At 38.7% G+C, this 72,089-nt stretch overlaps 2 protein-coding genes, 1 long non-coding RNA gene and 1 pseudogene across 4 annotated transcripts in view; all 4 read left to right on the top strand.

The window, feature by feature from the left end:
* LOC136250892 (E-selectin-like) overlaps positions 1 to 7,341 on the top strand; it is a 148,006-nt gene extending 140,665 nt beyond the window's left edge. Inside the window, exons 8-9 of one of the 2 annotated variants that reach the window (XM_066043232.1) lie at positions 6,304 to 6,486; positions 6,741 to 7,340. In XM_066043232.1, coding sequence (XP_065899304.1) covers positions 6,304 to 6,486; positions 6,741 to 7,189 — 632 coding nt within the window. In that variant the 3' untranslated portion in view covers positions 7,190 to 7,340. Of the gene's footprint in view, positions 1 to 6,303; positions 6,487 to 6,740 lie in introns of both variants that reach the window. The other variant, XM_066043233.1, reaches the window with a different exon arrangement.
* A 20,756-nt stretch (positions 7,342 to 28,097) lies between these two features.
* Positions 28,098 to 52,559, top strand: LOC136251944 (ephrin type-A receptor 8-like). The gene is made up of 7 exons (XM_066044325.1): positions 28,098 to 28,154; positions 50,965 to 51,079; positions 51,246 to 51,511; positions 51,566 to 51,719; positions 51,785 to 51,877; positions 52,073 to 52,158; positions 52,277 to 52,559. Exons 3-7 carry the CDS (start codon positions 51,495 to 51,497, stop codon positions 52,401 to 52,403), a joined length of 477 nt encoding a protein of 158 aa, XP_065900397.1. The 5' UTR covers positions 28,098 to 28,154; positions 50,965 to 51,079; positions 51,246 to 51,494; the 3' UTR covers positions 52,404 to 52,559.
* On the top strand, positions 48,309 to 48,457 carry LOC136251949 (U4 spliceosomal RNA; annotated as a pseudogene).
* Positions 52,560 to 62,748: 10,189 nt separating the features above from the next.
* On the top strand, positions 62,749 to 71,301 carry LOC136251567 (uncharacterized). Its single transcript, XR_010699127.1, has 3 exons — positions 62,749 to 62,836; positions 64,976 to 65,038; positions 71,221 to 71,301. It is a non-coding gene; the product is annotated as an uncharacterized lncRNA (long non-coding RNA).
* The last annotated feature ends 788 nt before the right edge of the window (positions 71,302 to 72,089 follow it).

Below are 72,089 nucleotides of genomic sequence, written 5' to 3'. Positions count from 1 at the left end.
ATGAGGACTCAGGTGAACGCGAACAGGCTATAGTTGTGTAGATTACAGAACATGGGTTTTCAGTACCTATATTTAATTGATGAAATGTGTAGGTACGTATATATGTGAGTTAAAATCCTGGAAGCTTGCACCTGGTTGCAATTTTATTATACATGCAAATGCTTAGCTTTCTAGTATCTAGTGTACAGTGGAACCTCTCTTATTCGGGCGGTCTGGTACATACCAGTATCCGTATCTCAGAAATGTCCATAACTAATAATAACATGCTATTATACTAAAGTGACTAACTTTCAAATATTCTTCAGTGATAAATACTAAACATTAGTGATACTATATATTTGCAAGTTCATATAAAATCTAAATAGTCTATAGCAGAAATTTCTGCAATTGCAAACTTTAGTCTACAAAACACAACCAAAATTGTCAATTCAATAAAAGTAGAATCCAGAAAGCTTAGTTGAAATGTGTGAACACATACAAAAACATGCAGCTAAAGTAGTGGATCAAAAATTTGCAAAATTTACAGAAATTGTACCTCGTACATAAACCCGCCATTCAGAATAATGACCTGCATGGGCATGTAACCCATGGCAGTCAATTGATCTATCCCTAAGTATCATGCCTATTTAACATGTCAAATTGTTATACAGAATAAGTACACTTTATATAACAACTTTATTAAACAGGGTGTAAGACCAGGTGTCCTGCAGACCTTTCAGCACTTGTGCTGTAAAGTCTTAATAAATATACTAATGTCCATTTGGTTCCATCTGGGGTACTTTGAGATAATAAGTCACTCTCTAGAGTTCCTATGGATACATATACATGAAATTGAACATCCTGGCTGCCTGTCAGACTCCTGTAAGTGTTTGAGCATTAATCGGATGGCTGCAGGTTTGAGGCTGCCTTGGTCATTCCAGTAATGGATTTTTTTCTCCTTTCTCTGCCTTTTCAAGCACAACAAATTTCAACAGGCTGTAGGACCGGGTGTCCTACAGACCTTCAGCACTTGTTCTGTAAAGCCTTAATAAGAAATAAAAAGTAAGCCTTCTTTCTGTACATATTTCAAAATTGTGCGTGGGCGGGAGACAATGGTGGCATGTTATACCACAAAAATCATAACTTTGGAACAGAATAAGCTATAGAGTTTCCGTAAAGACCAACGTATTCTTTAGGGTAACTGCTTCAATTTGACACCAAGCTTGTGAATTTTGGATCATACAAACATGAAATAGAGACAAAACTGACAGTTTTTGAACATTAAATTGCCTGTAAAGGTCACCAAAGGTCAAATGAGGTGGCTCCCTATCAAATAATAATCTTTGTCATACACACAAACTTTTTGCCAAGTTTCATGCTTTTATCCAGAAGTGCACAAAAAGGCCTTTTTTTAAAGGCTTACAACCTTGACTATTCTGTTAATATCTGGACGTAAAAGGTCAAACCTGGTTCTCACCTCTCTCTTAAGAAACAGTGTACATGGAGCAACATTAGTTGTGAAATGAGGTGTAATTTGGTAGGTTAAGAGAAAATTCATTATACGTTGATTGAAAGGTGAATCACTCTTACTGCTGGCTTGCATGGCTTTCTTGAATGTCTGAACAAAACATTCAACTGCCCCATTAGAGAAAGGATGATACGGGGCACAACGGATGTGCTTGACACCATTAGATTTCAGAAAAGATTGAAACTCATCTGCTACAAACTGTGGTCCGTTGTCAGATACAAGCTGTTCTGGTAAACCATAACAAGAAAACAAACGACATAATTCAGTGGTAGTTGCTGAAGTGGTGGTTGATTTCATTTCAATGACTTCTGGCCATTTGGAATGCAAGTCCACTACAATGAAAAACATACGTTGTTGAAAGGGACCAGCAAAATCGACATGGATTCTTTACCATGGTTTGGATGGCCAGTTCCAAGGATGGAGTGGTGCCACTGGTAGGGAATTTCTAACAGATTGGCAGTGTGTACAAGATTTAGTCAGTGACTCAATGTCATTGTCTAACTTTGGCTACCAAACATAGCTTCGAGCAATGGCCTTGGTACGAGCTATTCCAAAATGGACTTCATGTAACTCTTGTAACACTTTCTCTTGTAACTTACGGGGTACAATCACTCTTGTTCCCCACATGATACAATCATCTTCTAAGGTTAACTCATGTCGTCTGTGCCAGAAAGGTTTCAAGGTTCTGTGATCTGTGCTGGCCAACCTTGCTTAATGTACATCAACACTTTACTCAATATTGCATCCTGTCTGGTTGCTTGTTTGAGTTGTCCAGAGGTTATCGGAAGAGCTTCAATTTATCGGATATTAAACAAGTCAGGTTCAGAATAATCAGAGTTAGTACTGCCTTTCTTGAGAGGAAGGTGAGACAACCCATCTGCATTGCCATGAGTCATAGTTGGTCAGAGCTGTATAGTGTAACTGTGAGCAGATAACAACAAAGCCCATCTTTGCAGATGTACAACAGCAAGTGTTGGAATGCCTTTATTACTGTTAAAATAGTTGTGAGAGGCTGATTATCAGTAACAAGTGTAAATTTTCTCTAATACAAATATTGGTGAAACTTTCGTAGCCCAAAAATCAAGGATAAAGCCTCTTTTTCCAATTGAGAATAGTTCTTTTCACTAGACGAAAGTGTTCGTGAAGTAAATGCAATTGGTCGTTCCTCTCTACTAGGAAAGACATGGTAGATAATGGCCCTGACTCCATAAGCAAATGCATCTCCTGCAAGACGTACAGGTAGGCCAGGATTGTAATGTGCTAGGACTGTAGCAGTCATCAGTTGCTCTTTAGCTTTCACAAATGCTTCATCACATTCTGCTGACCAATGCCATTGATGACCTGTCTGCAACAAAGCATTTAAGGGGTGTAACAAAGTAGCAAGATTTGGGATAAATTTGCCATAATAATGTAACAATCCCAGAAATGATTGTAACTCACTGACATTCTTTGGCTTTGGTTCCAGCTGAACAGCTTCAACTTTCCTGCTGCTTGTCTGGAGTCCAGTACTTATAATGCGATGGCCCAGGTACTTGACAGAGTTCTTGAAAAAGGAACATTTGCTATTCTTCACTCTGATGCCATGTTTCCTCAATCGGTCAAGAACGTCCTCCAATCTGCAAAGGTGTTCCTCATCATCAGCACCTGTAACAAGAATATCATCAATATAACATTGTACATGACTTAACCCTTGTAAAATAGTGTCCATTGTATGTTGAAAAATTGCTGGTGCTGAGGCAACTCCAAATGGTAGACTAGTATATCTGTAAAGACCCATATGTTTGTTAATTGTAACAAATTCTCTGGATTCCTCGTCAAGGACCATTTGTTGGTAAGCCTAAGTGAGATCAATCTTTGAGAACTTTTGTCCTCCAGCCAATGAAGCAAATAAGTCGTCAGGTTTTGAGAGGGGGTATTGGTCAATGTCCAGATGGGGATTAATAGTCACTTTGTAGTCCCCACAAATTCGGAGCTTGCCATCACCCTTCGGGACTGTTGCAATTGGAGCTGCCCAATCACCGTGTGACACTTTCTCAATTATGCCAGCTGACTCTAGACGTTTGAGTTCATCTTCAAGTGCTCCCTTAATAGCAAATGGTATCGGTCTTGGTCTGTGAATCACTGGGCGTGTGTTGTCTTTCACATGTAATTTGGCCTGGAAATGTTGTATTGAGCCTATTTCATCAGCAAAAACACCTGCGTAACGTTCTAGGAGCATCTCAAGAGTAGTAGAGCTTTTCTTGAGGGTAGCTAAGCCAATAGTTTTCCAGTCTAAACGGAAGTGTGCTAACCAGTCTCTACCAAACAAATTGTGACCTTTGCCCTTCACCACCATCAAAGAAAATTGCTTTGTCTGGTTGCCATAACGGACATTAACTGAAATTTCTCCACGTGTTGAAATTGATTCTCCTGTGTAGGTGTGAAGACCAACAGATGCTTGATTAAGTGGTAAATGTGAAAACAGAGTGTCATAAGTCTCTTCAGATATGATGGAAACAGCTGCACCTGTATCAACTTCCATTACAAGTGGCTTTCCCTGTACCTCAAGCTGAACTGTAATAGGGTGGGAGGATCTACCATCAATCTTGTCAATAGCCAGAACTGGTTCAGAATCAGCATCAGACTCACTTTGAGTAGTTTGGTCAGTCTCTACCCATTTGGCTGATTTAGTGTTATGTCTTGATTTCTCAACTGACTGGGTGGGGTTCTTGGAGCTTGCTGAACGGCATACTTTGGAAATATGTCCTTTTTACCACTATGGTGACAAGTGGCATCTTTGAAATAACAGCTGGAAGCCTTATGATTTCATTTACCACAACGGAAGCAGTGCTGTGTAAGGGGGTTACCAGTAAGTTTATTCTTGGTGCCATCTGTTGCACCTTTGAACTGGCGAGACTTCTTGTCTGCTGCCTCCATTCCCTTCGCTATTTCCACTGTGCGAGTAAAGGTTAGCTCACTATCAGTCAAGAGCTGCTTCTTTGTGGCCTCACTTCGTAAACCACATACAAAACGATCCCTCAACGCTTCGTCCAAATGATCTTTAAAATCACAATTAAGTGTCAATTTATGCAGTTCAGCAACATACTCAGCTATAGACTCGTCCACTCCTTGGTTGCGTCGATGAAAACTAAATCACTCAGCGATGACTACTCTCTTCAGTTCATAGTGCTTCCCCAACGTTTCTATTAGCTTCAACAAACTCTGCTTGTGAGGTTTAGCTGGTGCCAGTAGGTTCCTTAGCAAGGTGTACATTTGTCCGCTGATAACACTGAGAAACACAGCAACTTGTTTCTTTTCGTCGATGTCATTTGCTAGAAAATAAAGTTCAATCCTTTTAAGATAGCTGGTAATAGTCTCTTTATGAGGGTTAAACTCCTCAAGACGGCCAAATGTTGCCATTGTAAGTCAATACCTCGTCACCAGTTGTAATGATTGTGACCAAGGAGAAGGATTTGAAGAGATTCGCGTTAGCACACTGTTAACTCTATATTCACTTACACTGGATTTCAAGTCCGTTGTCCTATTCAAACTCGCGCATGTGTTTCATTTATGTGAAGATGGTTGTCAGTCACAGTCATTCAAATCCTCATGCCGTACGCATGCACAGGTTTAAAATAGGACAACGGACTTGAAATCCAGTGTACCGTAATTTTCCGGTTCGTTGTCAAAAATAAACTTCGCACATGCTTACCAGCTATGTTGCATGTGATTCAAATATGTTCTAAACATTGTAGGAGACGCTTCTAATCAATGGGCGAGTGGCTAACTACCATAAATGAACTGAATATGTCAGCGGAATCTCTAACTGGTGCATTTATCTGCCTAAATATTCACGAGAAGATTTGAATATGTGCATGCGTGTGCTTTTGATTTGACAACGAACTGGAAAATTACGGCATTATCAAGACTATCACGCATGCGCATTACAACACCGTAAAACTATACATACATTACAAGTACATGTACAGTATATACAATCCTACATGCACTACAAGCGGGTCTCTTGATTCTTGGGCGGACAAGCAACTGATCTTTCTTCTACACTAATGGTGTGGTGTGCCACAGTACTGTGTGTCTTGATCTATTTTAAGAGGCATGGTAAATATGATTGATTGTAGTAAGTACGGCTAGATCATTAAGGAGCATATCATGGTACTGAACCACTATTGGTGCTGCTAGATATGGAGGGGCATGCATGGTCAATCTTAACATGCATAGCTATGAGTACCATAGAAAGTGTGAGAAAGATTCAGGCACTTTTTAAATCATTTTCTGGCATCTAATACAGAAAAGTGCTGATGTGGAAAATTAACACCTCAATATGGTTTCATTGAATGAAGAAGTTGACAACCAGCATGATTGAAGATAAAAGGAAAGACAAGGTGCAGAGGACAGACACTTACAGAACCCATAAGGCACATGCCACTGGCTGTTACAGCATAATATGGCAGTCATACAATGCATTGTTTAGCCTCTAGCCTTGCGACTATGCCACTGTTGTCAAGCAGGCAAGCAGACTAAATTTCGGGTTTGGGCTGTTTTTTATTAAATTCAGTATTCATTCTTCTGTAAGGGTTTTTGTTGTTTTTAATACTATATCTGGTATTATCAACATTAAGACTCTTCTGTAAAGGTGCTTTTCCTTGCATAGGATAAGTTTTATGGGTGGAATTTTGGGGAGGCATGCGTCACTTTGGGGGCGATTCCCACTATACTTGTGTATTGTAGCTATAGTATTTCCACTATGATTACATGTAAAGTGATTTTGATTTTTTATATACTTTCTAATCAAAAAGAATTTTCAGTGCTTGACAGTAGTGGATCATCAGGTTCATCAGGATCATCTGGTGCTGCTATTGGTGCAACAGTAGGAGGAGTTGTAGTTATTGTAGTCATCATTATAGTGGTGCTACTTGTATTGATTTATATGAGTCAATCACTTCAGAAGAAATCAAATCCTGATAATACTCTATCTGATAGTAAGTGTTCCTAATTGCATGTGAGCTATAACCATCTACTTCATGTCACAACTCACATCACCACAATGTTAGTTGGATCCATACATAAATTATTTCTAACAGTTTGCTTTATTTCTCCTTGCTCAGTTCTGGAATTAGTTTTATGTAGTGATTAGTTTGATGTAGTAATATAGTGACAATCTGAGACTGTTGTAGTGTTTGTCTTGATTGAAATCAGTGGTGTTTACAGTTGTGTTATGTTCGTCTATACTCAGGTGGTAGAAGTTCTACAGAAAAGAAAGTGAAGGAAGAACAATACAATGAGATAATGTTACCTCAATTACATCGAGTTGATATTATCAATCCATCATATGGATCATACACAGAACAGGGTTCTAGTATTGCTATACAACCTAACCCATCCTATGGTGTGAACAAACTAAATAGTAAAATAACTGAATATCAGTATAGCTATGCCCGACCCACTGAGTTAACTAAACACCCATCACATGATGATAGAGATGATGTTAATATGGAGTCTAACCCATCATATGGAGTAATCAGAGGAGAGGGTGGTAGTAACATGGGCTGTGATGTTACTATTGAGCCTAACCCATCATATGGAGTAGCCACAAGGATGGGAACTAACACCAAAACTACTCCAGGCTCTGATGTTACAATTACTCCTAACCCAGCTTATAGGAGTCTGAAAACTAAAAAGTGATCACTGGACATCAGTGTATATAATTATGCTTATGTAGATCAGTTTAAACAACTGAACCATTGTATTCTTAGCTCTATATATTAATTTTGCAGTACCTACAAATGCACTTTGTGTTATTGTTTATTCACACATGCACTTGGTGCTATTGTTTACTCAAGTGTAAAGAAAATTAAGATTATAAGCTGGTACATAGAAGGAAAGTAACACACATATTTTTATTGCAATGTTTCCTAGTGAGTATAGCTACTTCACATGGTATGCAATGCTGCAAATACATTTTTATAGTGACACACCAATGTCCCACAAAATAGTTCCTATTTGGTTTTGTTTTTTAACTATTCTATGTGGATAATGATACTGCTGTTGAGGTCATCACAAGTACTATACTTAGCATCATCTTTCATCTGTTAGACCAAACTATGGCTTCTTTCCATTAGCTGTCCAGGCACTAAAGCCATTGTTTGTTGTTACAGACTGCTCATGGTCAATGACAGTTAGCTTGGCATCAAGCAACATAAATTTGTTGAACTGAGTTTGAGCCTACAAAGTTATACCATAAGTATATAATGGAGAGTATACTCTTGGTAATACTGAGATGTGCACTTTTGAGACCTCTGAGGTTGCTAGTAGTCTTATACAGCCTGTAAATTGTGTATTTAATCACAGGCTACTACTCTCTGGGACATGTTGCATGGTCCACTAATCCAAAACCTTCAAAACTGGCTAGTGAACACTAACAACATGATATCAAGATTAACAGCCAAGAAATGGCTGCAGTGATGTTAATGTCAACAAGCTTGTACATTTAACATTGTTGCAGTTATTTCTTGGCCACCATTGTTGATATCACAACCTTTTCCCACCAACCTTGCATATTTTGAAGGTTGCGCATTTAGTATTTTACAACTCATGATCAACTATTGCAAATGAAAAGTGCATATATGCATAGCAAGCATTTGACTTAAATCATAACCTTTTTTAAAACCACAGCCATTCTGCGTAGTGGTTAGGCTTGAGTCCATTATGCTCCAACATTTGTCTTATGCTTTTTGGCATTTCCCCAATTTTCTGCCTATTATGCTTGTTTTTATACTTTTCAGAAATGCATTATGCTTTTATTTTGTGTTTTTTTTCTTTGTGCAGAGAAGTTCTTCATATGATACAATGTAAATGGAGAAGTGTCACTTCAACTGCAACATACAAATAATAGCAATAGCTTGAAATTTGATGTGTTCCAGAGTTTGTCATATTAGAGCAGGGGGTCTGGGGACATATTATTATTATTATTATTATTATTATCAATTTTTCCAAAGATGGGTATCACAAAAGGCAATACTGCCTGTACAAGGTGACCCCCGACACAGAACACACATTCACATGTACAATTACACACAAACAAATACAAAAGGAACATGAACTACTTAATAATTACAAAATCAATAACCTAATTACAAAAAAAGATAATGTTTTAACCTAGTCTTAAAACTGCCAGCAGTCCTTTGAGATAAAATTTCAAAAGGAATTGAGTTCATAGTGGTCCATCATTTATTTGTATAATAAGTAGTACATAGTGGCTTGCCAACACCATAAATATATTTCTGGTGCAGCTTTTCCCAGTAATGCCAAAAACACTATGTATTATAATAGTAAAGTGAGGGTGTTGATTAATTTGTCATGGCCAGGGCCGAAATCAAGGGGCCCAGGGCAAAGAGTTGAAGTGGGGCACCAGAGGCAAGGAGGTTTCCATTCTGAATCACAACTTTACCCAAGCTGTAAGTTGAAGACAAAAAAAAAAAGGCCATGACTTGCTAACAATGACAATAGTTACCTCTCACCAAACCATATCTCCTTATCTATAACCTTACTACACAGCTCCTCTGAAGAATACTGTGACTGCTCTATTAGAGTATTTAGATCTGACTGCTCTATTAGAGTATTTAGATCTGACTGCTCTATTAGAGTATATCGATCTTTTAAACAGGTATTCAAGAAGGGCCCCTTTCAAGCTGGGGCCCGGGGAAAAATGCCCCAGTTGCCCCCCCCCCCCCCCCCCCCCCCTGTGGGCGGCCCTGGTCATGGCTACATTATATTAAGTTGCACAATTCACTGGCATATTATATAGCTAACAGTCCAGTCCATTTTGTGCAGAAAAACTATAGAATATGACTGAGACTATGTGCATGTAAAGGTAGACTGCACATGCATCCTTAACTGATTTAAATAGTTTTTAAAGTTGTGTATCACATACGTATAACAATAGTGAATTGTCATTAATTATGCTAGTTATACATCTGGGTGACTCCCAAACATAAACTGCTATATAGCACTTCCACCTCATTTAGTTACACATAATATCATGTGCATTGTGTGAACTCGTTATACAAATAATGTAAACAAACTACATATGTACATATTCCCAATATCAGGCTTACATGCGAGTATTGTGAAGGTTTGTGAATTCAACAGTAGCTAAGTAGACAGAGCTATTTATTACCTACATGTATTTACACAAAATGGAGTAGCTATATACTCAAACACTGTGTCTGCATGTTGACTACATGTCATAATAGATTGTTAATGGCCTCCATGTAAGGGGGCTTGACTCCTAAGCTTGAAACATTTTCATTTGCAATCTCTCTATCCCCGCAACCAGAATGTATAATTACACTATCATCCAACAGCTTTGTAGGCACCAGCCTATTATGTTTTAATTTCACCTATTATGCCATGCTGCAGTGCTAAAAAATTTAACCTATTATGCTCATATAATTTTTGCCTCAACCTCCTAATAATTTTATGATTTTATGCAGTACATAGATGACAATAATGTTTGGCCTGAAAGCAATTGTTTAAAGTTAACCATTGAAAAATAATTCATTTGGCAGCCTAATAGCTCTAATGTCAAAATGCTTATGTACCCGACTGCTTTATTACAATTACTCGATAGGCTACAGACATTGCAATTGTTTTCAGTATGTAGGAGAGTAGTGGTATGGCTACACAAGACTACAGATAGAATATATATGTCAGTATTTTTCCATGATGTGCATTTTTCACTGATAACAGTTAACAAAATGGCAAAATCTACCTATTATGCCAGCATTATGCTTGATGCTTCAAAGCACCTATTATGCTCCAAATAATGCCAGCATAATAGGCTGGTACCTACAGCTTTGCAATCTGTCTGATTTGTGGTTTTGATTTTGGTTCAGGATTCCTGCATGGAGGGTATATGCCATCATGCAATATCTAAACAATGAATGCATTGATAGCTGCACAAGAAAAACACTTGCTGCAAATCTATAAACTGCACTTAATCATCACTCGATCAGTATCATAGCTCTAGGACAACCAGGAGGTGGGGGAGTCTCACCTGGGTGAGTCTGTATCCAGTATCAACTTTCCGCAGTCCCTAAAAAGTTACATTCTACACATGCTAAAAAGAATTGCATCTTACATTATTACTGCCAATATTTTTAATTTTATCAAATGGCTTACATCTGGTCCCAAACTCTGTTTTTCATGCTGTATACATCCATAACTCTACACATCAATCTGGGCTGAATATAATTTGAATTGATTTCCTGTAGTGTGCTGTAATTCCTAAACTGAATACCAATGAAAGAACTCAGATTTCCATGCTTCTATTTTTCTTGTCAAAAACTTTGCCATAATGTAAACAAACAATATTTTTGTTTAGAATAATAAAGATGGGGTGCTCAAGCACTCCCCTCAAAAATTTTATTGTGTGCTAGCTATATAGAGAGCTACAGTATAGGTGCAATTGCATCTAAAGCACACATGGGCAATGAAAGATAGAAAAGGCTAATCTCTTCTGGAAATCAACAAGAGGGGTAAAAGTTAAATTTCAGAGGTAAACCACTAAAAACCTGCTAAAAATTGAAATACTTTAATAGAACATTCATCATTTAAACTATAAGAACCAAAGACCAGTGTGTATGGTGATATTAAACTTCTAAATATTACTTCTTGTCCTACGCACTGCTATCTCATTAACTTTCTGCCATACCATTTATTTTAAAAGTTAAAATTCTATTCCTTTATACTATGAATAACATGACATCAACTCTTAATACATGGCATCAACTTAAATACTTGGGTTGAAATACTTCTTAAACATTAATTCTTGTGAAATTTAAGCATCACAGAGAGCTACAGCATTTGGGGGCTGCACCTTTATTTGACCAAGCTCCACATTTTCCTGGATTTAGAACAAACAAGATGTGACCATGCCAGTGACCACTGTATAATATCCCTATATATCGCATTTAAAATGAGAAAGATTATTGCTGGCCATGGTTTCATCTTTTATTAATTATTTAGGCTAATAGCAAGAGTTAATAACATAGTATTATATATATTATGAACTCTTGCTAATAGAATTAAATACCTTAGCTTCTGGAGGTTGCTAGGCCTGCGTCAAATATGCAAGCACAATAAAAGCATAATAGGCTGGAGTGCTATGCCAGCATGATGCTAGCATATTAGGTGGATATTTCAAACTATGGAGCTTAATTCCTTGAAATTAGATCAATACTCCCTAATACAGCAGCCGATAGAATCTGTAAATAGTAGAGCACTCAAAATAATAGAACAGCCAGTTCGTAGTGAAATACTCTAATACAACATTCACTGATTAAAATGTTCCAATGTAATTGTAAGAAATGTTGTTAACCTATAAGCATAATGGGAACACTGAAGAGCAAAATAAGCAAAAAATTTGGGAAATTCCTGAAAGCATTTTGGACAAAATTTGAGCATATTTGACTCAGGCCTAGAGGTTGCAATTGCACTGTTAGACCTCTAACTTTGAACTCGAACCATACCACAGCACTTATGCTGTACCCTTGACAGCTTGTATTATACCACTGCCAGCTAGAAAATATTGATTTCACTTGGCTTACAATATTTATGCTTACTCAATAAATTCAGTCAAAATTATATTATTACTATATTCAGGCTAAATTCGTAAATTTTTCCATGGGGGGCATGCCAGACCCCCTAGATAAAACGTACAGATCAGAGTAAGCGTGCTTTGTACACTGTACTAGCTATAACTACTAGTTGTATCATAGGTAACAAGAGGTCATGAATAGCATTATTAGTATAATATCTATACGTGACCTGATTTTGGAAAATCAATCTTAATGTCACATTTGAAATACATAGAAATCCACACTTATATGTGTCACCACTAAAGCACCTATGCACCTAGTACAATATTTCACAGAATTTCTTGTAATTCAGGGTACTGACTACTGATCTAATCACTGTCAGATGTTTGTAATGTCTTATTCTAATCATAAATATTCCAGTTGTAAAATGTGACATTAAGGCTGATTTTCCAAAATCCGGTCACATATAATATAGTTGTATTAACTAGTTGCCACTTTTCTTAGTCCTCATTATAGATATAAGATACTTCTAGTTTTAACACCCCCTTTGGGAAACCCTAGATCCGCCCCGGTATTAAACATGCATGTATTTATGTATGTATGTATGTATGTATGTATGTATGTATGTATGGCTTGTGTGTATGTACATTACTGTTTTCAGCCAATGTTACACGTACAAAAGTTTCAGACACACCTGGTAGTGGTAGTTTCATTTGCATCAAGCACCTTCAGTGACATCACTAAGGTACAGTACCTCTATGAAGGAATCCACAAAACAAGCACATACAGTAAGAGGCAATTTAAGCGTACATAATATTATAAATATATCAAGACACACGGTAGTGTGTCGTGCGGCCCAAGAAGCCGGCGCGCCACACCGTGAGTATATTGACAGGAAGAACGAAAACGTCATTTTCACACCTTTGTATCTCGGTGATCACTTATCTGATTGGAACCAAATTTGCTACACAGTTGCCCGCCAGCCAAGGGAGTCTACATTCCAAATTTGAAGGAAATCGCTCCAGCCATTTCCGAGATACGAGCTGCCAAAGTTTCGTTTTTTTTTCTTCGTTTTTTTTTTCTTCTTCGTCTTTTCGCACACTTGCAAAAATTGCTATAACAAGCAAACGCGTACTCCGATCGCCTTGAAATTTGGCACACAGAAAGGGAGTCCAAAGGCGAATCCTAGCATCAAATTTGGTACAAATCCGATGAATGGGTCAGGAGTTATGACCGATTATTCGCGTAAAACAAGATCGATTTGTTGTCACGCCTACAGGGTAAACCGCTTCATGGAATGAGTTGAAAATTGCTATGTAGATGGAGTAACCATCGTAGGAGTGCCTTTTGGTGGTTTGAAAGGAATCGAGATAAAGACCACGGAGATATGACACAAAACCCAACCTGTGTCACAATTACGCGATCGATTTTTATGAATAAAAAAGTATTAGTTTTCACGCCTATACTAGGCAAACCGCTTAGAGCAATGAGCTGAAAATCGGTGTATAGCTGGAATAATCTTCATAGAAAGTCCTTGCAGTAGTACAGAAGAATCGGATTACAAACCACTGAGTTATGATTCGAAAGCCAACTCCGTGTAGCAAATGCGAGATCGAGATACTCTAATAGAACAGTCACCCTAATAGAGCATTCGGCTAATTTATTTACTCTATTATAGAATTTTATTACATCACAAGTTATTCTGTAGGGAGTTCAGCTGCAAACAGTTAATCTTATAGACAGTTCAGCAAGAAGACAGTCACCATGTGGAGAGTTACTATACCACTATAGAGATTCAGAACATTACAAGTCACACTGAAGAAAGTTCAGCTATAAACAAGTCATGCACTGTGTAGAGAATTCAGCTACAATTAAGTCACTCTCTAGAGAATTCAGTTACACAGAATTCTGCTACACACAAGTCACTGTGGAGAGAGTTCAGCTACAAACAAATTACCCTTTAGAGTGATCAGCTACAAACAAAACACTTTGCAGGGTGTTCAACTGCAACAAATCAATTACCTTTAGAGCGATCAGCAATGAACAAATCAACACAAATCTACCTGTAGAGAGATCAGCTAGAAACAAACCACCCTGAAGAGAGTTCAGCTACAAAAAATCACCCTGTAGAGACATCAGCTAGAAACTAGACACAATGTAAGGAGTTCGCTACAAGCAATCACCCTGTAGAGAGTTCAGCTAAAACAAATCAACCTGCAGAGAGATCAGCTACAAACAAATCACCTTATAGAGAGTTCAGCTACAAACAGATCACCTGTAGAGAGATCGGCTACAAACAAATCAACCTGCAGAGAGATCAGCTATATACACACAAATCAACTTGTAGAGAGATCAGCTAGAAACTACACACAATGTAAGGAGTTCAGCTACAAACAAATCACCCTGTAGAGAGATCAGCTACAAACTAGACACAAAGTAAGGAGTTCAGCTACAAGCAAATTACCCTGTAGAGAGTTCATCTACAAACAAATCAACCTGTAGAGCAATCAGCTAGAAACAAATCACCCTGAAGAGAGGTCAGCTACAAAAAATCACCCTGTAGAGAGATCAGCTAGAAACAAATCACCCTGAAGAGAGGTCAGCTACAAAAAAATCACCCTGTAGAGAGATCAGCTACAAACAAATTGCCCTGTAGAGAGATCGGCTACAAACAAATCAACCTGCAGAGAGATCAGCTACACACAAATCAACTTGTAGAGGGTTCAGCTACAAACAAATTACCCTGTAGAGAGATCGGCTACAAACAAATCAGCCTGTAGAGAGTTCAGCTAAAACAAATCAACCTGCAGAGCGATCAACTACAAACAAATCACCTTATAGAGAGTTCAGCTACAAACAAATTACCCTATAGAGAGATCGGCTACAAACAAATCAACCTGCAGAGAGATCAGCTACACACAAATCAACTTGTAGAGAGATCAATTACAAACAAATCACCCTGTAGAGAGATCAGCTAGAAACTACACACAATGTAAGGAGTTCAGCTACAAATAAATCACCTTATAGAGAGTTCAGCTACAAACAAATCACTCTGTAGAGAGATCAGCTAGAAACTGGACACAATGTAAGGAGTTCAGCTACAAGCAAATCACCCTTTAGTGAGTTCAGCTACAAACAAATCAACCTGCAGTGAGATCACCTACAAAAAAGCACCTTGTACAGAGTTCAGCTACAAACAAATTACCCTGTAGAGAGATCGGCTACAAACAAATCAACCAGTAGAAAGATCAGCTTGTAGAGAGATCAGCTTGTAGAGAGATCAGCTACAAATCAACTTGTAGAGAGATCAGCTACAAACAAATCACCCTGTAGAGAGATCAGCTAGAAACTAGTCACAATGTAAGGAGTTCAGCTACAAGTAAATCACCCTGTAGAGAGTTCAGCTAAAACAAATCAACCTGCAGAGAGATCAGCTACAAATAAATCACTTTATAGACAGTTCAGCTACAAACAAATTACCTTGTAGAGAGATCGGCTGCAAAATAATCAACCTGCAGAGAGATCAGCTACACACAAATCAACTTGTAGAGAGATCAGCTACAAAAAAATCACCCTGTAGAGAGATCAGCTAGAAACTAAATACAATGCAAGGAGTTCAGCTACAAGCAAAATTACCCTTTAGTGAGTTCAGCTACAAACAAATCAACCTGCAGTGAGATCACCCACAAAAACGCACTTGTACAGAGTTCAGTTACAAACAAATCACCCTGTAGAGAGATCAGGTAGAAGAATTCACCTTGTAGAGAGTTCATTTACAAAGAAACCATCATATAGAGAGTTCAGCTACAAAGAAATTACCCCGTAGAGAGTTCAGCTAGAAGAAGTCACCTTGTAAAGAGTTTAGCTACAAAGAAACCATCATGTACAGAGTTCAGCTACAAAGAAACCACCTGTACAGAATTCAACTACAAACAAATCACCCTGTATAGAGATCAGCTAGAAGAAGTTACCTTGTAGATAGTTCAGCTACAACAATTCACCCTGTAGAAAGATCATGCTAGAAGAAGTCACCTTGTAGAGTGTTCAGTTACAAAGAAACCATCGTGTAGAGAGTTCAGCTGCAAACAAATCACTCTGTAGAGAGTTCAGCTACAAAGAAACCGCCATGTAGAGAGTTCAGCCTCATACAAACCACCTAGTAGAGAATTCAACTACAACAAATCACCCTGTAGAGAAGAAGTTACCTTGTAGAGAGTTCAGCTACAAAGAAACCACCATGTAGAGAGTTTAGCTGCAAACAATTTACCTGTAGAGAGTTCAGCTAGAAACAAATCACCCCGTAGAGAGATCAACTGGACGAAGTCAGCTTATAGAGAGTTCAGCTACAAAGAAACCATCATGTAGAGAGTTCAGCTGCAAACAAATCACCCTGCAGAGAGTTCAGCTACAAAAAAATCACCCTGTAGAGAGTTCAGCTAGACGAAGTCACCTTATAGAGAGTTCAGCTACAAAGAAACCATCACGTAGAGAGTTCTGCTATAAAGACACCACCATGTAGAGAGTTTAGCTGCAAACAAATCACCTGTTACAGAGAATTCAGCTACAAAGAAACCATCCTGTACATAGTTCAGCTACATTTCAAGTCACCCAGTAGAGAGATCAGCTGCAAAAATGTGGGGAATAATGAGCATGTAATAAATATATGTATATAATTTGTATAATTACTAATAAAATCAAAAATAAGTGAAGTACTAAAATTCTTCTTTAAGTTCTTTTCTTCTTCCTGTGGTAAAGAAAAAAACACATGGGTTAAAAAAGCCCCAAAGCCAGCCATAGGCCGGCTTTGCAGTATACAAATACAAAAAGAAGTGATATCTAATCAAAAACAGCCAAGCTGTAAAAAAAGGTGCGGCCCCCATAAAGGCCATGGTGAAAAAAGATGTGAAATCCAAGGTGGCGGCCAAGAAATGGCTGTGATGGTAGGTTAATGGTTACATTTTAATAACGGCAATTCAGGTGAATTTTGTGCCGCTTGGTCTTGGCACCAAATTCACCTGAATTGTTGTTATTAAAATGTAACCATTAACCTACCATCACAGCCATTTCTTGGCCGCCACCTTGGATTTCACATCTTTTTTCACCATGGCCTTTATGGGGGCCGCACCTTTTTTTACAGCTTGGCTGTTTTTGATTAGATATATATATCCACACAAAACAGCCAAGCTGTGAAAAAATGGTGCGACCTTACAAAGCCTGGGTGAAAAAAGTTGTGAAATCAAAGGTGGCGGCCAAGAAATGGCTGCAATGATGTTAATGCTAATAAATTTTAACAATGCACAGAGCCATTATTAAAATTTTTTAGCATCAACATCATTGCAGCCATTTCTTGGCCGCCACCTTTGATTTCACAACTTTTTTCACCCAGGCTTTTTAAGGTCGCACCATTTTTTCACAGCTTGGCTGTTTTGTGTGGATTTCACTCCTTTTTGTACTTTATAAGGCCCCAAAACCAGCCTATGGCTGACTTTGAGGTTTGTTTTTACTCACATTTCTCCTTTTCTGTGTAGATACAATGATGATTATTGAAGACAGACTTATAAATGTATTTCATTGTATGATTTAATTCAATATTTGATAATATTATTGTAATACTCTAATAGAGTGCAAATTTTTTTGAGGACTTCTAATAGAACATACATAGAATGTTCTAGAACAATCTAATTCTATTGGTAGATCTATGAAATTACAAACGTTTGATTATAAGCAGATTTCAACTAGAAATTTCATTTATAAAGGAGAAATTAAGTGAGGTGATCAGCCAAGATAGCAGTGGTTCAATGATTAAGGATGCAGGTGTTAGCTATGGAGGTCCCTGGTTCAAACTCTGGTAAGCTTTTTTTCGATATTTTTTGCACATCTTTTTTACCCCATCGTGACTGCTCTATTAGAATATCTCGATCCGCGATTTACACTTGTTTAGTTTTTGCTTTATAACTTCGTCGCTGTAACTCCATTACTATTCAAACTATCAAAAGGCTGCTACGATGATCAGCCTATCTACACACCTATACTTGGTTTACCCTGTAGCCGTGACAGAAGTTTGATATTTTTTTACGTGAATAAATGCTCATAACTCTTTGAATATTATTCAGATTCACAACAAACTTGGTACGAGAATCCACCACACTCTCTTCATTTCCAAAGATTGAGGCAATCGAGTTACACTTTTGCATTTTAATTTATAGCAATTTTTGAAAAGTGTGCGAAAAGAAATCGAAGCCCTTGTAACGGAATTTTGAACACCCATATCTTGCAAATGGCTATTGAGAATTTAATAAAATTTGCTGTGTGGTGTACCCTACTTGGGTAGGGTCCGCAATGTGAAAAATCGATGTCCTCCAATCAACTACCTAACTATTGTCATATTGTCATGTGTTAAGAGTGTAACTTAAATAACACCAGCGTGGCAGCCAAGTTTGTCACTTTCTTCTGGTAGCTAGAAAACGATACAAATGTCTTAAAATTACGTGATTTTTTGCTGCAGCGGTTCGTAAGGTTCTTCGTATGCCACGATATTCACTCTCAACATTGTTCAAGTATATCAACTCAAAGTATTCAGTGGTGGTTTGATTTTATTGGTCAGTTTCTGGTGGCAGCACAATTTGTGCAGATTTTTGGCAACAAGCAAAATGTTTCTTCATCTGGAGCACAGGACAAGCAGAGCAGCAACTGCGCTGTAAATGACCAGTACTAGGAAAAGTACCTGCATGCGGAGTATGGTTATAATTGAAGCTTGTTAGCCATCTGACTGAGCCATCTATATGGGTTGTGCAGACGTTGGCATATAGCTAATGACAAAAATTGTCTTTATGCCTAAAGACAAGATTTTATGCCAATCATTTCTTTAACCCTAAAGACAAGATTTTACGCCAAGCTTGTCATTAAGTACTTAATGACAAGCTTTTACGCCACTGTCATTGGCATAAAATGCATTGTGAAAATACTTTTACAGGGAAGTATACTATAAAGGGAAGATTTTATGCCAAGCAGTTAAAAACGCTAATAATAATAATAAAAACAAAGAATTCAAATGACTATCCTTACTAATCACGTGATGCCTGCCTAATATTACATAACTGTACCTGTAGGTATCCGTATTCTACCATTTCATCATGCTTTCACTGCTGTTTCATTGTATGCTTTATGTCCCTTTCCTTGCTTTTTATGCCACAGAAGTTAAATCAGTGGATGATAACAGTGTGTAGAATAGGAATGCATGTGCTTTTATTAGAATATTTTTTTGCAGCAGATCATGTGATCATTGCAACTGTCATGCCATAGATTGGAGATAATTTTAGTGCAGGAAAAGAGTGTGTACTGAATAGTTGTCTTGAAAACACAGTTCTACAATTATTGTGATCAAGACCATAGCTCTAGGAATACAAATGTGTGCATTTGTTAGAGTTTCCAACACTGAAATTTCCTACTCAATTGGTGAGAAGTTAAGTAGTGGTTGAATGCAGGCAAGATCTTGGATCCCAGCTGTAACTGTCAATTTTCTTTATCATGAAACGTAATTAGTAGAAGTATAATAGCCTTTAACACACTCTAATTGGGTCAGTCATAGTAAAGATATTCATTTAGAAATGCAAACATGGATCAAAACTCTGCATGGTAACCATCACTTTTGGAGGGGGGAAGGTACAAATTGCTAAAATGTGACAGATTTGCAAAAAGGAGTCTTCCATCCACATCCAATTACGAACTTTGGTAATTCATAACTACAGATTGGCACTTGGACAGCAGTGAGCACCAACATAGGTTGATGGATGAAAAAAATTCAGGTTTGTATTTGTCTTGAACACTAAGCTAAGATCATATAATCAGATGTGTATGAAAGACCCCTTTCACAAATCTGGTCACAAATATTGTCAATCATGCCACTATTTTATACCATGCAATTTTGCCGTTTCCCATTCAATAATTGAAATCTTTATTCCAGTAATTGAGTCAATCCGATAATTGACTGCTTATGCTACAAGGATGAAAGATACAGAATAGAATCCCAGACCCAGTGGTGGCTTGCTAAGCAACATGCAATTCTAGGCATGCGCCAAGGGAGTCACAAATGTATTTTCGTTATTATGGATTTGGAACCTTGTACTTTCAATGGTACTTGGTGTCTGTCACTTTAAAGTCTGTGGCAGTCTAATATCTGTTTCTGCTTCAATGTTGACCACCAAACAATAGAGGAAACAAGCCAAGGCAAAACATTAAGGCCAGCATTCACTGAAGATACCAAAGTAAAACACAACACAGCTACTGTTGAACTTGATGGTTGAACTGTTGAGACTAACTCGTGATTTAAGTGGATATAGCAATTGTACTGAAAGCACAGGTTAGTGAGAATATAGTCCAGAATAATGTACTACCACCTAGTAAATTGATAAGATGCATAGTGTGCTACATTGGACTTTGAGCAAGCCTTTCATCACACTATGTAGCACTATCTATAAAAGCATCCAGGATATCAAGAATAAAGCAAAGAGGATTTAGCATTGGCAGGGAACTGGTTTCACTGTTAGTTGCTGTAAAACTATTAAATGACCATTGTGTGTTGAACTATCAAACAATCTGTGTGCATTTTTACAAAATAATTCATAACTCTTGTGTTACACAAGTTTACATGCTGAAAATTTGCATGGATGCCAGTTAGGAACTCATAGTTACATGGGAATTTTATCAAATTTTTGATGGCTTTAGAATTTTAGCCAGTGGTCAGATAATCTTCTGATATGTGAAACACAAATACATGTGAGCTCTGATAATTGTTACTGGGCCTGCGAAATAGGGCATGTGAGCACATGATTTTTGCCTACTTTTTCAAACTTTGATCACTCATAACTTTGTACCATTGTGCTATGACAATGCAATTTTTAGTGCTTAGTAAGCATTTAATAAGTTTTATGATGCAAGTTACGGAATACAAATATTCCTTTCCAGTAGTGAGATACAACCAGTACAGTGATCGGGTGTAGTTTGTACCCATATGCTCTGTTTTCGCAGGCCCAGTCACAATTGAGTCATGGTGATGGTAACTGATTATGTTGTCTCCTCACCTTTTCAGCTGTTACTGGTTAAGGGAGGAAGCCATTGACATCAAACTTAGGGTACATCAAAACCTGTACAATAGCAAGTGGAATATGTTTGCCAAAATTTGTGTCTGAGGAATGTTTAAAGCAAAGGTAGTGTTTGCAGAAATAAGAGTGTCGAAAATTGATTGCTTACACTACCTTGTTTTTTTACTCACATGTAGGAAAGTACCCTTGTATAGGCCAGGGGTGGATCCAGGAGCTGGCAAGGGGAGGGGCACAAATAGGCCAAGTTGTATAGGTGGTTAGGGACTCTTATTAGCTGCTGCATTTTTGAAGCAGCAAATAATCACTTCTTAGGCCACTCCAAGAAAATTCCTTATTTCCCATTTCATTGACTTCAAAAATACATGCGGGCAGGTGGTTCATTATCCATTATTCATTAAAGATATGTTTACTAATTATTGAAATTCATAACTAACTTACAGGTAAGAATACAGTAGAATTATTCAAACTAAGAACCTGAACAGTGAAGAACTAGCTAAATGGGCTTTCTGAATGCTAAACTAGTTACTGCTAAGCAATCACAGAATAAACAATGAATAAAATGTTTAGTTGACAGCAATAATGAATGACCATGCGGGAAGAGAATCTGCATGTGGGCGGGAAATGGGAAACAATGAATTTTCTTGGAGTGGCCTTACTAGTGCCTCACTGTTGATTTTAGCCATTTTGGCCTTTGCAGATAGTTAATGAAATCTTTAAAGCTGTTAAAAGGCTCCAAATGTCTTAAATATACCGTGGAGCAAAAATCTTATCTTCTTCATACAAAGACTGCATTGCACAAAACAAAGGTTTTTTCTGCTGTTACCATCCTTGGCTTAGGAATTGGCTCTTTCTACACCATTGGTGCTTCTTGGTGCTTTATTCCATACACTTGGAGCCATCTTTGTAAATGGTTTGCTCAACACTCGTAAATGGCTTTCTCTTGTCCACCATTCCACCCAATGCTTGGCACCTGACCAATCACAGCCAGAAACAATTGCGATTTGCTCTTCAGAGAGTGGTATGCGAAGCTGTTCAATTGATGATTCCTTTGTCATGCAACACATCAAACAATTGTAGTACATGCTGCTTTTCTGCTACAATCATTATATTCTTTGCAATTAAGGAGAAGGCCTCAACCGCTGCTCTTCTGTTTCCCTTTGAAACACTGCAGTACACCCTTTCTGTTACTCTCTGGTAAGATCTTGTCCAATGAACACTACAGCCTTTCAGTACCAGTTCAGCAGTTTCTTCACCAATCATTTCCCGCAATCCTTTGGATTTGGTATCACTCCAATCAACTATAATTCCTTTAAGAGTTTCATCCACCTTAGAATGGGAATGCTCCTGTTGACATGTATCAAACATTAACTTGAAAGATAAACAATAAAATTCAGATGATTCCTTGTTACCTCTCATGCAGGCCACAACTGCCCATTTTATTGTTGCATAGTCAAACACAGTGGCATTGAAAAGGTAAGTGAGCTCTGTGTTTTCATTATACGTTGTGTTGGTTTCAAGGAAGTCAGTTTCTGCCAATAGTTTGTCCATCAATGGGCTCATTATAAACTGGTAGGTGATTGATGAAGAAATTGCATAATCCCTCATGTAAGGCCTTCCAAGTTTCTTATATGCCTCTGACAATGCACTTGACCCTTCACTAGCAGCATCTTTACGATCCACTTTGTCAGCAATCTTTTCATTTCACCAACAACAGTTGATAAGGCACATGTGTCTCATAAAATTGATCAATGCGATCATAACTACTGCCAGAAATATCAACTGAACCAGGTCGATAACCTAATCCTGGACCACATTGTAACTGACTAGAAGTCAAGTATGGATTGTCCTCTATAAGGCCACCTTGTTATAGTGGCCAGGTCCAGAAAGTCCATTGATTTAATTTTTGTTAATAAGGCCACCTCATTTATAAGGCCAGTGGCCACATACTGCAGGACCAAACTGATAAAACTAACACAATATTCCCTTAATAAAGGGGCCAGCTGAACAGACAACAAACGTATCACTGCAAAAGTTACTACTCCTGAGTATCTGCCAAATTTATGACAATAGTTTAGAAATGTGCTTCATGCTTTTAGCCGCCATTTTGCCTCAAGTAATGAATAATCCTATCTGAGCATTATGATGAAACCTGTAGTATATGTATATAGCTGTTACAGCAACTATAGCCAGGTGTTGATTTGTTGAAAACCTTGATAATAAGGCCACTTGTTTATGGCTGGATTAATGAGGTTTTCATTAATAAGTCCACCTCACTAATAGGGCCACTTATTGTGGGTCCCAAAGCTGGCCCTATTAACAAGATTTCACTGTACTTAAGTAAACTGAACAGTAGAACTCTATGTAACTATATAGCTAACCCATGTAATGTACATATCCCTATGACAATTTACCACAAAGGTGCAAACTGTATGTAGTCTCATACCTGTCCTATCACATGCTGGTACATGTGCAGAGTTTTGCATCAGGCAAAAGAATAAAACATCATTAGTGATGCACCGATTAAGTGGTGAATACCCAGACATCGGTGTATCGGCCACATTTCTGCATTATACTTTTAGCTGATTACTTAGCCAATTAATTTTACAGACCCGGATAATACTATTTTCCTAACAATATGTGTTTTAAAATCACAATTTTACCTAATATAAATGGAATTTTGGTAAACATAAATATCGGATCGGTCATTAGTATCGGCCACTATATATGTGAATTTCAATATTGGCTAATTGACAAAATCTCCTATCAGTGCATCACTAAGCATCATATTGTTTCTTTGAATGCTGCTCTATGGTCCACACTATGGATAGTAGGGTCAAAAATTGTGGTTTCGTGACCAACCTCTGGCTAACAAAGTTTGATGGTTTAATATTGTACTTTAGGGTATTTTAAACAAAATGGGCTCCCACGCCGCTTTTTAAAGTCCGGGGAAAGTTCGGTAGAACCAAAAGTCCAAAATGGCTACTAACTGACATGCGCAAAAATAAAAATAATGATAAAAATTCAAATAAAGGTTCTTTTAAAACTAATTTGGGGTCAAGCAATCCATTTCTGATGTTATTTTTGTGATTGGATGTTCTGTTAATGTAAAATTTTAAGAATTTTGCTCAATAATATGTAATGTAAACAGTGTGTTAAGTCTAATTCAAGGTTCATCCAATGACTCCAACTCATTTGATGATTCAGGTTCAGTATCAAAATCAGATTCAGATTCAGATGCAGCTTCAGATTCAGCTCTGAATTGGCAAAGTCATAGCCATCCTGTCACACTGATGGGACTGGAAGTGAAATTGGAAGGGCAGGTTTGTGTGGCGCACTGGCCATTCACCAATTCCCAAACATGACCTATAGGAGAGGGATGTCTTCTCAGGTCAGGGTGGCACTGAACATAGGCTAAAAAGTTGGCACATTTGATATGCTGCTCAAGATTGTCATCATCAGGAAGCAAACGCACCGAAGATTTTTTCTTTAGACTTTTCCATTTGGTTGCACAGGCTAGATTCAGAGAGGAATTTTGTGTGTCTCCATAGATGTAGCGGATAACAAAGGACTTAAGGTCATTCAAGACATCATCACTCAGCAGAAGGCCTTCTCTACACTTTGAGATGAGGCTACCGGCCTCAGTACTTTTTGACAATTTCTCATAGAGGGATATCTTGCTGAGCCCAGAAAAACAGCTGTTGGCATCACAGCCAGACAAGACACAAAAAGGTATAAGAGATTTGGCAAAATATTCAGTACACATGCCTCTGCAGAAAAAAAATTGCTTCTTAGAGGTATTATAATACCTGGAATGTCATGTGAAATGGGTGCAGCCTGAATGTACACATCTGTGTCTTCTGCATCGATTACTATGAGATTGCTATAACCAGGTGATATCAATCTTAGAGCTGCATAAACAGATAGCATAATTGTGTCAGTCCCACCCTGGCTAAAACTCAGGCTTTCTTTGGTGTCACCAGTTGACAGACTCACTCAGTCCTCACCCACTGAGTAGACTAGTTCCTGACTGATAGACTTAGACTGTTCTGAGAGCTGATGAGTTTTGATTAGAGCCTGGAGGCATTTCTTGTTGCCAGCAGTGCAGAGAATTGTCTTGAATTGCAGACCATGGGAAATAGATCAGCTGGCTTCATATATACATTGGGTATGGGACCTTGACCCTGAATGCGCAATTCACGCTTATCTTTGATCAGTGGACTCAGCATAGTCATGGGGATCATTGATGCAGATGATGGTGGTAATACTGACATGCTGTGCCAGGATCACAGACCCTATTTTGTTGGTGTAGTCACCCCAAGTGTGTGGAGGCCCATCACTCTTGACACATAGGTGATGCTAGGCACTACATCTTGTCCACTAATGCTGTGTAAGAGTTGACATCAAGAGGCAGTAATGCTAACTTCTGCAGAAGTTTGCTCTTTTGAGTCTTTCTGAAAGTACCATTGGAATTGGACAGTGTTAGGTATTCTTCAGATATACGATGTTTCATGAGCTCAGGTAGAAACAGTAGACCATTGACATCAACACGGATGCTAGTATCCTGCTATCCATTTCTCCTTGTTTTATTTTTAGTGTGTTTTCAGAGACTTTTCTTGATGGAATCCCTGCAAAGGTGGGATGTGAATTACGTTTTATGCTATCATGGATGGATTTTTCTTTAGAATAGATGCGCTCATCCATGAAAATTTTTATCAGCTGGGTCTCCCCATCTTGCTTGGCCTTCTTGAAGTCTGAAATGAGCTCAGGTGTAGCTGGAATAGCTAATTGTGAGGTTCTTAGAGCAGGCAATGCTGGATCAAATGGAAAGCAATATTAAAGCATGATGTTAGATCTTGTACAGCTTGCCCATCTCTGTGCATACGTGCTGGAGTATATTCCTCGTGCTTTTGAGAGAGTTACTTTCTATTCACCTGAGCAGCTTGAATTCAACCAATGTTGTTGACAATTTTTTGGCATCAGCCATTAATTGCTTCTCATTGCAAAGAATTGACAGTCAGCTAGTTTTAGTCAGCTAACTCTGTCAAGGGGGCCGTGTACTGTCAAGAGGGATACTATTGACTGTGGAGCTGAAAGAACAAGGCTTAATCACTTTAAACAGCTAGCTAATTGTTTGTTCCGGTAGCTACCAAACTTAAATTTCTAGGTTATAGGAACATCCAATCACAAAAATAACATCAGAAATGGATTCCTTGACCCCAATTAGTCTAAAATGAACCTTTATTTGAATTTTTATCATTATTTTATTTTTGCGCATGTCAGCTAGTAGCCATTTTAGACTTTTGGCTCTACTGAACTTTCCCCGGACTTTAAAAAGCGGCGTGGGAGCTCATTTTGTTTAAAATATCCTAAAGTACAATATTAAACCATCAAACTTTGTTAGCCAGAGGTTGGTCACGAAACCACAGTTTTTGACCCTACTAGGATGGTAACAGTAAACAACTACAGTCCATACTAGCAGTATATCATTACCATAATGGGACTGATCCATGTAGATACTTATTACATACAAACAACCTATAGTTTTCTACATGAGATTATAACTAACTGACAATGGAATGAATTTGTACTGGTACCTGCCATGTGTTTTAGGATTCTTCAGTAGATAAACAACCCTGAAGGAATGATGTAGTAATCACCAAGGTGGAGCTGAGGTGATTGTTACATCATTCCTGAGGGGTGTCTATCCACTGAAGAATCCTAACAATGCATGTCTTAGTAATTTAGACAATGGCCTGTGTTTATAGCTGAAAGAAAGCAATTTGTTTGTCATGTTTGTGGCTATAGGTGTTCATCCAGTAAGAAACTAAATAAAAGCCCTGCATACTTTTCAATTATCAAAGCATTCTACACATGCCATTGTCTAATAACTCCTGTTACAAGTAGGTAAATAGTAAGAATAGAGCTATACCAATACTACACCTATATTGGTACCAATATCACAAAGTCTAGACCGACAATATTTTGTAAACAACAGCTGCTAAAGGTGGCTGTGTAATTGTTTACAAGCAGTTAAAATTTCAGTTACAGCTCAGTAGTATCGGCAATAAATATCACACATCAAATTGGCCATAAAATGTGGTATCATTACAATTGAATTGAATTTGGTTTTAAACTCCTATATTCGGCATAGCTGTTCTTCCATATAGGAGGAGTATACACAGTACATACATACATAGCTACATATACATAATATACATACACAGCACTTACAACTGTAGGCCTATAGCAAAGAACAGTTGCTACTTAATGTGTGTATTTTCACACAATAGTGACTAATGCTCTTTAATAATATTAATGTATTTATTACATATTTATATAATGACAACAGTAATATTAGTAGCTTACCATTAAAACACCAGAATCTGCAAAGGTGTCTAATGTTTCATCATTGCAAAGACTAGCTTTCTATTGGAGTTCATTATTAAAGGATGCACCACACCAGCAAAGAGCTAAATACTTAACTGGAAATTGAAACTGTGTGAAACTCGCTTTGGGTGTTTATGCCACAGAACATTACAGTGGTTGCATCTGATCTCACAGCAATCACTGCAGTACACCAATTCACTTTCTCTGCTACAGCTAATGCATTCTTTATCCAGGTCTACAAAGTTTATAATATAAATTAGCTTTAGACAACTGTGTAATCACCTTGTATATCGTTTTTTTTTCGACTCCAGCTTCACACACAGCGTGAAGCATTGCGCCAAAAATGACGCATGCGCACAATTATTTGTTCTATTTAAAGATCGCCTCAGTTGCTAAACTCTTTTTATTGCAATAGAACGAAAGTGCTATCTGGAGGAAGCAGTTAAAGAAAGGCTACTACGAATAATTATTCACTGATGTATGGCGGCGCCCGACCCTCGACAGCACATTTGTGGTGAGCAGTGAAAGCATGATGAAACGGTAGAATACGGATACTTACAGGTACAGTTATGTAATATTAGGTAGGCATCACGTGATTAGTAAGGATAGTCACATGAATTCTATGTTTTTAATTGCTTGGCGTAAAATCTTCCCTTTATAGTGCACTTCCCTGTAAAGTTACCTCCACAATGCATTTTATGCCAGTGACAGTGGCGTAAAAGCTTGTCATTAAGTACTTAATGACAAGCTTGGCGTAAAATCTTTTCTTTAGGGTTAAAGAAATAATTGGCATAAAATCTTGTCTTTAGGCATAAAGACAATATTTGTCGTTATATGCCAATGTATGTATGACCATCTATATGCTGAAATTCGGCCAAAATGATGCGATTTTTGCAAACAAATACCAGAATGGTTGATAAATCAGTGAGACAGTCTCCAACAGCAAGGATACGAAGCTTATAAACACAGGGGCGTAGCCAGGATTTTTTGAAGGGGGGTTCCAGCACCAGCATTGAGTTACTAGAAGCTGGGGGCGCAGCCCCCAGCCGCTGAGAGACTTTCAATATTTTAATAAATCAAAACTCAGCAAATTACTATATTTTATGCAAACAATACATTAATCATGATGCATTAAGTGCCCCAGGGATGAAGGTAGTACTAGATAAAGTAACCTAGTGGAAACAGACAGCATAACACATAGAGACACATATAGTAATCTGTAAGTGATGGTTATATCGGAGCCATGAATCCACTGATACAAATGACAATCAAAACAATATAGCTAACTATATAAATATGCATAGCGTGAATTAATTTTGCATAACAAAAGCGATAAATTACTGGAGCTCTATATCTTTAAACACTGCACACCAAAGCTATAGCAGTATAAGGTCATGCTAAGTTTTGCATTTAATGTTGGAATGTCTGAAAAACTTCATATGGACATGGATATTTACATGCATGTTCTATTAGAGTATACCTGACTGCTCTATTAGAGTATATACCTGACTGCTCTATTAGAGTATATCGATCTTTTTAACAAGTTTTGAAGAGAGCTCATGTTACCTCTGTAAATCCTTCCCTGAGAGATGAATGTAAGTTTTATCAACTCACTCATTTTGTCCTGCCACACTAAATGGTATGTTAAGATCCTGCTTGCAGAAGTCTAAATTTTACAGGGGGGGTTCCTGAACCCCAGGGAATCCCCCCTCCCTACGCCCCTGAAACACCTAACAATACGGTTATCTCGCCCAGTAAACATATAGAGCAATTTAAAGCATGAAATAGGCACTCACGTAATCGAAATTCAAATCGCGGAAATACCCATGAAATCGCTTTCATTTCTGAATAGGAACCATGGAGGGTGCTCCTTTTGTAAATATTTGTGTTAATTGTTAACTCCTGGACCAGCACAGGTGTGTTTTATGCTGTGATGGCATCATAGGGAGAGTCTTATGCACTTGTCAATTTCATGCTCCACCCCCCACCCCCTATACAGGGTATTTGACAAATCGTGGTGTCAAATTCCCCATTACTGGGACAAAATCGGCTGTCAAATCCCCACTATGTCCCCACCCCCATAGTAGGGGATTTGACAACACCTCAAGGATGACTAAGCATATATTTCATGCATGCGACTAGTAATAAACCTGCCCTGTAGCTAGTAAAATTATAGCAAGTGCGATTTTATTGTTTAGAAATGCAACTACCTAAAATCGGTCAGTGAATCGGGCAACTGTCAATTGCCCCAGGGGTGAGGACAGGAAGCAATGTCAAATCCCCTCCTGGGGTGTGGGGACGTCTGGGGGTGGGGGCATGAAATTGACAAGTGCAATAGACTGCTGGACTAATTGAGATGCTGAACCTAATGCTCACAAACTGATTGTCACTTGATTCCAAGTGATTTAAATGTCATTGGAATAGATTATGGTTATATTTTCCTAGATTTGAATATCAATCACGTGAGTTCCTATTTCATGCATTGGACTGCTCTATGTGTATACTGGGCGAGATTGCCATATTGTAATAGGTGCTTATAAGCTTCGTATCCTTGCTGTTGGAGACTGTCTCACTGATTTATCAACCATTCTGGTATTTATTTGCAAAAATCGCGTCATTTTGGCCGAATTTCAGCATATAGATGGCTCAGCCAGATACAACTTAGCCAGATGGCTAACAAGCTTCAATTGTAACCATACTCCGCATGCCTGAGGTACTTTACCTAGTACTGGTCATTGCTGACCCACGGCGCAGTTGCTTCTCTGCTTGTTCTGTGCTCCAAAGGAAGAAACATTTTGTTTGTTGCTAAAAAGCTGCGTAGATCGTGCTGTCACCAGAAACTGACCATTAAAATCAAACCACTAATACTTTGAGTTGATGATAGACTATTAGAACAATGTTGAGAGTGAATATCGTGGCATACGAAGAACCCTATGATAGGGTCCGCAACGTGAAAAATTGATATCCTCCTATAGGATGTTCACGTTGAGCTGAATCCTGAAAAACAGCTAAAAACTAAAAGTGGATTTTTTCTCACCAGAGTTAACATTTCAGCCAACCAGATTATTATTAGTAACAGCAAAGGTGCCAACAACAGACACATATGGTTTGGCTCCATTACAAGACGGGAAAGGGCTGTAATGGACACTGTGCTTATATGGCTTCCCCATAGGAAATGTATTGTGAAAATTTTGATTGGCCGTAAATATTATGTCAAACATTTGAACAAAAAGATTTTGAAATATTTTTAGTGGGTCAAGCAGTACTACAAATGGGCCAAATTTCGAGATTGTGTGTAATTGCATCCATGAGTTATTAAATGTTTTTGAGGATTCAGCTCAACGTGAACGTACTATAACTATTGTCATGCGTTAGACTAAGTGTAACTTGAATAACACCAGCATGGCAGCCAAGTTTGTCACTTTCTTCTGATAGAAAACGATACAAATGTCTTAAAATCACGTGATTTTTCATTGCAGCGGTTTGTACGGTTCTTCGTATGCCATGATATTCACTCTCAACATTGTTCAAGTAGTCTATCATCAACTCAAAGTATTGGTGGTTTGATTTTATTGGTCATTTTCTGGTGGCAGCACGATCTTCTCAGTTTTTTGGCGACAGACAAAATGTTTCTTCCTCTGGAGCACAGGACAAGCAGAGCAGCAGCTGTGCCGTGGGTCAGCAATGACCAGTACTAGGTAAAGTACCTGCATGCGGAGTATGGTTATAATTGAAGCTTGTTAGCCATCTGGCTGAGCCATCTATATGCTGAAATTCGGCCAAAACGATGCGATTTTTGCTAACAAATACCAGAGTGGTTGATACATCGGCGAGACAGTCTCCAACAGCAAGGATACGAAGCTTATAAACACCTAACAATACGGCTATCTCGCCCAGTAAATGCATAGAGCAATCCAATGCATGAAATAGGCACTCATGTGATCGATATTCAAATCTCGGAAAATACAGCCATAATCTATTCCAATGACCTTAAATTCACTTGGAATCAAGTGACAATCAGTTTTTGTACATTAGGTTCAGCATCTCGATTAGCCCAGCAGTCTAAGACTCTCCCTATGATGCCATCGCAGCATAAAACACACCTGCACTGGCCCAGACCACGCCTGAGTGAACAATTAACACAAATATTTACAAAAGGAGCACACTGCATGGTTCCTATTCAGATTTCATGTGTATTTCCGCGATTTGAATTTCTTTCACGTGAGTGCCTATTTCATGCATTGGATTGCTCTATGCGTTTACTGGGTGAGATAGCCGTATTGTTAGGTGTTTATAAGCTTCGTATCCTTGCTGTTGGAGACTGTCTCACTGATTTATCAACCATTCTGGTATTTGTTTGCAAAAATCGCATCATTTTGGCCGATTTTCAGCGTATAGATGGCTCAGCCAGATGGCTAACAAGCTTCAATTATAACCATACTCTGCATGCAGGTACTTTACCTAGTACTGGTCATTGCTGACCCACGGCGCAGTTGCTGCTCTGCTTGTCCTGTGCTCCAGAGGAAGAAACATTTTGTCTGTCGCCAAAAAGCTGCACAAATCGTGCTGCCACCAGAAACTGACCAATAAAATCAAACCACCAATACTTTGAGTTGATGATAGACTACTTGAACAACGTTGAGAGTGAATATCGTGGCATACGAACAACCGTACGAACTGCTGCAACGAAAAACTGTCACGTGATTTTAAGACATTTGTATCATTTTCTACCAGAAGAAAGTGACAAACTTGGCTGCCACGCTGGTGTTATTCAAGTTACACTTAGCCTAACACATGACAATAGTTACGCACCTATCAATGTTAAGCCCCACCCCCCTCCCCCAGTACGTGGAGGGTGGGGATATAGTGGGGATTTGATCAAGTGGAAAGTCAAATTCCCCTACCTGGGGGTGAATTATCTGGTCAAATCCCCACATAGTCCCATCCTATGAGGTGGGGATAGGAAGGTGATTTGACAACCAACGTGTTGTAAAAACAGAAGCCACAGTGACAAAGGTACACAAGGTGCTGCGGTTTTATCACGTGTTCTCTCGCGCTTCACTTATAAAACTACTGTAAAGGATCTATGCTACTATAGAGCGCTTGTTCAAATTCCCCACCCCTGGGAGCAAAATTTAAGTTCAAATCCCCTCCTAACGCCCCACATAGCCCGTACTGGGTGGGGTGGGGCTTGACATTGATAGGTGCATTAGGTAGTTGATTGGAGGATATCGATTTTTCGCATTGCGGACCTTACCTACGAACCCCTACAATGAAAAATCACGTTATTATAAGACATTTGTATCGTTTTCTACCAGAAGAAAGTGACAAACTTGGCTGCCACGCTGGTGTTATTCAAGTTACACTTAGCCTAGCACATGACAATCTAACCCAAAACAGCCAAGCTGTAAAAAAAAGAGTGCGGCCCCCAAAAAGGCCAGGGTGATAAAAGATGTGAAATCTAAGGTGGCGGCCAAGAAATGGCTGTGATAGTAGGTTAATGGCAAAAATTTTAATTATGATAATTCAGGTGAATTTACGTTGCCTCCTCCACTAGGATTCGGCACCAAATTCACCTGAGTTGTCGTAATTAAAATTTTTGCCTTTAACCTACCACCACAGCCAGTTTTTGGCCGCCACCTTAGATTTCACATCTTTTTTTGCCCTGGCCTTTTTGGGAGTCGCACTCTTTTTTTTTTGCAGCTTGGCTGTTTTGGTTTAGATATCACTTCTTTTTGTATTGCAAGCCACAAAGCCGGCCATTGATTGGCTTTGGTGCTTCCTTTTAACTTGTTCTTTTTTCTTTACTGCAGGAATTGTGGAAGAAAAGAAGTAATTCTTTGTATAGCTTTTTGTCTGATTTAATATTTGTATATTTAACACTGAATATGGTGACTTTTTACATAACTGAACTGTAGCTGAAATTCTCATTGTTTGTAGCTGAACACTTTTCAGGGTGACTTGTTTCAAGCTGCACTCTCTACATGGTAATTTGTTTCTAGAGCATACTTCTACAGGGTGATTTGTTTCTAGCTGATCTCTCTACAGAGTGACCTGTTTCTAGCTAATCTCTTTACAGGGTGATTTGTTTGTAGCTGAACTCTCTACAATTTGATTTCTTTGTCGCTGAGCTGTCTACAAGGTGACTTCTTCTAACTGATCTCCCTACAGGGTGAATTGTTCAGAGCTGAACTCTCTACAGGGCGATTTGTTTGCAGCTGAACTCTCTACATGGTGGTTTCTTTGTAGCTGAACTCTCTACAAGGTAACTTATACTACCTGATCTCTCTGCAGGGTGACTTATTTCCAGCTGATCTGTGATTTGTTTGTAGCTGAACTCTGTACAGGCTGATTTGTTTGCAGCTGAACTCTCTACATGGCGGTTTCTTTGTAGCTGAATTCTCTGCATGGTGACTTCTTCTAGATGATCTCTCTACAGGGTGACTTGTTTCTAGCTGATCTCTCTACAAGGTGATTTGTTTGTAGCTGAACTCTATACAATTTGATTTGTTTGCAGTTGAACTCTCTACATGGTGGTTTCTTTGTAGCCGAACTCTCTACAAGATAACCTCTTCTAGCTGATCTCTCTACAAGGTGACTTGTTTGTAGCTGAACTCTCTACAGGGTGCTTTGTTTGTAGCTGAACTCTACAGGGTGATTTGCTTGCAGCTGAACTCCCTACATGATAGTTTCTTTGTAGTTGAACTCTCTACAAGATAATTTCTTCTAGCTGATCTCTCTACAGGGTGAATTGTTTGTAGCCGAACGCTCTACACAGTGATCTGTTCGTAGATGAACTCTATACAGGATAATTTGTTTGTAGCTGAACTCTCTACAAGGTGATCCTTCTAGCTGAACTCTCTACAGGGTGATCTGTTTGTAGCTGAACTTCCTACAGGGTAATTTGTTTGCAACTGAACTCTCTACATGATGGTTTCTTTGTAACTGAACTCTCTACATGTAGGTAACTTCTTCTAGCTATAAAGTATGACTTGTTTCTAGCTGATCTCTGGATGACATGTTTCTAGCTGAACTCTCTATAGGGTTATCTGTTTGTAACTGAACTCTCTACAGGGTGATTTGTTTGTAGCTGAACTTTCTACAAAATGATTTGTCTCTAGCTGATCTCTCTATAGGGTAACTTTTTCGTAGCTGAACTCTCTACAGAGTGACTTACTTGTAGCTGAACATTGTATAAAGTAACTTGTTTGTAGCTGATCTCAATAGGTTAGCTAACGAACTCTCTACTGGGTAGTTTCTTTGTAGCTGAACTCTCTACTCAGTGACTTGTTTGTAGCTGAAGTCTCTACAGAGTGACTTGTTGTAGCTGAACTCCCTACAAAATAACTTGCAGTGTATATAATTTTACAATGGAGTAAATTAAAAACGTATAGCTGAATGCTCTATTAGGTGACTGTTCTATTAGACTATCTCGATCTCGCATTTGCTACACGTAGTTGGCTTTCAAATCATAACTCAGTGGTTTGTAATCCAATTCTTCTGTACTACTGCAAGGACTTTCTACGATAATTATTCCAGCTGCACACCGATTTATAGCTCATTGCTCTAAGCGGTTTGCCTGGTAGGCGTTAGTTTTTTATTCATAAAAATCGATCTCGTAATTGTGACACAGGTTGGGTTTTGTGTCTTATCTCGATGGCCTTTAGCTCGATTCTTTTCAAACCACAAAAAGGCACTCCTACAATTGTTACTCCATCTACATAGCAATTTTCAGCTCATTCCTTCAAGCGGTTTACCCTGTGGGCGTAACAGACCTTTGACCTTATTTTACGCGAATAATCGGTTATAATTCCGTGAATGTTCATCGGATTTCTACCAAACTTGGTACTGAGATTTGCCTTAATCAGCCCTTTAAGTGTACCAAATTTCAGCCCGATTGGAGCACACATTCATGTTTTATTGCGGATTTTCCAAAGTGTGCGAAAAGAAGAAGTATAGAAGAAGAAAAAAAAACGAAGAAAAAAAACCCAAACTTTGGCCACTTGTATCTCGGAAATGGCTGGAGCGATTTTCTTCAAATTTGGAATGTAGATCCCCCTACCTAGCCAGCAATTCTGCAGCAAATTTGGTTTCAATCGGATAAGAGATCACAGAGCTATAAAGGTGTGAAAATCACGTTTTCTTTCTTCCTGTTAATATACTCACGGTGTGGCGCGCCGGCTTCTTGGGCCGCACGACACACTACCGTGTGTTTTGATAGTTAGGTAGTTGATTGGAGGATATCAATTTTTTGCATTGCGGACCCTAACTTGGGGGACAGCTATAATGCAAAAATGGAGCCGGAAGGGGCCATGGAGCTATGCACGCATGAAAAAGCTGTTTTCTTTCTTCCTGTAAATATACTCATGGTGTGGTCGCCAGCTTTCTTGGCCACATGACACACCATCGTGTGTCTTGATATGATTGTGTCATAGACAATTAAAGGATGCATGGCCATGCATGGGCTGAAAGGAAAATCTAATTGGTAACTTAGGCCACATTTTAGCTTATAGCTACACTTTGAAACTTGCAAACTCAGTGTCTCACCTATACAGCATTAGTCATTGTCAAGTTACAGAAGGTGCCAGTCAATTATGTTTGTTGAAATATGAATCTTTAAACAATCCTGTAGAAACTTGTTAAAAGAATTTTAGATCACTCTGGCATGTTTATATATAGGGTTGAAAGGAGAGTTCAATTCACAGTTGTTGGTCATGATCCCTACTATATAGCATCTACCACACTATGGGTTTGATTTCTCATGACCACTTCAATTCATTTGAGTTTTTTTGCCTACCCAACAACTACAATGCATGTGTCACAGATGTAACTACTTTTGGTCTCCCATTCCTTCTTTACTGTTGCCAGTGTGTTGATTTGCAAATAGGGGACCAATGACTTCTTGTGCTAGCTATATAGCTAAAATGAAATGGAAACTCAAGTAAAACTTAATAGTAGCAGATTACTTTGCAATATAAAAGTTACCGAAATAGTACCAATACTTCAGCTGACATGTCCACAAATTTTCTTGCTACTAACAGTGACTCATATAAACAGCGATCTACTTTTGGAGATACAACACTGAAATCGATAAACTAAATACGGTACTGCCCAAACGCAATGCCGCACTCACTCGCACACGCAACTTTGCTCGAGATTTTAAAAATCGCTAATTAAGGGGCGTGGCAACTATTTTGCTCATGATTTTTGTGAACGAAACAGCTGCCACGTTGTCTCACGAGTGAAGCAGTTGCCACGCCCCTCAATTAGCAATTTTTAAAATCTCGAGCAAAGTTGCGTTGCGAGCGAGTGCGACGTTGCGCTTGGGTAACCAACTATTGCAAATGTTAGATGAGTCCTTAGTGTAGACTCTAAATAGAAACATAACTGCAATGAAATCTGTCCATAGTCAAGCCCAAAATTTCCTTCAGTCTGACTCAAAATGCTTCCAATCTAATCCAAAACAGCCAAGCTGTAAAAATAGAGTGCGGCCCTTAAAAAGGCTATGGTGAAGAAAGATGTGAAATCCAAGGTGGCGGCCAAGAAATGGCTGTGATGGTAGGTTAATGGTAAAAATTTTAATAACGACAATTCAGATGAATTTGGTACCGCTTGGTCTTGGCACAAAATTCACCTGAATTGTCGTTATTAAAATTTTTACCATTAACCTACCATCACATCCATTTCTTGGCCGCCACCTTGGATTTCACATCTTTTTTCACCATAGCCTTTTTAAGGGCCGCACTCTTTTTTTACAGCTTGGCTGTTTTGGATTAGATTTCACTTCTTTTTGTGTTTGTATACCCAAAAGCTGGCCTATGGCCGGCTTTGGGACTTTTTTACCCTATCTTTTTTCTTTACCACAGGAAGAAGAAAAGATGAAGCAGATGTACTTTAAATATTTCTGATTTTATCAGTAAATGTACAAATTATATATATAATACATATAATTTTATTACAGAACTCTCCATGGTGGTTTCTTTGTAACTGAACACTCTACAAGGTGACATCTTCTAGCTGCTCTCTCTACAGGGTGAATTGTTTGTAGCTGAACTCTCTACAAGGTAACTTCTTCTAGCTGATCTCTCTACAGGGTGATTTGTTTGTAGCTGAATTCTGTACAGGTGATTTGTTTGCAGCTGAGCTCTTTACAGAATGGTTTCTTTGTAGCTGAACTCTCTACAAGGTAACTTCTTCTAGCTGAACTCTCTACAAGGTGACTTCTTCTAGCAGATCTTTCTACAGGGTGGTTTGTTTGTAGCTGAACTATCTACAAGGTAACATCTTCTAGGAGCTCTCTCTACAGGGTGAATTGTTTGTAGCTGAACTCTCTATAGGGTTATCTGTTTGTAATAGAACTCTCTACAGGATGGTTTCTTTGTAGCTGCTCTCTCTATGGGGTGACTTGTTTCTAGCTGATCTCTCTACAGGGTGAACTTGTTTCTGGCTGAACTATCTACAGATGATTTGTTTGCAGCTGAACTCTCTACAAGGTGATTTCTTCTAGCTGATCTCTCTACAGGGTGATCTGTTCGTAGCTGAACTTTCTACAGGGTGATATGTTTGCAGCTGAACTCTCTACATGGTGGTTCCTTTGTAACTAAACTCTTTATAAGGTGATGTCTTGTAGCTGATCTCTATACTGGATGACTAATTTTTTCTAGCTGATCTCTCTATAGAGTTATAACTTTCTCTATAGAGTTATAACATGTTTGTATAGCTGAACTCTTTACAGAGTGGTTTTTTGATTGGTTGCTGAACTCTCCAGCTACACGGTGATTTGTTTGTACTACAGAGTGACTTGTTTGTAGCTGAAGTCTCTACAGAGTGACTTACTTGTAGCTGAACATTACATAAAGTAACTTGTTTGTAGCTGATCTAGATGAACTCTCTACTGGGTAGCTATTTTGTAGCTGAACCCTTTACGCAGTGACTTGTTTGTAGCTGAATTCTCTACAGAGTGACTTGTTGTCTCTACAAGGTGACTTGTTTATAGCTGAATTCTCTTCAGTGTGACTTATAATGTTCTGAATCTCTACAGCAACATATTTGTAGCTGAACTCTCTACAGGGTGACTTGCTTGTAGCTGAATTGTCTATAAGATTAACTGTTTGTAGCTGAATTCCCTACAGAATAACTTGCAATGTAATATAATTCTGTAATGGAGTAAGTTATATACGTAGCTGAATGCTCTATTAGGATGACTGTTCTATTAGAGTATCTCGATCTTGCATATGCTACACGTAGTTGACTTTGGAATCATAACTCAGTGGTTTGTAATCTGATTCTTCTGTACTACTGCAAGGAATTTCTATGATAATTATTCCAGCTACACACCGATTTTCAGCTCACTGCTATGGTGTGCCTTTTGTTTCAAAATGTTTATACATGCTGTGGATTCAAAAGACAAAAATTGGCTCGATTTTTATGCTGTGGCACAATAATTGACCCGATTTTTATCACGCAAAAATCAACTCGATTTTTATCACGCAAAAATCGACCCGATTTTTACCACTTAAAAATCAACTCAATTTTTATCACGTAAATATCGACCCGATTTTTATCACTCAAAAATCGACTCGATTTTTAGCATTCAAAAATTAGCTAGTTACAGGCACATGGTAATTATTAGTCTCGTGCCCAGCCGGGCTCGCGCTAATGCGCAAACACCGTCTGGTGACAATGCTCGAGTTTCTTGGGCCCGGAAGTGCGATCCAGCCAAAATATTGGTTGGCTGGCCAATCAGAATCGACGAGTTGCATAATTGCATGAATGTATTGGAAGTAGACGAAAAAGCAGACTATTTAAAGCCATTTTAGCAGAAGTTACTCACCTAAGTTGTTCAAGATGTTTGTTGTCAAGTTGTTTTTTCCGATCTCACCTTATGAATCGTGACTCGATGTTTCACCAGAAATGAAACGCTTTCTCTACTAATACAATGAATGAAGAGATCGCATCTAGTAAATGTCCCATTCTGAGTTTTACTTTATTCCTAGTCATTTTCGAATGGTTTTTCACTGTTTTAAAACGATTATGCAACTCCTCGATTCTGATCGGCCAGCCAATATTTTGGCTGGATTGCACTTCCGGGCCCAAGAAACTCGAGCATTGTCACCAGACGGTGTTTGCGCATTAGCGCGAGCCCGGCTGGGCACGAGACTAGGTAATTATAACTTCTAGGTGATATGCACCATCAGGCCTCATGACAGGAATATTCATGGTGAAGTTACTGGAGTACATGTTCCGAGATGAGTACCGATGTAGCGAATGAAATAGTACCTCAGTTGTTTAGGTTAGCTGTGCAGCAACTGGTTAATGACTGTGAGAGACATTTTAACTCGTCAAGCTTTCGCGTCTCGACTATGTCTGCCGATGCTCTACTGAATCAGTTTGAATCTACAATAAGTACCGTTGAAGAAGGGATTAATTTACTATCAGCAAGTGCATTATTCTCTGCAGAACTCGCCTTGTTGTCAACGTTTCGCAGGAGCTTGGCAAGGTGTCTGAGGACACTACAGTATGGTATAAATGATTGTACCGTTCCACCAATCTGTATTCCATCGTCCACAACTCAGCATTATTCCGGTTTTAGGGGAAGACCAACCATTTTGTTGAATCTAGAAACAGTGGAACTCTTAAGGAGTAGTGGTTATACATGGGATGAGATTGCAAGTTCGCTGCAGGTTAGCAGGACTACACTATGGAGACATTTAAATGAAGCCAACTATGAGATTAAAAGATTTACTGATATTTCTTATGATGAATTGGATAGTATTTTAAGGGAACTGCAGATAAATTACCCCAATTGTGGACAGCAATTACTACAGGGGTATCTGAGGCAAAGAGGTGTAATAGTGCAACGCAGAAGATTGAGAGAGAGTGTAGCCAGAACTGACCCAATACGCAGGCATGTTCGCTGGCATCAAGTTGTGACAAGACGAACATATTCTGTGCAGCACAGCAACAGTCTGTGGCACATCGATGGCCACCACAGTTTAATCCGATGGCGTATGGTGGTGCATGGAGGTATTGATGGTTACTCTCGCATGATAGTCTATTTGCAGTGTGCCACTAACAATCGTTCTCTCACAGTTCACAGACTGTTTAAGCAGGCTACAGAACAGTATGGAATCCCAAGCAGGGTTCGATCAGACAAGGGGGGTGAGAACATACTGGTCTGCCAGTACATGATTGCAGTAAGGGGCACAGATAGAGGAAGTCATATTGCATGCTCATCTGTGCACAACCAGCGCATAGAGCGTCTCTGGCGTGATGTGTATAGGTGTGTATGCTCTATTTATCACGAATTATTTTATTCAATGGAAGCAACTGGAATTCTTGACCCTGCATCTGAAATAGATTTGTTTGTATTACATTGCGTTTACCTGCCACGTATCAACAAAGCACTGACAGAGTTTTCTAGGGCATGGAATTTACACCCTGTGCGAACAGCTAGGAACTGGTCACCCCATCAAATTATGCTTAACAGCATGATTCGGGAAGAAAATATTTTAGATGCTGTGGATTCTTATTATGGGATAGATCCTGATGGACCTTTTGTTGAAGATGATACCAATGCAGTGACAATTCCAGAAACTGTTGCTCCCATATCTGATGATGATTTAGAAGACTTCCTATCCACGATTGATACCGATACCCCATTTGATGACTTGGCAGTTCAACACTATATGTATTGCAAACAATTAATTTTAAGTATGTGATACTTTAGATTTGATTTAAACAATAAGAATTTGCAGTTATGCAACAGTGTAATCATACATATATATTTACATGCCCATTAAAATGTTAGCGGCCTAAAATGTTAATAGCATGACAACTGGGTCATGGCATTGTAAAAGTTTGGTCTTGAATTAAAGCTTTGATGGCAGCTATAAATAAACTTCGGTCTTCAATATGCGTCGATAGTGAAATTTGTCTTCCATATGTGTTTGCTGAAATTGCATCGGCTCCTTCATCATCTTCAAAAGTCACAAACACTTGTCCTATTGGTGCAGGGCAACCGGTTACAAATTTTAGAAAGGCCTGTAAATCTGTGTGTAGATTAAAAGTAAATTAATGCTATAACACAACTCATAATATTACCATAACTATTTGCATCTTCAATGAATGCTATCACATACTTCCAGACCCTCTTACAGTTTTCATTCATTCCACTCTCATCTGGTCTGGGGTGGAGGATTTTAAGCACATCTGATGGTGTCACTTCACCAGAAAAAAATGAATACTTTTATAAATATATCTGGGAAGTGGCAGATTAAATCCCTCACTCCTAGAACCTGCAAACCATCACCAAATGAGTCGAGGAATGGCTTCCTCTTATGCAGTGCCTCATGTAACACAATAGTTTCTATTATGGCCGGTATATTTGATACCTGAAAGGAATACGCTAACATACACCATAAATCCTAATTTAGAAATACCTCCATAGCAAAATCACAGCCACTCTTATCCATCAAGTCAAACAACTCATGTCTATACTTAAATGAAGCAAATATCTCATTGGTGGTAACTGCTTGAAGCTGTAGAAGTACAGTCATTAATTTAAACTTACACAAGTACATCATAATTCACCTTTTCAACAATTGATTTTACTTTCATCCCAGCATCATCAACAGTTACACAAGTAACTGCCTGATCATAACATCCAGCTATATAATAATAGCAGTAGTCTGATAGGAAAGGAAACCCTTGACCATCTAGAAGAAGGCTGTGAGCAATCATTGTGCCTATTGTGTTTAGGACTCCCGATGACAATACTGAAGCCTTAAAGGCAGGCCGTAGTCTTATAGGTGATCCCTCAAACAGACAATCATCTAATTCTGTTTGAGCCAACTTAGCAAAGACATCTGCGAAAAAGTGTCAACGGACTCCACCAGCATCAATTGCTGGTTGACCATATATACAGACACGCATTCCAGCACGCTTGTCAAACTTTCCTTGCTTGTAAAAGGCTAATGCAGCTTCGGCCCAGTCCTCTACAGTGTCATCTCTCTGCAATCTGATACGTGCACTCTCATCCATTGACCTTTGCAAAGTAGCCACACTAAGAATCGATTCAACTGATGGCCCATCTATCATACATTCAACAACCTTTGATATTGATGAACCTGAAAGTTCATAGATGTATCTGAGCTGTTTACTTGTTAAATTAGGAAACATCTCGGCTAAATTTGTGACATCAGATTTACTGGCTAGTTCAATGACACCATCCCTCAAATTATCCAATGCACCATCACTACGGTCATCATCTATAACAATACAAGAGTCTGCTGTTGACGAAGAGCTAGCAGTATTATTGGAAGCATCATCAATGCATATAGTTGCAGCAGAACCATTCACAAAAAGAGATGATGAGCTAGCAGAGGGTATGACAGCAAGGCCCACTGTTGATCTGGGAGGGACAACAGCAGGTGCAACTGGTGCTCTGGGAGGCATGACAGCAGGTGTCAAATTGGGTGTTACCGGTACTCTGGGAGTGACAACAGCAGGTGCCACAGTGGGCCTCACTGGTGCTCTGGGAGGCACATCAGGTGTTACTGGAGGTGCTCTGGGAGACACGACAGCAGGTGTCACAGTAAGTGTGTCAGGCACTCTGGGAGGCATGGCAGATGTCACAGCGGGCATTACTGATGCTCTAGGAGTGACAACAGTAGGTATTACTTGCTGTCTGGAACACACATCATAAGTGGAAGAGGATACTCTTGCAGGAGTAGTGTTAGTTGATTCTAAATATGGAACAAGCTCATCATCATCACTACTGCTACTACTAGTGATATATGGAGATTTTGTCAAGCGGATATAAACAGCACCCGATCCAGCTAGTTCCTTAACTGCTCTGCCATTCCATTCGAAACCTTGTTTGCACCGTGGGACTGATGCTTGCTTCCCTGCCATGTTTATAAAATGAAAATCAGCAGGGCCAAACTCACTCAAATCTGGGATCACACAGCTATTTACAACTTGACAGATCTCATTTTGTACATCGCTCTCTTTAGCAGTTACTGAAATCTGTGGCAGCAATCCTCTTGTCACTATATCTTTGTCTGATCGTGTAAAGTTCTCAGGTGCGTTTGACCCCATGTATTTAAACACATACAGTTTCTTTTGAAAAGAGGCAGCACTTGAACGAGGCTTCTTTGTGTTACTGCCATACCTTCCAACAGCTAGCTGGTACTTTCCCTTTCTTTTAGGTCTTCTTGGAATTTCATTAGCAGAAAATCCATTAGCAGCAGGACTGTAGCTAACACTCTGCCTAGGCCCCATTATCCTTCTGACTTCATCAAAAATTTTATCACCTACAAAAAAAAAAAACAGAACAGCAATCAACACTGTAATACTATTATAACAGCATACTTCGCTCAGCTTCACGACTTCTCTTTCTCAACACTGCTCTGTCCCCCATAGTTTTCACCCCAAGCTCTTCTAGGTCTTTATCAGTCAGTAGAGGGATAGTAGAGACACGAATCTGTCAAAAAAGCAGATATTATACTTACATGCAGTATAAGGTTAAAAGACTAATAAATACACACGGACTCTTTAAAGCCTTCACATCTTCCCGTACTGGTTGTTTTAAAAATATTCACAGAGACAAACATAAGACACAAGCATAAAACGATAATAATTTCATGAAATCAGGTTCCCAGCTTTTACTTTCCTGTGCTAAGTTTGAAATCTATCCATTATCTATAAAATAAAAAAGAATGAAAATCCACAAAATTTACACAACATTCTATTTTTCCTGAGCTGTCTGCTTGGTATCAAAAAATAAATAGAAGCACTGATATTACGTATGTGTCAATCTCCTCAGAATTTATTAAACAAGGCTCAAATCAACATACGTACCTTCTCTCTTTTAAAATTTTCTGCAACTTCATCTGGCATATCTCGCAATACATCAGCCATCTAAAACAAGACACAAGCTGTCACACATATCTTCAGTACAGAATACATGTATTTGGCAGCATAGTTGTAATTTTACATTTGGCGTTTTTATTGGCAAAACCCTCCCATTTTAAGGCACTGTGATTAAACCTAATACCTAAAACAACATCTTTAAATGTGACTTCTTAGCTTATATTGTGCAGGTAGACTGCTAAGTCATTTTACTGACTGCCAATAGTGATGAATGAATGCCTCAAGCAGTTGCATAATTGCTGATGTCACTTGTCTTGTGAGGCTTGACCAGGACTTTGAACCATTCATCATGTGGCTTCAGAGTAGCATTAGCACCTAACAGTGTTGAGTGTCTATAAAGGGCAGGATCAGAGTTCCAAGAAAAGGAAGATAATAATCAATGAACAAGGGAATAGCTAAAACCTAGTGAAACAAGAAAGGTTGCCAATGCCTGCAGATACACTAGCAAACCATTAATTTTTGTGCATAACTGTGCCTAAATTCTACTATGGACTAAATGTTTACTAATATGCATAGGCAAACTCTTTTTAACAATCCCCCTGTTTCCATACTTTTCTTTGCTCCCTATTCCAACTTAAAATTCTTCAGTTTTTCTTCTACAACGTGATTATATGACTAATGAACCAGTGCATACCATATCAAAATAAAGAATGGCACCAGAATTTTGCATCAGAATGCATGCCCCAACTACCAATTACTTCATTTCTAACTATGTTACAAAGGGTTTCGTACAAGAAGAGCAAGAAAAACAACTCAACAGTTCCTGCTATAGAGAAGCCATCACTTGTGCTACTGTGAATTGACACCTTGAGTTGTCAACTAAAAGAATGGGACACAAAGTTCAAGTCCATGATGCATGCAATGTACACATGCAGTATGTCAAATGGTACCAGGTCGAAGCAACATTTAACCATGAAAAAATCAAGCCTGGTGTAGTTAAGCATTGTTGAGTTATGCTTGTATGAAGGCATCAGTCAATCAGTCAACAGAAATTATACTGAATAAAAAAAGCATTCTGAGTTATGTAAACAATTATATATTATAATATCTTAACTGCATTGCTATTTTGAGGATGTTTGAGTACCTAATATTTGAACTAATCAAGTTTATGTGTATTTTATAGAAGTATTTTAACACCGTATAGTGGATTTCTTTCAAGGAAACCTATTTTCATTTTTGAGGTTTCTGCAGATTGAAATTTTCACGGAGATGCTGCAACGCAAAAACACCAGTCTATGAATTTTATGTTTTTGACCACTGCTTTTTCTAGGTTGAAGAGACCTACAGATAACTTACTTGGTAAGGCGGCTTTTTATCCTCTTTTGCACTTTACCGACATTTATGCTGTAGAAATGAATCACATAACCAAATCACATGAGCATATAGACCTCGATCCACCTGAAAAGACAGGAGGTTAAGTCTGTGTTATACTAACTGTTATGTACGACGCTACGGGATTTGAATAAAAGTACTGTTCTAGTACAAACGTCACAGTTTAGTGCCGTTGCAGAGTAGTTGTATGACTACAACGTAGGCTAGAGTAAAACATTCACTAAGTAGACTTCGAGAAAAGTAACTTAGAATCAATAGATATCCTGTCATTCGACGTAGTACCACTGCTGAATGCAACACGTGTTCACTATAGCTTAGTCGTCAGCAATGATATTTTTGTGCATTAAAGTGCAGCAATTTTTCGTGCTTGATATTTTCGCTTTTCCATCTTACCGCGAAAATTACAACCCAGCGCGAAAAACCCACTATACTGTATTTGCCACACCTAGCAGACTGGTGGACAAAGATGGATTACAATTTATTTCAACTCCACTCGGAATATTTCTACAACATTAACATACTCAGTACGTGCAAGAACTTGCTAACCTCGTCGTCAGTTGTATTATTCTCATTTCCACTTCCACTGGCCACAGCCTCTTCTTCAGCAGGAATAGTGATGCTAGTAACCCTCTGTACGGTACGTTTGACGCCTCGTTAACAGGAAAGCAATCACACATTAAAGTCACACGATAACGACCAGACCACGCCGTTTTGAGTGCGCTTTATTTAATGCTCAGAGCATGCGCAACAGTTTGATTGCATCGCCGCGCGCCGAGTTCATGACAACTTTGTGAAGACCGAGTCGATTTTTGAGTGATAAAAATCAGGTAGATTTTTGCGTGATAAAAATCGGGTCAATTTTTGTGCCACAGCATAAAAATCGAGCCGATTTTTGTTTGCAAGAAGTATAAATCGAGTCGATTTTTGTCTTTTGGATCCACAGCATGTATAAACATTTTGAAACAAAAGGCACACCATACACTGCTCTAAGCGGTTTACCTGGTAGGCATGAAAACTAATAGTTTTTTTATTCATAAAAATCGATCGTGTAATTGTGACACAGGTTGGGTTTTGTGTCATATCTCGATGGCCTTTAACTAGATTCCTTTCAAACCACAAAAAGGCACTCCTACGATAGTTACTCCATCTACATAGCAATTTTCAGCTCATTCCTTCAAGCGGTTTACCCTGTGGGCGTGACAGACCTTCGACCTTATTCTATGCAAATAATTGGTCATAACTCCGTGAATGTTCATCGGATTCCTACTAAACGTGGTACTGAGATTCGCCTTAATGAGCCCTTTAAGTGTACCAAATTTCAGCCCGATTGGAGCACGCATTCGCGTTTTATGGCGGATTTTGCAAAGTGTGCGAAAAGAAGTAGAAGAAAAAAAAGCGAAAAAAACCCCCCAAACTTTGGCCGCTGGTATCTCGGAAATGGCTGGAGCGAGTTTCTTCAAATTTGGAATGTGGACTCCCCTACCTAGCCGGCAATTCTGCAGCAACTTTGGTTTCAATCGGATAAGGAATCACGGAGCTACAAAGATGTGAAAATCGCGTTTACTTTCTTCCTGTAAATATACTCACGGTGTGGCGCGCCGGTTTCTTGGGCCGCACGACACACTACTGTGTGTTTTGATAAGTTGTAACAAAATCAATTTTTAATGTAATTTGTATACTGCATGGCCTGACGTCCTATATGCAGGCTTGATATTTTCACTATTAGATGTCGGTTCAGCTTGACAGGGGCTTTTTGGCATAATACGATGTTATAGAAAGTCACTAATAATGAATTATGTTATGAAAGAGAAGTGTAGGAATTTTAAAGGCTAGTACAATGAAAAGTGTTAGGAATTATCCCCTGCAGTGCAGATCTACTTTAGCCATGGGGCAAGAAGTGCTAATTAAATTTGCACTTCAGGTGACGATCCCTTTTATTTAAACACTTTGTATTGTATTGATCCCTACTATAACTTTACAATTCTTAACACTTCGATCTTGAAGGATTTTTTTTTGTAAAATATTCACGATTACATGGTAGTAGTCCAAATATGCAGCAAGTGTGACATGCAGCAAGTGTTTGCAGAATTTAATTTTAAAATGTTTTATTCTGTTACTACCTGACCTGTGCCTTCAGCCAAGCAGAATTCAGTGATGGTTAATGCTGCAGTCTGGATTTCTTCACTGCTCAACATTATTTGGGTATAAGACGTGCCCCTATGACTATTGCAACAACTACAATTAATGCATCATGGACTTACCTTTCATTCTGTTTTGCATGTCTCTCATTTCTTCCTCTCCACTTGCATGAAGGTGTTGATTTGCAAGTAATGCACCCATGCATGGCTTGTTATCATGGATAATTATACACAATTTTTGTACCACACCTGTACATTTGTAGTGATTACAGAAGCACTTCTTGTGCTATTTTTTGTGCATGATGCTAATAGCCTTGTGCAGTGGTAGTACCGTAGCCAGTGAGGTCCAACCAAGGCATGGTTATTGCTAATTGAAACTTAGGCAGAACCATTACTTGATAGTAAATGATGGTCAGGACAGGCAGTGTTATGTACAACAAATTTTCTGATATATTTATCACCATTCTTCTCTTTGATATGGCATGCATGTTTTCACTAGTCATAATTATGCTACATAGTTAAAATGATTTTAAAGTATAAGGAATTTTGAATTTAAATGTCAGTGATGATCATAAAAATAAAAATAAATAAAACAGGGAGGCCATCTACCTACAGCTATATTAGTTTGTATTCAATCCCTATTTCAGTCATTGTACCTAAAGTATCAGTGACAATTGCACCTCTTTTACCATCTTTCTTCCTAGTAGCTATGTGGCCAAGTAGCTCTAAGTTGGATGTTAAGACCCTTTTTATGTTCCATTTTATAACACGTGTAGTTAATTCTTATGCATGTTTTGCTCCTGAATGGAAAAATCATTGTTGTAACCTATAAGCACTGTAAGGCGAAAGGGGTGTGTTTCAACCATTATTGAATTCCTTCCCTGCAACATTGCCTTAATGTGATTAGCAGTCTACCCTGTTAGTGGTTTTGTTACATGCTCAATTTATAAGATGTCATTAATATTTTATTGGTGGACAAGTCATGAATATAACTATATGGCAAGACAGCAAGACAAACTAGTTACAGATGTCCACAAGCTACTTGTAACAGCCACCATGAAAGCCAGTATAAGAGATCTGTTTTTAATAAGCATTATAGCATAATTAGTATTCCATGCCTACATACCCTGATGTCAATGTACTAGTGACACATCACATCATTGAACAAAAAGTATAGACTTAAAAGAATCTAGTTTGGCTAAACTCTGGTACCAGCAGCAACAAACCAACTATAGTTTGTGACGTTTTATGGTCTTGTGACAAAGGAATTTGACAATGGTTAGAACAGAAACTACAGAATTTTTTATTAAAGCTTTACAGCACAAGTGCTGTAGGTCTGTAGGACACCTGGTCCTACAGTGTGTTTGAAAAAGGTGGAGAAAGAAGAAAAAATCCGTGACTGGACCTGGGCAGCCTCGAACCTGCAGCCATCCGATTAATGCTCGAACGCTTACAGGAGTCTGCCAGGTGGTCAAGATGTTTTCTCATTGTCAATTTCATGTATATGTATCCAAGGAACTCTAGTGAGTGACTTATTATCTCAAAGTACCCCATGTGGAACCAAATGGATAATAGTTTATTTATTAAGGCTTTACAGTACAAGTGCTGAAGGCCTGGAATGTTTCATGCTTATGTAATGGAATTATGTTCTGTCCAAACTGAACCATGATAGGTCATCAGTAACACACACTTTCTATCATGTTTCTGATTTGACAAGTTTTTTACATGCATCCTACATCATTTTAAATGAATAATTTCTAAAAGCACTAGACTACAGTGGAACTTTGATCCAAATACCAATTAACCGAATACTCGATTATCTGAATGTAAAGTTGACTTCTCAATTAGAGTATTTTGTCAACAAGTGTATGCTGTATTGGAGTATTTGAGCAAAGCTGTATATCTATATATAAATGTATGCAAAATTTGATTTTTTTACATACTATTCAATTATATGAACACCCTTCCCCCAATTAGTTCGGTTCCACTGTACTTTTTATTATAGTTTACACATGTTACTTCTCTATCAAACAGTATGGTAGTACTGTTTAGTTGTGCTACAGTAACAAACGCAACTAAATATTATATGTCTAAAAATCTTCATAGAAATATCATATGCAACAAAAATCACCTTTATAGATCCATTCAACATCAAATACAGCATTAAAAACAAGAAAACACTTACAGGTGGCCAGATATAGAACTTGTCTGCCTACCACTTCCTCACTGCCTGACCACAGTTGCAAGGCTAGAGGTCTAACGGAGCAGTACACAACCACAATTTTATGCTGCAACAGCAAATTCATGGGTGGGATGAGCTATTCCATTCTTTTTATCTTAAAATAAATGGTCATCTTCTCCTTGATGCCAGGAAACCATACCAAGATGTTAATAATTTTCTGTATTGAACACCACAAAACTATTTGAGGTACTTAGCAAACTGTATGGGTAGCAGCTAAGCTGGCTTTATAAAATGATCGTAATAGACTATGTCCCATTAAACAATCAGAACACACCACCACATGCATATGACTGCTGTATTAGTGACTGGTTTATTAGAATATCTCAATCTTGTTGCTGATCTTCAGTGAGCTTCTGAAAAAGATATGTCCTAGATTATCAAACAGTACGGTATAGTACTGTTTAAGTAGGAATCCCCCTGAAATGATGCGTGCAGCCAAATTAAAACTGTACTCTAGTGGGACTAATTGTTATATAAAGTACAGCTCTTTATTTCCTCTTAAAGTAGCATAAGCCCTTAAAATATACTTTGTGACATCAATGTATACACTTGTAAAAAGGTGTTGATATCAGCTTTCCTTGCATGAAGAAGATGATGACTAGAATTGGAGATGAAAGTAAGACACAAACAGAACCCTTAAAGGTACATGTGCAAGAGTTTGCTATATAAAATGTAATGGAATGAGTTTTTTTTTTTTTTTTAAACTTTTGACTGTGTTCAGCAGACTGGCAAGCATTCAAGTTGACAGGCAGAATCTTAGCATTTAGTTATGGGGATACAGTATGCTGTATGGAAAATACATTACACATTGGCACTTTTGATCCTTCCCATGTAAAATAGTAAGTATACATATAATAGTTGTAGTAACTATTGATATATACACTATACTAAGCTTGTGCATGTGTATGGTGACACTAATTTAATTGCATAAGAAAACTAATTGTTTATATAAGAGCTGCATAAGGAATATTTAGTTTTCTAAAAATAGGATTTGTGAAAAACTAGGTACTGGAGAATTTGGAGCAGCTTCTCATGCCATGTGGAAGCCTACCTCACACAAGAAAGTGGAAGTTGCTGTGAAAACTTTGAATGGGAATGTTAGTGCTAAGGATAGAGTACGATTCCTCCAAGAGGCTGCCATAATGTGCCAGTTTGACCATGAGAATGTGGTCAAGCTTCATGGTGTAGTGACAGATGAACCTGTCACGATTGTACTGGAGTATGTGCCCAATGGAGACCTAGAAAAGTGTAGTAATGGAACTGAGACAAGTGTTAGTAAATGCATACATTAAACTTTAATCGGATACAATGTTTTAATGATGTAGGAGTGTGTCCACTGTTCTTGTAAAGATACCATTACTTCTGTTGAAGTTCTGCAAGGAGATTGCAGCAGGAATGGCTTACCTTAATGGTAAACATTTTATTCACAGAGACTTTGCAGCAAGAAATATTCTTGTGTCTCAAACCTTTTCATGCAAGGTAAGCTAGCTAAATTGTGTAGCTAAAAGAATTGTTTGCCTACATACAAAATCTCCACATTAAAGATTGCTGATTTTGGAATGTCTCGTAATTTACTTATTGAAAACTACTACATCACATCAGGAGGGAAGATACCAGTAAAATGGACTGCTCCTGAGGTAGTAGTTTTTATTGCTGTGCAAACAATAGCTCTTTCACTGGTTTTTCAATTCAGGCATTAAATTATAGGAAATATTCAGTCCAGAGTGATGTGTGGAGTTATGAATGTGTACTGTATGAAATATGGAGTTTGGGATGTCAACCATTTCATTGAGATGGAAGAAAGCGCAATTTATTCATAATTATCTCTGTAGACACTGCGGAAAGTTGATACTGGATACAGACTCCCACCATCTCCTGGTTGTCCCAGAGCTATATACCGAGTGATGATCAAGTGTTGGTATTTAATATTGTGTTAGGAGTAGAAATAGTTTTTTACAGCAAATATGTTTCTCTTTCTTTATGCAGTGTATTTAATTGTTTAGATACTACATAATGCTGTCTACTTTTTCATGCAGGAATCCTGAACCCAAAGCAAGGCCACAATCTGGGCAGATCATACAGCTGTTGACTGGTAATCTAGCTACTTGTTGGGCTGGTCTGATGAGGACAGAGAGATTGCTGGTGAAGACGCTGCGAAGTTAGGAGCTCCCTTGGAGGTTGCTAACAATCTTTATTATGACTTGCAGACAACATACAGGAACAATGTATAAGTACACCACAATTATTATTGTGTAAATACGTATATGCAGGCAGGCTTTAAAACTTAGTTATGTATATACTGTATGGATTCATATAAACTTTCATATTATGAGCACATAGAATTGATACTGAATTGCATAGGTACATATAGTTTGGTCTTTAGTATTCCTAACCCTTGATAGTAGTCAACAGCATGCTAAGTTGGAGACTTTGAGCTAAGGAGTTTTTCCACTAGTTAGTCCTTGTAAAATTGTCAAGTCAAGTTCAAAAAGTCTTTGACTGTTCAACACTGTTTACTACTCAACACAGCTCTGTAGTGCTTGTGGAATTGTTATTCTGTACATGTAGTAGTTACATGCTTACAGGGTATGGTGTTCTGTATATTTTCATTGTGATTTCATGAACCTTAACTGCACAAAAAACAGCCAAGCTGTGAAAAATGGTTCGGCTTTAAAAACTTAGGTGAAAAGCTGTGAAATCAAAGGTGGCAGCCAAGAAATGGCTGCAATAATGTTTATGGTAAATTTTAATAATGCAACCATTATTAATTAAAATTTATTAGCATTAACATCATTTCTTGGCCCCCACCTTTGATTTCACAATGGTTTCACCTAGGTTTTTTTAAGGCTGAACCATATTTTCGCAGCTCGGCCATTTTGTGTGGATTTCATTTTTGTACCTTGTAAGGCCCTAAAACCAGCTTATGGGTTTTACATTTCTTCTTATCTATGTAGACACAATGATGATAGTAGACAGACTTATAGATGTATTGTGTTTGGTAATATTATTGTAATATGTACTCTAAATAGAGTGCACATTTTTTGAGGACTCTAATAGAACACACATAGAATGTAGTAAAACAATCTAAAACTTCATTGGTAGATCGATCAAGAGTTTTTCATTTATAAAGCAGAAATTAAGTGAGGTAATCAGCCAAGATATAGTAGCAGTGAGGATAGGTATAACTCACCAGGTCATTGTCAGAACTAGTGAATACTTAGTTTGACCCTATCCAAACAGAAATTCAAGAAATCACCACTGCAAAAAACCAATCACACTTAGCAACTGTTGCTATGATCCCAAAGTGATGTTAATCATAGCAATGGTTTCCTAGCAACCATATTGTTGGGGGCATTTATCACTATGGTAACACTAGTTGTCAAGTCAGACATGTACTTCCAATGGAATACACCACAATATTTTAGCCAATCAGATTAGTATTCCAGATTTTGTTAAGAAACCTTGACAAGCAACTGTAATACTAATTCTATTGGCTATTCACTTGACATATTTCAAAATAATACGTGAAGGTACTATTGAGAGTATCATATTGTAACACATTCAATTGTCAGATTATACTTGTTATAACATGCATTCAAGTTAGCCATAATTTTAGCTGTGCTTTTAGTTTTTTGTTATGCTGTTTGTTTTTTTTGCTGTGCTTTTGGTTTTAGGATACACTATGGTTTCATGTTTTCTTTGATCATCCAACTGAATGTGTAAATCAACTTGTCTTTAATTTGATATTTATGATACTTAGCTCATGTAACAGTTGCTATGGTCGTCAGATTAATTTGTAATAGGACAGATGGCTGTGGTATTCAGGATTAATAGTTCTCACATTGTAAACAGGAAGGAAATAGTGTTTAGCTTTGCCTCACACTATTAACTCCTTCCTGTTACAATGCTGGCACTATTAATCCTGAATACCACTGCCATCTGTCCTATTACATATATATATACTGATATCACTGTAATTTACACCTCTATTTCAGCAATTGTCACATTGTTTGTGAGTCATGGGCTTCAAGGTGCATGTGGGATAAATGCCAGTTAAAATGTCATAGGATATCTTTGTTATTGACACTTTGGCTTCGGGCTTTGCCTTGGCCCCAGGTTGATAACGATGATGCCCTACTCTTGGTGGGGTTTATTACATATACTACTCCCATTTCTCATTAATGCATTTCTTGAACACTGATAGTTGAACTATATATCATATGGCATTTATACACCTTCTCTTACCTTTAAAAGTGAGGTGTAAAAGTGGTACAATTAGGTGGATATTTCAAACTATGCAACTTAATTACGTTGATACTATGATATACTCCTTAAGAATAGTCACTTTGTACTCTATCAGAAAAATCACTGATTAAAATGTTTTAAGATTATAGAAATTTTGTCAACGTAAGAGCATAATCCAAGCATAATGGGAACACCAAAGAACATAATAGTACAGGCTGTCTAGCCTTTTGTGTTACCCTTCTTCGGAGAAATTGATAATAATAATAATAGCGACAATTTAGGAAATTGCTGAAGTATTTTGGGCAAAATTTTGAGCATATTTGACACAGCTAGGTCATCCAACGATTAGACTTAGATATTATGCAATTGGTTATGCATTGCAAACTGCAGAATTGCAGTTCTTGTGCTTTTATTATCACAATTTACTTTTTTTCATTGTAAAATAATTTTCGTATGCAAAACTTTCTTCAAAGTTGCTAAACTGCCTACAGAATTTTACTATAAAGTGTATTATGTAGTAGAGTTCCACAGGTTCTAGGGTTCTAGAGGTTCCATGGTTGCAGGGTTCCTGAGGTTCAGGGGTTCCAGAGGTTCCATAGGTTCCAGAGGTTCCACAGGTTCCAGGGTTCCACAGGTTCCAGGGTTCCACAGGTTCCAGAGGTTCTAGGGTTCCACAGGTTCCAGAGGTTCTAGGGTTCCAGAGGTTCCACAGGTTCCAGAGGTTCCAGGGTTCCACAGGTTCCAGTGGTTCCAGGGTTCCAGAAGTTCCAGTGTTCCAGAGGTTCCAGGGTTCCAGAGGTTCCGGGTTCCAGAAGTTCCAGGGTTCCAGAAGTTCCAGAGGTTCCACAGGTTCCAGAGGTTCCAGGGTTCCACAGGTTCTAGGGTTCCACAGGTTCCAGACGTTCCAGAGGTTCCACAGGTTCCAGGGTTCCACAGGTTCCAGAGGTTCCAAAGGTCCCAGTGGTTCCAGGTAAAGTAACCATTACTCTAAAGGAGTAACACATGCTCAGAAGGTGGTGTGACGTATTCTTCAGAGTAATGGTTATTCTCTTCAGAGTTTATTTACTCTCCAGAGTTATTAAATCCTTTCTACCCTGGGAAGTCTTTAGAGTGGTGGTTACTCTTCATTTGTAATAGTGTAGAGGTTCCAGAGTTCTTTATAGAAGTTCTTTATAAATAAAATATGTAGTTTTTTGTAAAGTGCTGAGATCACTCAAGAATTTAACCTCAACTTACAAAACTTTTACCCAGGATGCATACCCCATACACTCTAGATTCACATGTTTTATGTACTATAATATAGCAATAATAAATTAATAATATAAGTGTGATTACACTGATATGTCTTTCTATGCATAATTTAAGTTAGGGCCTACCATCACAAAAAAAACCCCTACCAATTATAAAATTTCTGCAGTTTCCCATACCATCCATGGAAGGTCACTATTTTGTAACAACAACAGTAAATACTGTTGCAGTTGGCACATTGTAAAGTTTTTGAACCGGTATTGAGATAATATTTTGTGTGTGTATACATGTGTTAGCTATGATGACATTGTTGATGTTGAGTCACTACATCCAAGAAGGAAATTCCAATGACTATGATGTTGAGTCACTACATCCAAGAAGGAAATTCCAAATGACTATTCTATATTGCTAGGAGAGTATATTACAGTGGAACTGAACACCTTGAAGCCAGGGGTAGTCCATAAGTATGAAAAGTCTGTATCTCTGAAACTGTGTATAAAATTAATAACCTAAAAATACCATTACTATCATTTACCCTAGTAAAATAGTCACCACTCTAATAGAGCAATAATCTGGATTAGTCTGGATAAGTGAAGTCTACATAACTGAGGTTTCACTGTAATAAATCCTTAATGATAACTTGAATAGCGTAATTAGGCCTGAAATATATAGGCCTGCAACACAGCATAATTATGATACTATTTGCATTCTTTGCAATTGCTAAAAAGTATGACTTAAAATTTCCTTAAGATTCAAACTTGTAACACCTAATTTTCACAAGTTTCATTCCCCAAGATCCCCTAGCTGGAGCATGCTATTCATGCTGAGTGTGTTTCACACACTAGTATACATGCATCATCTCATGGTCAAACATAAGCACTGCAAGGTCTAGATCTGCCTCACCTATTTAAAATTTATATGCCCCTGATGAGGCTCATATTATAATTATTATTCTTTAGCCCACTGGTTTCTATTATAATTTCTTCAGGTTTGATGAGCACTATCCCAATTACAAAAGAAATGTTACTTGGCACGTTGGTGTCCTTTTCCTACCAATCACAACCTTTATATTCTGTCTTGTTGCATGTGCTGCAACCTTGTCAGCATATGGCTGGAGTATAGGGCAGTAAAGTTACCATTTCAGACAAATTACTATAATATAGGAACAAGACTGGTTGTGAGAGTGTATGTGGTTCAGGTGTACTCTAGCAATTACCATCTTATAACCGGCCACTATGCTGACTTCCCAATGTAGGTGTTCTCTATAATAACTATATACCTTTATAGATGCTAAAACTCTCTTACATAAAATTGTTATTATTGTACATAAGATTAGATCTACTTTATTGAAATTATTTATACTAGCATTGATACAGGTACCTAGCTAACTTATCATATCTGCAAAAATTAAAAACCAACTAATGTAATGGAAATTTTAATGCAATGCTGTTCATACCTGTTGAAAATCATGTATGTGAACACATAAATCCATGTATAAAGCTAAGGGAACTGCATGTGCACATAGTATTTTACATACCATTGAGTACTACCTGTTACCAACCAACAATTTTAGTTAGTAACATAACAGAAAACACTAAGCATTTAGTTGTATTTTATAATAAATCATGGTATAAAGATTTAGTAATTACTTAAATTGGTATGGGTAAGCTACATTATTCTATGCCACAATTGCATACTCATTGCAAGTGTGCACTGTAATTATTACATAGTGTTTGAATATGGTACAGCTATTATTTACCCAGTGGAGAGAACTTTGACATTAAAGAAGCTTAACATTGTCCAATTATGTGTATGGCTTTAACCCTAGTTAGCCACACCCTTTCAGTATAATACACTTAAAGTTAAGCATGCACACACTGAAAAGTTTGGTAAGATATTGCATGCATGCACATGCTACATGGTGGACATTGGTGTTGCCAGTGACATTTAGGTGTAGTGAAAGCACAAATATAAAATGTGATGTTGAAAAAGGTGCATGTAAAATGAGAGGAAAAGATGACACACTCAGTGAAAGAACACAAAGCAGAAAAACAACCAGAAGTTCTGAAATGTAGGGCAAGCACCAAACACAACCACATTTTATTGTTTTTGTACCTGCAATATTTTTTTGTTTTGCACACCACGCACTGAAGTTAGCTAGGTGATAGAAAGTCATTGGTACCTGTGCATGCCCTGCATTTCCTATAGTTAGATTATTTCAGTATACTTGTAAGCTTTAACACTTTTATTAAAGCATATCTATAGCAACAGTATTGAAACGATGTCAGGCTGTAGCACTAAATCCAGGTGCTACCATACAACTTTCTATAGCACTATCCATTTGTTCTATTGTAAATTAGTGTATCTTTTGAGTGGAAATGTAAACATGCACTTAGTGAAAATATTAAGATAGCTATATACAGTGTGAGATTAAAGGTTACATATGTAGTGACATGATAATGTTGTACCAAAAAGGTTTAGAATAAGAGAAACAAGGAATGCAAAAAATGCCAAAAATATGTTATAACCAAAGATTCCCATAGTAAAGTAATGCAATCCAGGCAGGGCTCAAACTCATCACCTTACCATAATTGTAAAAACTGAGCTATACAACTCTTGTGTTTAGATGGTGAGTAAACATAATTATAAAGTCATGCATAAGATGACTGTTTTAATAGGTTTTCACCATGTGGTTTACACAAAACTTCTAGCAGCACTCTTGCATTCAACGTGCTGTAAATGACAAACAACAGCAGTTAGAAGCAGTTTAACAAGCTTGGTGAAGTTAAATGACGAGCACTTCATGAAGTACATTCAATACATGCAGTGGTTAAGCACTAGAAACATTATTTCTAACAAATGGCTCCGTCAGGACCTAGACAAGAAGCCAAACTAGCAGTCTGTTTATACAAAATGTTAACAACTAGTTTGACAGTCCTGATTTTTGGTTCAGGAAAATATCGCCATTAGTCAGCAAAACTATGCATGCACTTACAAGTGTGCCAGTTGCTAAGTGTGTTGTACTTTTGTTATCTTGTACTGTTACATGTGTTTTCTTGTACCTTGTACCTGTCCAGTCAGCAAGCTATGATTCTCCCAACAATTTAAGCCTGTTACCAGCTGACACACAACACAACACCAAGCGTTTTGTTTGACAGTTGCTCAGTATCCCATAACCTTAAGGACTGAATATCTGCAAGTACATCTGCAGGTGTAGGCACTTCCTTACTTTATATTTGTACATACATATGATTCCTAATGTTTTTTTTGTTGTTGTTTTAATTGTTTGCTTAGTAACATTGTTATAACTGATGAATCTAAGCATACAGCATCAAAAGAAAGTGGACTGTTAGACAAAATATTTTGTCTAACAAGTATGTCCCAAATATCAATTAATAAACAGCGAATTGGGCATTTTGTTTTGTATACCGTCTAGCAGTGAAAAAAATCGATCCCATGATCTTATATATATATAAATACATTATTGAGTTACGTTGGTCTATGCATCAGCCACACAGTTATTGAGTTGTTCAGCAAAAATTCCAATAAATAATTTTTAAAAATATCTTTAAAGCTACTTGTTTTACAAGTTTTTGTCGCTTGGATTCCTTAATTCACTGTATGCTTATGCTATCCATAAGTGAACATCTTTGGTAAGCATTATACTCTGCTTATTGATTCAGTGATATATGATATGCCAGTAATTTAAAGTTCCTTAGTTATTCAAAAATCTAAGTTACTACAGCTGAGCAATCTACATGAGTGCATACAGAAGGCTTGAGTCAAGCCTATGTACGCACTCATCTAGATTGCTCACAAGCAACCAAACTGTATTGTGGTTACCTACTTAATAAACACAGTCTGCTTGGATTGACAATTTAATATATTTTGAGATGATACAAAGTGTACTGTAATTTGCTTTATTTTCGTGCAAAAATTTTTATGATGAAAATTTTCGTTATTTTCATATGATTTACGTGAATGACTGCTCTATTAAAGTAATTCAATCTGGAACCTGTGGAACCCTGGAACTTCTGGAACCTGTGGAACCTTTGGAACCTGTGGAACCCTGGAACCTGTGGAACCTCTGGAACCCTGGAGCCTGTGGAACCCTGGAACCTGTGGAACCTCTGGAGCCTGTGGAACCCTGGAACCTCTGGAACCCTAGAACCTGTGGAACCCTGGAACCTCTGGAACCCTGGAACCTGTGGATCTCTGGAACCTGTGGAACCCTGGAACCTGTGGAACCTCTGGAACCCTGGAGCCTGTGGAACCCTGGAACCTCTGGAACCTGTGGAACCCTAGAACCTGTGGAACCCTGGAACCTGTGGAACCCTAGAACCTGTGGAACCCTGGAACTTCTGGAATCCTAGAACCTGTGGAGCTCTACTACATAATACACTTTATAGTAAAATTCTGTAGGCAATTTAGCAACTTTGAACTTTCTTACATGATTTTTTATACACAAGATAGAACTACTCTAATAGAGCAGTCATTCATGTAAATCATATGAAAATGTTTTACATGAAAAATTTTATCACGAAAATATTTTGCACGAAATAAAGTGAATTATGGTAAACATATATATAAGTATGTGCACAAGCGCAAGAAAGCCATGCATTACACATCTAGGGCGTTAAAGTTTGGCCACCGGTATGACTTTGCAGTGGAAGACATCACCAGCTGCAGGTCATGGCTAGTTTCCTTCTTCCTAGAATAATGAATGTCATCCAATTGCAAGGTATAATATTTTTAGCTAGCTTTTTATAATTTAAGTCATGTGGAAAGGCAATAGTGATGACTTTGATGCTGCAATTATATCTACAAGTACAAAAAAAAGTTTTCAACTATAGAATAGGGACTATAGCACATCGATAAAAAGTACTGAAACAAGCTGGAGTAGTGCACGATATTAAATCACAGTAAAACAATAAGAAGTGTGTTATATCCCTACTGTGATATAACACTTCTTATTGTTTTATTGTGATTTATATTGTGCACTACTCCAATGATATCATGGTGCAACTATGTGTGAGGTACGCAAGTTGTAAAATTATGATAATAGCCCCCCTAGCTACATTATTATTGTTAAAGTATTAATTATAACTATGTGATGCTGCTAGCTAGGTTTTAAGTTCTGTGAGCATCTTCAAATGCCACTCAAATTGATTTTAAATAAAGCAAAGGGTATAGATTCTCTGATAGCAATAAAATAGTTTGAGTTTGGCTGCCTTTCCTTTGTTCATAGCATTGCTGTATCTATACAGGAAAGGCGGCCAGCTGAGCAAACGCGTTCGAGGCTGCATTATTTAGGGGATTAATGTACAGGTACCTATAGAGAAATTGTTTTGATCGATCATATTTCAGCTAGGGAAGGAGATATCAACCTCTAAGCAACAAATGTGAGCATCTTCGTAAATGCCAATTTTCAATAAAGCAAATGTATAGCTGAGATTCTCTGATAGCAATAAATAGTTTGAGTTTGTGACGTCATTGTGGATAAAGTCCATAATCAGGAAAGACCATCGTTCTATTGATGAAAATTGAGTGTTACAACAGCAATAATGTGAGGTGAGTCCTGGGGGACACACTGCCACTCATGGGACTATGTCCCAAGAGTGGGTCTGGCAAGGAAAATTACAAAAATATAATATTATATACGTATAATTAATCAAGTGTCAACATTCAAGGGTTCATTCAGAGCAATCCTTATCCAAAAGGCTTCTGGAAGCGGAGATAGATATTGAAGCTGCCAAGTCAAAAATTCTCCTGAAGCTTGACTTGGATATCGTGGTGCAACAAAATTAATACAGTTTTGAAGGGATGACAAAGAAGGTGATAGGTAGTGACCTAATGCACTTAGCTAGCTCAATTGTGCTGTAAAAAACAGCAAACTCCCAGTCGATCAAACTCAGGCTGTTTTTCTTGGTATTCCTTTTCCCCTTGTTTATGTTCCATTGCAGACTCAAGGTTTTGAACTGAGTCCAATGGACAAGTTAGCTCCAGCCGGCATAGCCACTGAGTTGTTACTCTAGTTGAAAATAACTAGATCAGGCCGATATGGTGCAATAAGTAAGGAAGGAGGAATTATTGATTGGGGACAGTCACTTGCCCGCATTCCAGGTAAATCAGCATAATATTATATTGATATCACAGATGATCCTGTGAAACACTTGGACAGTTCTGTGGCCAAACAATGCAAGATCCGATTATTGTGATGGTATTTAAAGCAACCCTGTGACAAAGCCGTGACTGGGACAGCCACCCAATACATGAGCTGTTGTAGGCTGACCACTACCACACAAAGTACACTTTGCACTACATTGAATGTGCCAACGTTGTAAATTAACTGCTGTTGGAAGAGTGTCAGAGGCAGCACGTAAAATAAAGGAAAATTGACCTGGGTTGCATCCAAGTAACAATCTATCTATTCCACTGATTCTAGGTCCTACAACTTGATTCTAATGATACTGAGTCTTTTAGTTTACGTTGGACAGATAGTGTAGAGAGAGAATAAACGTCTTAATGATTAAGACAAAATATACATTACAAGCATACAGGGGCCTAGACACAGGGGTACCATTTGCTGATGGATCAGTACAGGAGCCCTGGCAAGACTTACATTAACTAAAGGTAAATTAAATTACAATACACACACACACACAAAAAAAACAACTATATCTACATATATGTAATACTTAAAGTTTACCTAAGGTGGTCTAAAAGATCCCAACCTGGGGAGGCTCTAGAATTAAAAATTCTGTAAGAACAGGACACAGCAATGCGAGCTGCCTGCTCAAACAAGGATCGCGTCGCTGTTGAGAGCCTCCCGGAGCGGGAAGATCATTGAAAACAATCCTTCGTCAATCAAAGGCCAGTCAAATTGTGCTCGGGTCGCGGGTTGCGAGGAGGAATCTCTTTGAGCTACCATCTGGGCCTGTTCAAACAATCTATTATTTATCGTAACCGTGGCAACATGAGGCAGCAAACGTGATCTCGTGGCAACCTGCACCTGTTTTCCTCAGACTGTGTTTCCCTTGGCGCTTGCTGTGTTAGTTTGGACACCGAAGTGAACGAAGGAGACTTACATGGTTGAGTAAAAGGTAAACATGTGATGTTCTATTCTATGTTTTTGTGCGTGCGTGTTTGTGTGTGCAAAGTCAGCGAGCTTATTCCACACTTCCTGCATGTAAAAAAAAGGCGCGAATGGCTGCTACCATGTTACGTATATATCTATGCTGCTACACAATAGCGGTGTATCCAAGTTACAACGCCGAGGTGAACGCTGTTTTTTCCCGTGGTTATGCACCTATCAATGTAATCCCCGACTACCACTAATACGGGCTGAGGTGGAGATTTGCATCACTGAAAATTACAATTCCCCACCTACTGGGGAAGTACTAGCGATGTAAACCCCGACCAAGTCTCGACCTACAACCCCCGGGAATACTGGGGCTAGGAGGGGATTTGTTCGGTCGTTGGCGTTAGTCTAGTGATGAGTTAGTTCGAGTGGATTCTAGTATTAAAGTAATAGCTAGCACTCGAGACACTCCTTCCTATACTGAAAGCACACACCTTTGCTGTCTGAGTGAATTTCTTTAGTGAAGACGAATCCCCACTATGTCGGGGAAATTTAGCGATCAATTCCCCCACCATTCCCAACCTTCCCCCACCCTCAGCCTGTATTAGTGGTAGTTGGGCATTACATTGATAGGTGCATTACACAGTACAGTTTGCATTCAGTCTAACCAATTTAGTCCTGTTTTACTTGCACATGCTGAATGAATTGTTTCAAACAGCCATCAACCAATTAATGTATTGCAAGTTGGGAACAAAGAGCAGGAAATGGACTGCCCATTTATGGTTTTGTCTTAGCTGTTAACTAATATTTCTCATGGTGAAACTTATCCGGCTGGAGCCTGACTAATAATTTGCATGGGAATCCCATTTGTTTTGGCCTGGTGGTGATCAGTTTACAAATTAGTTCACATGAAATAACATGACCTTATTTATCAATTTCTCATCCCTGCCCTCTTTACCATTTTCTTGCAAAATTTGATGCCCATGTATGGTTGACTGTGCAGCCTTTCTAGTTAGTGGCTAGTTAGAAAAGTTGCATTCTGAGTCATGTGAGATATCTAATTCAGCTGTCTGGTTAATATAAAAGTGAATTGAACATCTGAATTAAATTATGGTGGATGAGGAACTAATACTTTGATCAGCTTATGTGTCCTTATAGCCCTACAATCACTCCTGTAACAATGCTTCACCACTGATTCTTTGGGTAGGTTCCTTAGAGAGGATTTGACAACTGATATTTCTTTAAAATTAAACACTGCTTGATTTTATTACCCTATCATGTATACGAACAAGGGGCAGTAGTGTAAGTGCTATACATTATTGTTCCACTACCTAGCTATATACAAGTGCCTAAACTACTGTGGTAGAGACTAACACTGGAATTACAGTGGAACCTCTGTTATCTGAAACCCCTTGGGACCAGGGGTGGTCCATAAGTCCGAAAAGTTTGTACTGTGCATAAATAACCTTATAATAGCATAAAGAAATTTTTTAGAAACAGTATTTCAACTACCATAATAAAACAGTCACTACTCTAATAGAGCAGTCATTTCCATAGGTCGGTTAACCGAGAATCTGGATAAGTGAGGTCCGGTTAACTGAGATTCCACTGTATAGTATATATGTAAATCAAGTGTAGTAGAAATTTTTCTCCAACTCCAAGCTGCCTTATACTTATAAGGACATACCTGTGGTAACAGGTTAGTATGCAGGTCTTCAGCCTTGATGCTTACATCCTGCAGCTGTGAAGGGTCATGCATTGGTGTTATTGATGAGTACATAGCATGTTTAAATAAATCTATAGGTCAACTTGCTCATTAGTGGCAAAGTGCAATTTGCATTATTTATCACATGATTGAATTTTAGTGTAGTCAGTGTCATTATAGCTTGTTCAAAATATCTGCTGCATAGTTATCAAGTTGACAATGTACCCTTGTAGACTTCTACACTTATATTATGTTAATATCTATAGTTAAGTTTGGATAGATACTGTACTGTTGTTCTTTGACGATTACAACAGAGGTACAATGAAAAAATCGCAAAGTCTAAAACAAGATTTGTATAGCTTATAATCTGCTGTACACTGTAGCATTAATGTATCCCTATTATCTATTATGCTGTTTCATTATCACTTCCATTACATGGACATGTACACATTACAGGTGCTACAGATATGGAGCTCATCTATATCGTGATAGTGTTGATATATAGTGTGACATTTTCAGGTGAGAATATTGGTATATAATGTGTTTTGTGGACTGGACTTGCAGGCTTGAAACAGGTTTTTATCTCCAACTATCTCTTGTGATGCTGGTGACCCTATTACTGAGCTATAACTGCTCTTCTTATAAATCATGAAGACATGTATGCACTAATTTCTTATATGATTGTGAAACACACGTACCATCAGTGTGCTTTAGTAGCATAGCTCAGAGTTTGACTTCTCTATTACTAAGGTACTTGATACAGGATCTTCAGGCTTCAGTGGTGGGACAATACCTATTCTAAAACCTGGTGGCTTTTTTTTTTTTTTAACCACTCAGGAAAAAAAAACAAAAACTGCTCACTCTGCTGTGTATGCATAAAATTCAATTGTCACACAACTGCCACCAATTATAGATGCCACATCTATCTGAGACCACAGCTAAGGAAAATTCAATGGGTGGGGGGAAGGGATCCAACCTGTTCACACACGTGGCCTAGAGTGAATTAATACACACCACACAGCATTATTTATACCATGCATCACGTGACACTACTACCATATTCACGTGAGAGCTTATTTTCTTGCTAATTCACTGCGTTGAAACGCTAGAAAATACACCTCCCACACCATACTACTACGCTTACACTTGATGCATGCTTTACATTACTACCCATACCAATTAACACATAGGGTTTGTGCCACCACTGCTGGTTGGCTATTTTTGTGACAACTTAGAGCTACAAAGAAAGCTGTAGATAATAAGATACAGTCCCAACTTCCTGGAGACCTGCAGCCTGCTTTCTATACTGTCCTTGACGTAACCATCTTTGGCATTTTCTGATTTCCACCTTCCATGCCTCTTAAACAGCCTATCTGGGACTCCTGAATTGGCAGCAGTAGTAGCTCCTCCCGATCTCAAACTGTGGAGTCCAAATTCTACTGCTGAGAATCCTAAGCTGGTTAGCTTCTTGTTGTACAGGTCACTCATGCAGGTATAACTTATCTTACTAGACTGTCTGAGTACCTCACCATTCTTCGTGTTTTGAATTGTACGGAATAGGAAGCACTGGTCGTTACATCTTATACCTGTCTTTTCAGTATAGCGCTCCAGCATAGCTACAGGGCATGTGCTAGATCTGGTCCTGGCTATCAGCACTTAATCCCATTGACGAAGCTGGTCGTTCTTGCTTGAGGCAATGTAGACTTTTAACATTTTACCTTCAATTGTGCAGTCACATGCCCTTAAATCCACTATCTCCTAAAAGCGGAAGAAACCCGCAAACCCAAGTAAGCAAGCAGTCGCCAGCCTTAGATCTGAGAGGATGCCAGAGCCATTTGCATCTGCAACTATTGCCTCCAACATATCCACTGTCATTGGCTCCTTCTTCACAACAGGCTTTGCCAGTTTGTGTTGAAGCCCTCCTAGTGTAGCTCTTACTAAAGGGTGGGATGAGGGGGTAATCAAACTCGCGCATGAGTGCACCCACGACAGTGCATTGCAAGCCTCCTCCACAGCAGACTTAGATTTGGTCTCCTCTCCCAGGTGTTGGAGATATAAAACGAACTCATGCGGTCTAGCTGGGATCAGTGAGAGTTTGTAAGAAGCCGCCCATCTCTTCCACCTCCTGAAAGCACCAAGGTACTTCTTGACCGTGCTGTCTGCCCTGCTATGGAGGATGGTATTAGGCAGCTTACTGGCCAGGTCCTTCAAATTGGGATGTGTCAGCTCATCTAGTAGCTTCCAACTTCCTTGCTTAAAGACATCTGTAACAGTATAGCAGTAAACAATGAGGAAATTAAAAAGAAAATAATTAATATCTCTTATGTAGCTATGATGCTTGCATCACTAACTGCACACACTTAGGTTAGGGCATACAACATAACACATATTAGCCTCCAGCCGTGGCCGACAGTCATACCCTTACAGGTCATACCCACCAGCCTCTTTGCTGTGGCCAAGGATAATGGAGTGTCCTTATTGGTCATACCTAACAGGCTAATTCTTTTTTCGAATGGGAAACTCATACTTAGTACCAATTATGGGTTATGGTTCCCTCTTGCTGTGACCATCAGGCGGTGGGAGGTAAGGGGGGTCTACACCTTTGGGTCATACTCCAGCTTTTTGCTGTCACATTAACTGACTGGTGTACTTATGGGTCATACATACCAGCTTCTTGCTGTGACCCCAGTTAATTGGGAACCTGCATCCATCTTACACACAGGACATAACTAGTAGCCCCTTGCTGTGACCAGGGTAAGTAGGACTAGGTGGTCATACATACCAGCTTCAGCTGTGACCAAAAATCATTCCACATTAGGACTTAGCAACCATATAATTTACTTTATCAAGTTAGACAATATCTGACATAGCAAACCTCATCAGGGCATGTTGGTCATACATACCAGCCTCACGCTGTGACCATTTACTTTTACTATTTACCCATTCTGTGTTTTCTAGTCACTTTTGTGGAACTCTAACCTAAGGGCTAATACTGGTGTATTTGGAAGACCTTTAAATAGGCTAGTACCTACACAGCCTGGTAAAATTAAGTCTGGACTATTAGGCAGCATCAAGTGCTCCACCACAAACTCTGCTGGGTCCACCCCATTTGGAAAGATTAAAGGCCAGAAAGGGGATGACATCCACTGAGGAACTAACAAAGTACCCTTCGCACCGCAGTTTTGGGCATGTCTGATAACTCAGGGGATTAGGTAGATAGGTGGAAACCACTAATTGTTGTCCTTAGCCCAGTCACAAGTGAACGTGTCCACTGAATCTGTGCCAGGGACCCAGAACCTTGAGTTGAATCTTTCTAACTGGGCATTTACATGATTAGCAAACCTATCCACCATGTGGGGACCATAAAGGGTGTCTAACCACTGAAAAACCTTTAGTTTAACATGTAGTCATCATAGTCTATTATACGGCTGTAGTAATCGGCCAGCTCGTTCTCCCTCCTTGGAATCTTCTCCCTCCTTGGAATCCACTCTGGCTCAATCCTGATGTTGTTTCTTAAACAGGTTACAAATATACACAGGGCTTCTGATTGGAGAGCAGCCTGCCTACTTCCATATTGGACTATTCTTACTACATTCTGGTTATCGGAAAACCAGCGAATCCGTTCATTCATTAGCTTTTTCTGAAAGGCATCTAACACAAGCCTCACTGCTTGCAATTCCCACCATGTTGAGCTCTTATCTGCATCCCCTGAGGACCACTGGCCATTAGCAACTAAATTTCCATGCTCCACTACATACCCACCATAGCCTGTTGAACTTGCATCTGAGTTTACAACCCTGACTGCTGATGGTTTTGGCCAAATTTGTTGCCCATTAAAGTTTGAAATTTCAGTGAACCAGAATTCTATCTCTTGTAAGGCTTCATCTGTTAAATTTACTCGGTGACACCAAGCGACTGCTGTTTAGGGCGGCATACAAGCTTCTGGTCATCAGTCTGGCAACCGAACCTAAGGCAAGGGACATTGAAGTGATGTAGCCAATTATACTGGCCAATTGCTTTGCTGGGAGGAGTCTCTTTTATTTGGCTTCAGACAGCTTAGCTTTAAGAGTAGAAATCTTTTCAGCTGGTACCGAAAACTCACCAAGGGCCAAATCGATGTAAAACCCAAGCCATTCTGTTTTACAGGATGGCTCCCAAACACACTTCTCTACATTAACAATAATCCCAGCTGATTCTAGGTCCTGTTTAACTTTTGCACTTATGACTGTTGCCTCAGCTCTTCCTTTTGCTGCTACAATTCCATCATCCAAGTAAATAATAGCTTTTAGGCCTCTGCCACGCCAGTACCTCACTAATGGTCTCATTAATTTTGTGAATAGATAACAGGCCGTGGCCAACCCAAAAGGGAAGGACTTTGAAGACATAATGATTCTCTACGCCATGCAAATCCCAATGGAACCCCAGATATTTGCAGTGTTCGGGCCAAATATCCACATGGTGGTACCCAGACTTGAGATCAAATTTAAATAGGTACTCACCTTGTTCAAACATCAGTGCTGCTATGCGCAGGTCTTCATACTTAAAACTTTGGACATGCAAAAACTGATTCAGGTGCCTCAAGTTAAGCACCATGCAGGCGTAGTTTAACTTCTGGATTACCCACAACTGACAATGGGCTACACACCTCAGGCTTACTCTGAACTTTCATCACACAGCGGTTCAAAATCAAACTCTTTACTGCCTCATTTACAAACTCACCGTGCAACTGTGAAGATTGGTGGTTAGGTTGGGAATAAGGAGAGGGAACAAACTTTAACGGCAAACGGTAACCATTCTCTATACAGTCCAGGACGGGAGGGGGGCATGCAGGACCTCTTGCCAAAACTGTATTTTTTGTTTGAGCCTTCCTTGGACATCTGAGATTTGGTTCAAAATTTGAAGGCACTTCAGCCTCCCATATTCTTGCCATGTCAACTAACAGGCCATCAGGGAGATAGGTGTCAACTACTTCAGAGGTATCCCAAACATCAACCATGCTTTGAGAATCGTTTACACATTGTAACGGCACACATGATTCAGCAGTACCACTATCAACACCTTGTACACACATGCTTAATTCACTATACTCAGATATGACACTTGTGACTTCAGCACTGCTTACCACAGGCTGACCAAAAGGATACTGTTTTCCCTTAAGGGGGCAGCTTGCTGCTAGGTGCCCAAAAGCCCCACATGTAAAACAAGGCCCCAGGACTTTTGGCCTGATCTGCCTCTGAGGTGTGAGGGACATCAATGGCTGAGGTGGTGTAGGTGCTGTGCCTGTTCTTGAACTGGGCCCAGCAGTATCCCACTGGGGATCCCGGAATGAATATGGGTAAGGCCACCGTCTCCAGCCTCCTCTTCCACCACCTCGCCGTCGTTTGCTGGCCTCTTCAAACTCTCTGAATTCATGCTCAGCCTCCTTTTCTGAGCGGTGAAGCTGCTTCTCATCATCCTCATTGTCCGCTAGGGGATCGCTCTGATAATGGCAGACGGTACCCCAGCCGAATCTGGAGCGGTCCGCCACTTTAATGTGCTTCTGCCGCGTTTTCAGAGCAGACGCACCTTCCTCTAACAAATCTGTTGCCCTTGACAGTGTGGCCCTCTCTCCGGAATCAGAGGGTGCCATCTTCTCCAGCTCCTTCTTCGTGGACTCGATGGATTCTTCAACCTCCTGGTTGAACTTGAACTGCATCTCATTTCCCTTCACCGGAACTGGTAAGACGGTCCTGAGATTTTCTGCGATAGCTCCTGTGCTGTCCTTTTTTGTGCAAGTTGCGCGGACGTCACCTCTTGCTTTACTTTGGCGATAGCTGAAGTTAGCTTCGCGTCCATCTCCTGCTGGTTTTGACTGAGCTTCTCCATAAGAAGGTCGATCTTTTATTCCACCATCTTGGATTGTGATAAATAACGCAGCCAACCTGTTCACACACGTGGCCTAGAGTGAATTAATACACACCACACAGCATTATTTATACCATGCATCACATGACACTACTACCATATTCATGTGGGAGCTTATTTTCTTGCTAATTCACTGCTAGAAAATACATGTGATTTAGCTTACTAAACTCATTTGCTAATCCCATCAACTGCAGTTTGCTGGTTTTGTGGCTATCAATTATGCAAAGATAATAGTTTATGACTTCAATGAATCTTATTTCGTGGCTTACTTCAGTTTCCACTGTACTAATAATGCTAGTAGCTGGCTTCTTTTAATATTAATAAATTCATGGCTTATATCAGCTTTTGCTCAACTCTGTTCAATGCGCTATGTACGCCGCCATCTTGATAAGTAATTAAATGACGTCATCTAAAGTATTAGATGGTATCGGGAATTTATAGCTTTACCAATACAAGTCCGATACCGCCAAAATAGGGCCGATACCGATACTAGTATCGGTATCGGTGCATCACTAATTATTAGCAGTTTTTAATACAACCATTCAAATTCTCAATTCTGGTATTCATTTGTGCACTAAAATCTAAATAGTTTTTTGCATATACAAAAACAGCCAACTTGTAAAAAAGTTGCATCCTTAACAGGTATGGAATCAATGATGGCAGCCAATAAGAAATGGCAACAATAATGTTAATGTCAATCTAGTGTAGCAATTATATGGTGAATGTGACATGTGACCATGAAAGCATCAACTATATATTTTGTATTGTTTCACATATGTACATGTATGAACTTGCAGTTGCTTGCCCACCACTTACTGATCCTAATAATGGAGTGATGACTTGTTCACTGGGAGATGATGGAGTTCCTTCCTATGAAGACATTTGTAGTTTCACATGTAACACAGGTTATGAGCTAACTGGTAGTGACACTAGGACCTGTCAGAGTGATGGGAGCTGGAGTGGTAGTGATGCCATGTGTAGAAGAGGTGGGTAATGTGTAATCGTTCTATTAATTACGTAATTGTTAATCTCCAATGAATACATGTTTATATGAATATGTATTAATTATTGTATGTAAGTAACACTTTCACACCTCAGATCAAAGGAGCCGCCCGGGCTACATTTTGTATGTAGCCCAGCTAACCGGGCTACATATGAAATGTAACCGGGCTACAACTGGGCAGTGATTATATAGACATTGAGGCTGAAATCGATTGTGGGAATCGATTAATACTCACGTGATTAGGATGCACAACTTGGATTTTGCCATGAAAACCACTCAGATGGAGAACGTTTTGTTATCCTTGCCATCCTATGAGTTGAAAATCGGTGAGGACTAGTGCTATAGCTTATTCACTGATCGTTTCCGCATGTATTTGAATATGGACACACCCCCATCACGAAGCTACCACTCTGCACGGAGTAACCACTTTACAAGCTAGCTTGCCTATCTAGGCCCTTAGTGAACTTCATAATTTTTCCATAAATGATTCATTAGCACTGATTAAAACATTAAACTCACATTACCAAAATTCTCTGTGAAATTCTCCGTGATATCTCTAGGATATGTCCGTTCATCGTAACCTAACGTAACCAGAACGTAATAGCTGCTGACCCTTAATTGAAAATTTTAGGCATGCATATATAATACATCCAGTGGCTGCAC

The sequence above is a fragment of the Dysidea avara genome, chromosome 3, assembly GCF_963678975.1.
Source record: "Dysidea avara chromosome 3, odDysAvar1.4, whole genome shotgun sequence".
Taxonomy (NCBI): Eukaryota; Metazoa; Porifera; class Demospongiae; order Dictyoceratida; family Dysideidae; genus Dysidea; species Dysidea avara.
The sequence above is the reverse complement of the archived record's forward strand: the minus strand, read 5'-3'. Positions and strand labels throughout refer to the sequence as shown.

What these genes read in the sequence shown, in the direction of transcription:
- LOC136251944 (XM_066044325.1), top strand. An exon ending in TAAAATGGACTGCTCCTGAG is followed by an intron (nt 51,878 to 52,072) that starts GTAGTAGTTTTT and finishes TTATCTCTGTAG; the next exon opens with ACACTGCGGAAAGTTGATAC. An exon ending in CGAGTGATGATCAAGTGTTG is followed by an intron (nt 52,159 to 52,276) that starts GTATTTAATATT and finishes TTTTTCATGCAG; the next exon opens with GAATCCTGAACCCAAAGCAA.